At 39.9% G+C, this 72,089-nt stretch overlaps 1 protein-coding gene and 1 non-coding gene across 2 annotated transcripts; both read left to right on the forward strand.

Annotated features, from left to right (window-relative positions):
• Nucleotides 1–20,947: 20,947 nt before the first annotated feature.
• Nucleotides 20,948–21,029, forward strand: trnal-aag (transfer RNA leucine (anticodon AAG)). The gene has a single exon. It is a non-coding gene; the product is annotated as a tRNA-Leu (tRNA).
• A 6,649-nt stretch (nt 21,030–27,678) lies between these two features.
• Nucleotides 27,679–57,359, forward strand: LOC115823802 (von Willebrand factor A domain-containing protein 7-like). The gene is made up of 18 exons (XM_030787827.1): nt 27,679–27,861; nt 29,528–29,797; nt 29,923–30,016; nt 30,288–30,416; nt 31,881–32,067; nt 32,320–32,492; nt 32,770–32,888; nt 34,364–34,480; nt 35,092–35,292; nt 35,422–35,554; nt 37,407–37,559; nt 37,781–37,873; nt 38,011–38,279; nt 38,782–39,075; nt 39,533–39,933; nt 52,404–52,532; nt 54,817–54,910; nt 57,279–57,359. The coding sequence occupies exons 1-18, from the start codon at nt 27,679–27,681 to the stop codon at nt 57,357–57,359; spliced, it is 3,120 nt and encodes a 1,039-aa protein (XP_030643687.1).
• The last annotated feature ends 14,730 nt before the right edge of the window (nt 57,360–72,089 follow it).

The following is a 72,089-nucleotide window of genomic DNA, read 5'->3' on the forward strand; positions in this document are numbered from 1 at the left end:
TCATGAAAATAGTAAGTCTGTCACCTAGCTCAAAAGTTAAAACGAGTGTTTAAATGAAGGTCTGCATGCAGTGGTTTATTTGCACCAGCCAGAGCCGAGAGAGAGTGTCTTTTTCTACCACTCTGGGTCCGACTACGTTCATGTAACATGTAAACAACAGCCCGTATTGGTGTAGACACAAATTGTTACTCATGCATCTTTTAATCATATACATATTTTCATGCTACAAATATCTTTTAGCCTACCGCTACTTGGTCAGACGTTTTTTGTTACTCCCGCCTCTCTAAAGAACGTCACGTATCAAACGCTGAACTGATTGGTTCTTGCGTGGTTTTATTTGCATAGCCTCTGACGTCAGCGGTTCCAACTTTTGGGACCAGCAATTCTGCGGTGCCGTGCCGGTGCCAGCTTTTCGGTTCCGGCACCAGCATTTTGTTCCCCTCCACTCCTGTCAGTTTCTTTAGTTCATCTTGTTTTCCCCCCTCTAGTGGTCAGCATTGGTTTAGATCTCCACTTTCTCTCTGGTGTCTTGGTTTAGTCCTGTTAGTTCACTTACTGACTCCACCTGTTTTCTGTGAGCCAGGGCTCTGAAAGGCTCCTAGATTGCTCAGTGAAGATGTTGCTGAAATTAAGCTGAGGCATAGAACAGAACTCAGGATAATATGTTTAATCTTTGCATTGTGTTAGCTTCTTTGTAAATGCACCACATGTGTGTTCACAGCTACAAGGGGTTCTCTTTGTGTGTTTGTAGGCTTTGACTTTATTTTTACTCTGAGAAGTTCAGTGAGATTTGTTCAACAACCAGTATAACAAAACACTAACAACACCCTACCGTTATCAACAAACAGATTCACTCAAAGCGACAAAGCACCACTGCAAATACAAACTGTTCTGTTAATGGTGATGGCAATGATTTAAACGAAACTAAATCACATTTAAAAAAACAAAAACAAAACAATTCTAAAACAGTTTTTACACCGTTTCAATAAATGGGCACTGATTTTTCTCATCATTTAATGGTGATCTGTGCTGCCCAACCCCCCCCCCCCCCCCCCCCCCCCCCCCCCCCCAGGCGTTGATATTGTTTCAGTTTTAGTATGAGTGAATCCTGAAAGCCACTTTGTCATAATGTCAGTTTCAGTAGCCCTGAGGGATTCTCTATACAGTTATACTGACTGAATTATCTGTGTTAGTCAGACATGGAGGGCACTGACATTCATAGTGGATGATTTAAGGAGGCGGGCTCTGACGTGAGTAGTGGCTTTCTGTGGTTTTTTAGCTGTGTGGTGGGTAATATACTACTGACATCTGACTGATTAGGGACAAAGGTGCTTCTAACAGCGTGTTAAGTCTTTATGTTGTGAGAGGTTTTTTTAACCTGAATATTACATCTGCAGACCCACTGAGATCCCTCTACCATTTCAAAAAGGTTCAAATACACTAACATTAAATTACTTCAACACAAATGGGCGTGAATGATAGTTGTAAGAGGATCTCCCCACACTGGAAATATCAAACAAAGCCTTTATACAACTGTGACCATAGGTGGTTTTACTTATAATTAATCTCTGGCCTTTATATTGGTCATCACCATAGTAACACAGGAAGGAGCCTGACCACTTCCTGCTTTAACATCAGCCATTTCTCAGCCATAGATTCTGACAGACATGTTGAACTGTTCTCTGGGTGTTATGTGTGTCTGTATGTCCTCAATTAATAATGTCACGTGGAAACAGCAGCTCAGTGGTCACTGACGACGTCCATCCTGATCCTTCTCTCTCTCCTTACAGTCCTGTAAATCTCAACATTCAGCACAAGAAACTACATGTAAAGTGCACAGAGAAACCCTTGAATGTTTCCTATTCAGTTGTCTGGATGTAATATTATATGCATTTGTCAAAAGTACAGTTATTGAAGATGTGTTGACAGGAGTTCCTGCCACATTAGATTAAAATAGCTGTCATATTAAAGTACACAGCTGTCTCTCAGTGTTATCCTACTGGGTTGTACTGAGACCTCACAGCAAGTTAAACTCCTTTAAACTTGAATGTCAAAGGAACACATGGTTTAGCTGTATTTGGAAAGTTTTAAAGTGAAAAGGTATGATCAAATATTGCCACTTCAAGGCTTCACAACAAAATTAACATAGCCATTAGCAAAACTGGCATTAGACTGATTTGTCTGTCTAACAAAAAATCTCAAACTCTCATTGGCTGCTGTGTGGAAACAAAGCACACTTCCTGTTAGTCTCTACTTCAACAGGAGTAAACAGTGGTGACAACTGAACCATTCAGCAAAACATCTTTTGAGCTCTCTCCAGAGGAGAAATTAAATAACAACACAAAATTTATATAAAACAAATGCGCAACCATTTAACGACTAACTGCTGATGTGTTTTCAGTAGAACTGGAAAAATGTAAATAAAGCAAAAGATAAAAACTGTTCCAATAGATAAGGCATCAGTCAAGATAAATTTTTAAACAATTTTGTTTTCCATGATCAATGTCGTGTTACAAAATGTCCTTTTTTTCTCCTTTGTAGAACTCTGTGTCTTTGTAACTTCTGTCACCACTGCTAGAAGACAACAAGTGAAGAGTATTGTGGGAGAGTCTTTCACATTTACTGTTCGGGTGTCTAAATCTGGATACCTGCAGTATGGGGACAGTATCAGGACCAGGGACAGGACAGGCCACAGTTGCAGTCAGTGATGAGACTAGGACAGATGAAAAAGCTGCAGAGAAGGTTGTGTGGTGCCTTTCCCTGTATCATGGAGCAGATTATCAGTAGAAGCTGACACCTGAATATCTTGTTAATTTTTCACGTCACCACAACCAGCCAAACCCAGTCAGAAGATTTAGGAGGTCAGGACTGAGTCCTGAACAATACACTGTGAGAAGTGCAGGCTGACTCCACCCACAGTGGTGATGTAATTGTCATCTGAGTGATGACAGGAAGAGCAAGAGCACGGTTCTCAGACACTAAGAGCAACATCGTTTGCTTCACTTGGTGAAGTATAATACGCAAGTTAACTTTTGTTAAGCTGTTAAGCTACCTTTTGGACCACAGTCTATTGCGTTATTCAGTTGAAATGACTGATTACCTCAAATCAAAAGTCAACGTCAAAATGTTTATTATCATATGCACAGTTAAAAGAAGTTTCCCCGTACAATGAAATTCTTACTTTGTCTTGCAATCTGAACGCCGTTGATCAAATAAACACGAGGTATAAGAAAATACAGATAAAGGAAAACAATAAAAATATATAAAGATATCCAGAGCACTATGTACAATATGTTCAACTGCCCGTGCGAGAGCGCTGCGCTTATCAATAAAAAAATATCACTATGTTCATTCAATCTTAGCTATACACTTTAGCCTACCTGGTCATTGAGGACCTGTAGTGTATAAACTCGTTCCAACGGAAAGGCACATTAAACATCCATCCAGTGTCTACATTACACACAGCCAGAAGACCCGTTCGTGGACGAAGCTGAACCTGAGTGGCGCACATGCGCGACCTAGGGGCAAAAAACGTAGGAAGTAGCCTACTCAGACGACATGTTACTAACGAGCCATACAAAAGATTAGTTCAAAATGAACGAATCATTCACGAAAGACACTACTAAACAGTGAGGTTATTTCTGCTTTCATAAACACTAAAAAAAGGTGTCACATATTTCTGAAAGGACTTTAGTCAGTGACGTTAACTCGGCATTTTCGCTAGCTAACTATTGGTATGCGCAAGCGGTGGATTCACACAGGACCCGGTGTTTGTCGCAAATGGGTTCCACGCTAACTGGTTTCCGTATGTGTTCAGACGCTGTGTTAACAGTCCCAGTTGTGGTCTGCCTCTGTCACCAGACTTGTCACACATTCACAAGCATATTAATCGCGATTTTTGGAGTCTACTGCGGCGAATATGAGTGTCAGTGAGTTGTGAGCACTACGTCACAGCCGTCTACGAAAACGGGAAGCAGTTAGCTTGAAAACCAGTTGATTTAAAAAATCTCAAACATAGACTTAAGATCTGGCCATGGGTGCTCTGATGAGGAACCCTTATCCTTATCATCTTAATCTGTCGTAGTAGCAGCCATCAGTAAAACCGCCAAGTTCAACTGTTAAAAAATGCAGCAAGCACTTGACTGACAGCATTGGAGTAGTTTACTGTGATTGATTTTTCTCCTGATACGAACACAATATGGCCTATTTTATTTTAGAAAAGCAATTCATCTGCTGATTTCAAAGCCATGCCTCAAAGTAATGAGTAACGGGAACGTTCATGGAAATGTAGTGGAGTGAAAAGTACAATATTTGTCTTTCAAATGTAGTGGAGTGAAAGTCATAAGTTTCCCAAGAAAATAAAACAAATAAGTAAATACCACTGCTATGCTGATGACACACGGCTGTTCTCCCCCCCCCCCCCCCCCCCCCCCCCCGACTCTCAGGTTCAGCCTCGCATCGCAGCCTGCTTAGCTGACATTGCCTCCTGGATGTCCGCTAACCACCTCAAACTCAACCTGGAGAAAACGGAGCTTCTGTTTTTTCTCACGAAGAACTCCCCAACGATCGACACTGCAATCACCATGGAGGGATCTGTAGTGTTCCCCACCACAGCAGCCAAAAACCTTGGCGTGACCCTTCATATTCTCCCTGTACAACATCAGGAGAATCCACCCCTTCCTCACACAACAGGCGACCCAGCTCCTGGTCCAAGCGCTTGTCATCTCCCGCCTAGACTACTGCAACGTTCTACTGGCTGGCTTGCCGACCTGCGGCATCAGGCCGCTTCCAGCTCGTGCAGAACGTCGCTGCACGCCTGGTATTCAACCTCCCTAAGCATGCTCATGTCACTCCACTCCTTACTGCGCTCAACTGGCTTCCGGTAGCTGCCCGCATCAAGCTCAAGACACTGGTGCTGGCCTACCAGGCCACAAGAGGCTCCGCCCCATCATACCTTCAGTCCCTAATAACTCCATATACCCCTACTACAACCCTCCGCTCTACGACCTCTGGTCAACTGATGGTCCCCTTATTTCACGAACCCGGCAGCCGCTCCTCCCGACCACGCCTCTTCTCCGCCATTGCCCTGCGGTGGCGGAGCAACCTCCCTCATGCAGTTAGGACTGCGGAATCCCTCACCATCTTCCGCAAGAAACTGAAAACCCACCTTTTCAGAACCCACCTGTCCCCCACTGCCTAACCTCCCTTTCCTTACCAAAAAAAAAAAAAAAAACCCTTGTCTTGTATCTATGTTTGTCAAAGTATTCCAAGGGCGCAATACGAAGGGGAAAATTGACACTCAGTCTTATTGTGATCTCTGCTTATGAAGTATTAGGAATCCGACTGATGCACTGATTGTAAGTCGCTTTGGCTAAAAACGTCTGCCAAATACCAAATTGTAAATTGTAAAACAAAATAACACTCAAGTAAAGTACAGATACTCGAAAAATGAACTTAAGTACAGTACTCAAGTAAATGTACTTTGTTACTGCCCACCTCTAGAGATAAGTGAGGCCTAGAAAATGTCTTGACAGAACACTTGTATTGTTCATTCACATAGAGACTGAGCCATAATAAGCGATTAACAGGGATTTTGCTAGAGATGAGAGTTCAGTCTGTCAGACAGTGAAGTGGTTTATCATACCTCGAATATGTACACTGAAGATTTTAAGGACAGTGCTGACAACATCTGAGATACTGGTGGAGTGCCACCACGGAGTGGTCATATTGTGTCTAAATATACTGCATAGTCATAATCATAGGCAACTAGCCTGTTAAAATGCTGGTGGTGAAAGCCTTGCATGGGTCGGTTTACAGATGCGTCCAGAGGAAATTCTTGTGACCATGATCATATGCAAACAGCTCAGGCCTAACTGCCTGACCTCCATAAACTTGGCTGTACTGTACACCTTTCACCCTCAAATTCCCTTAAAACAATATCAAATCAACCCACTTTGAATATTTGAACCATACCTTGCCTCACTGTGTGTTGGGTCAAAAGCCAGCAGCTTTATTTTGAGGCTATAGGAGCTTTTTTGTTTAACACAATTTGTCTGAATTTATAGGGAAATGAACTTCTGTTTTGCTGCATCCCTATCTTTCACAGGATGTATATATAACATTTTGCTGAAATACTGTTTGCTTAATTCACAGTCCTGCTTTTGTGACATCCGCTCAGTAGTGTTCCGTGGCCATAAATACTGGTGGGGTGGACACTGGCTCCAGCTCCTGAATAGCTAGCCATGCCCACTTTTATGTTGTTATTTTAATAATTAAGTATATTAACTATATTAAATACTTAAATTAAGTATAATAATTGCTATATCAGAGAGTAGACAGTACATATCTGTAAACATACCAGCCAGCAGCCCACATAACGCCGCGGTAGCCAACACATTTCAAAGATAACCAATAGGCTATCCTAAAACTGAGTGTGCACGACAAAGAACCACCCATAATAAACTAAAGCAATGTCTAAGAACTAAGAGGAGCTTACTCCAATTTCTCATAATTGTGAGAAGGACATGACAGTTTCAAAACTGATAATAGGATCAGGAGATAGACGGTCACTTTCTATTTTCAGTTTAATCTTAACCTGGGCTGATGAACACAGAAAATAAAATGAAAATGACATGTTTGCCATGGTTTTTTGACATAACATGTTTGCGAAAATGTCCTGTTGTAGGTTTTCCCTATGTCCTATGTTTGCTGAGTAATGTTAGTGTCTGGTCTGTTATTTTGATCACTATCACTAGTCTGATTCATTGATTGCACAGAAACTAGGGAATATTTATTGCACCGCTCTGCCCCACCTGCCCATATGAACAGGCCACACCTGCAACTGCTTGTTTTTTTTAGTGCAGTGCTTGAATTGACAGAATTAACAGTAGACAGCCAAAAATCTCATCTATGCATAAGGTCAGACTTTTGACAGCAGGTGGAGCTGTTTAACAATGTGTAATTACAAAGATATAATCTGATATCTGGCTATGGAATAGACCAGATCCCCAGAGGCCATTATGGTAGAATAACATTAAATAAAATAAAAATAAAAATGAGAAATAACAGTCAGTAATATAAATTTGACCTCAGCAGAAATTGTCCTGATTGAAGTAATTTTGTGAAAAACAAGGTATCAGATATTTCCAAAAAGGTCCTGGAGGACCTGAACTCATAAAAGCGATTTCATAGACTACAGCTGCAAAGACTCTGTGAAAAGTCTTTGGTTTGCCACTAGTGTTACTTTAATCATGTGGCCATGAATGGATAACTGATTCTCTATTATTACTAGTAATGGCCTTTCTAATCAAATTATTACAGATATTTTTTTGCACTGAAAACTTTCCACAAATTATTTTTCAGTAATTTATATTGTACCAACCTCAATACACCTGCTGATAGTAAAAAGAGGAGGATAAAAATGCAATACTTTTTTTAAGTCGGCAGATTATGAGAAAGGGCATTTCTTTTGTCAAACAATGCACATTATAGTGAATCATCTCTCCAGGTCCATCTGACAAGTGTTATGTGACCAGACCTAACTGATGAATTTGGTCACCACTTTGAGGTCTCCATACACTGATTTTAATTAACAGGTTCACAGACCAACTGAGGACAGACTCGGGGGAGAAAAAGAAAAGACTGCAATTTTATTTTTCCATTTTTATTAAAACATGGGGCACCACATTGAAATACTGCAGGGCTCTACTACTGTACTACTATATATATACAAATAAATACAAATTAACATTCACAGACATCACTTTTATTGATTTAAATGCTCAGTTATTACGCTACACACAAACAAAAAAAATTAACATCTCTTTTCAATAGAAAGTTATGTCTGTTGCAAAGGGTGACCTCTGAAATACTAGCAATTTTTCCCAGCATCCCCGATTTTATTGATAGTGTCACTGGAGGAAGAAGAGACATGATGTCAACCCCAGAGGAGATGCCTTATTTTTCAGTGTGGATCAGCTTTTCCAGAATTTTGATTCCGGGTCGCATTCACACGACTCCATTCTGCGCTGGTGCTGGTAGTAACGCTGATGTTGACATATTTGGGTCAGGAATTGAGATCTCCAGTGTGAGAGGCTGGGATTCTTCCACTGAGTCAGCTTCAGTCCTTCTTAGCGGCATCTGAGGGAGAAGAAAGAGATACACCCTGTTAGTTCACCTCTGCACTCTCTGCTTACCTCCCTCTAGACTCTTTTTTTTTTTTAGTTTGTTGTGATCAAATTGTAGAGAGAAAGATACACATAGAAACAGTACAAACCAAAGGAAAAAATATGATAAAAAAACAGAAAAACTCAAACTATGCACAAACTACTAGAGACTTACACCATACCATACTACGTATAAAATTAGACAGAAAATTAAACTAAAGTAGTCTGAATGGAAAAGGCTGTAATGTTTGTGAATTTTTGAAGTGTGACAAGATGGCATCATATCAAATTAAAATGAGTCATTTTCTGAGGCTGAAAAAGCAAAAATGCAAGTAACTATTAGAAATAATTAGGAACCAGTTCTAGCTGAAAGAGAGAAGGAGATTTTTGGATATAGTACTGTAAGTATTGGGTTTAAGTATCTTTACTCAAATTCACAGGGAGAGAAAGAAACTTCTAATATTCAAAGCCCTGAATCCAGTACCATCCAAGTACTGTGCTATTTGATTATTTTTTCCACAGAATGAATAGTTTAGGTGAAAATTGTTTATGTATATACATTATATGGACATGTCTTACCATTTCCTGTGTACTCTCAGTTGAAATATTTGCTTCACAATCAACCGTCTCCTTGCTACATCTTGAGGAAATGTGAAAAAGAAGAGTTAAGCTCATTTATGTTTCAAGTAATTCACAACTGTAGCAATTACATCTGAAAACTGAAATGTGAAGTGTGGTTACCTATAATACCTACCTCCACCCCTTCCGCCAAAGAACCAAACATAGCAGTACTGCTAGGCCTATCACCACGACACAAACTATCACAGCGATCACCCAAGGAAACCATTTTGTTTCTGAAAAAGAGGATAATTTAGTAAATAAAAGAGTTAGAATACCTGCAAGTCTTGAAATTATGTTCTCTAAGCTTGTGCATTACTTTGCGTCAGAAAAAAACAAAAACAAAAACAGAAACAAACATTTAAAAAAACAATGGCAAGGGGTAAAGTCAAGAGGTCTATATAATTTTGAGTTCAAAATGATTCTCATAACTAGATTATCAATTCAAAATAAGACTAATAAACAACCTCTCAAAAATGAATATTTTACTCAAATTACTGTCAAACATCTTATAAATCTCTGTGAGCTAAGCTGGAATTTTGTCTGGATTATTTTTCTGAGAGAGAGAGAGAGAGAGAGAGTGAGAGAAAGCGGTAGTTAAGATCCACAAGAATTTTCTTACCTTGAGGGTTAGAGCTGGTGTTGAAAGCAGGAGTGCTGGTCTGACTCAGTATCTCTTTCCCTTGCACAGAGGAAGGACTGAAGAAAACATCTAATGGATTCAGTTTAATAAAATTAAGTGTTTAGTTTGTTTGTAAACCATCTTAAGAGCTGCTTATGAATCATCTATACTGAAAAGTGACTCATACATTTTATATGTGTCTATGAGAGGACCTGACTGAAAGTCAAATTTAAAAAAAAAGGTGATGGCATATATGATGGTTGCATTTTGGCCTCTAGTTAAGATTCATAATGATGTTCTTACTTAGAGATTGAAAGCAGAGCTCAGTAATGTTGAGTCGTGTTGTCTGGTTACTGACTGGGTTAGCCGCTACACAGCTGTAGATGTTGTTGTCCTGATCTTCTATCTCCAGACGGAGAGAGAGGATGGTGTTGAGATCAGGGCTGCTGGTCTGGTTCAGTTTCTCTTTCCCTTTGTACCAGGACAGAGTCACATCTCTCCCATTCTCCACTGAACACACCACTGAACGCTTTGGACCAGATGATCCATTTACTGCTGAGTGATTCTGTCTGACTCTAATGTGAGGAGCAGGAACAGTAGCTGGTAGAAATGGAGACAAATGAAGGCATGCAGAATGAATCTTAAGCAGATTTTTATATATATATAAATATATTTATATATATATATATAAATATACTCAGTGTCTTCCTATGACAGAGTCTGGTAACTCTGAATTACTCTTTACTCCCCATTAAGCCACTAACTACTTCTTCAAATAAAAATAAGTTCATTCTCTCTTTTCACATTACATCCCACTTCTAGATGGAGGCAGATAAGCTAAGAGGAACTTCTCTTCATTAATGTGCACATTCTTTCCCAAAATGCCTCACACTAAGGAAGGTCTGAAGAATACATCTAACAGATCCGATGTGGAAAAAAAAATCAAGTTTAAAAAGTTTATAAATCAATTCAAGAACTGCTTAAGGATCATGCATGCTGAAAAGTGACCCATTTAATGTGCATCTGTGAACAGGTCCGTGTTAAAGTATAATAATGAAAAAACTGCAGAACCAGCTCACCATACACAGTGACACTGAAATTCTTAGATGAGATCTCATTTTTGAGATCGATGATATGTTTCTGATAAACTCCAGAGTCTGTGATGCTGCTAAAAAGTACTGCTGAGGAAACTCACCATAGACAATAAACTCGAACTTCTTCTCTGAGACCTTTTCACTGCTGATAAGGACATTATAAACTCCAGAGTCTGTGGTGCTGATGTTCTTGATGGTGAGAGATCCAATCTGTTTGTCCAGCCACAGTCTGTCTCTGAATCTAACACTGTAGTTAGACTTTGCTTTCTGTTTATACAGGCTGGCGAGGGGTGTCCTTGGATCCACAGGCCCATATGACCACATTATATAAGAATCATTCTGTAGTTCGGTAAAACCAGTGTGTAGAGTAACAGTGTCTCCTTCTCTCACTCTCTTCACTTCATCAGCAGTAACTCCTGACAAACATATAAAGTAAAAACACATGCTTCCATGTCAGCCTGCTACATAACATCGTTTCAACAGAAGTCTTCAAAATGTAATTCTACACAGAAAGAAACAAAGTTTCAACAAATCCAGGGAATCGTGATACTCACTACAGCCCATTTTCTGTTCTCTACTCTGGAAAATATATTTCTTGCCCAAAATGTAAAATAATTTGTTTTCTCCATCTTTTTACAACATTGCAAACACAAACCAGCATTACTGAACACCTTGCAAAAGAAACAGACAGCAAAGCTCCTGCCTGAACTAAGAATATGAGTCTAACAGTGTTTAATGTATGAACCAGTGAAACACAAAGGAAATTACCCCTAGTCTCAGGATAATGCAACCTGTCTGGCCTTTTTTTTTTTAATTTAACACAGTGCAGCATTCCTACCCTTGGACTCCCTCACATGTTTAAGGCCTTGTAAATTAGTATAAGCTGTCACATTACACTTTACATCAAATATCATAAAGAGACAAGTTGCTGTATGTGCCTTAATGTGGTTCTCATTCAGATTCGTGCAGTTAAAATCTCCTGCGGCGGTAAAATCGTCATTACCCTAGGTTTCATTCGTGAATAAGCAAATTAAGGAGATGTCTGGCCCATGAATAAGACCTGGGGCCTCATGTACAAACGTTGCGTAAGCCATCTTTCACGCTCACGGTCGGATGTATCAAGAATGAAATGAACGTGAGAATGAGCGTTCCTCCACGCCAACTTCAAGTCTGGGGTACGCACATTTCTAATGTTTTTTGTCCGTTGGTGACACTTAGAGGCTATGCAGTGAAACTGCTGATATTGGGAACTGGTATACGAGTCTGTCGGACCACATGACTGGGATGCCGGTGACGCTGGGTTACTCGGGAGGGACAGACTAGAGTGAGTGCCACCAAAATCTCCTGCCGCCGCACCGTCAGATTGGAAATAAAGAAATCACATTAAAGCCAAAGAACATATGCCGCAGTCTATTCATTGTAAATAGGGACGCCTATTTGGCATAATTGCATCTTTACACGTGAACTTTGATCTGGTAGGCTCTGGGAAGGCTATTGCATAAAAGTAAATCTAGTAGTCTATAGGAAGGATGCCCAAATACATGGAGTTTTTTTTTTTTCCTTCACTGCGATCCTGTAGGCATTCGGTCTCCCTCACATGCCGGTAATACCTCCGTAAGAACAGTGTCGCCCACAACAGTGGCAACTCTCTGCTCAAACGTTGTGAGTTCCTCGACTCCTGCACCTCCGCCCATTCTGCCCACACTTAAGCGGTGAGCGGCAGTCCTCCGCTTCACGTCCACCTTAATGTCGGACCACTTCTTTTTAATTTTAAATTCTCCGACCCCATCGCATTAATGGCCTCCGCCACACTGTAGCACTCCATTTTATTATTGTTGCTAAAGTGTCCCGAAATAGTGTCCCGAAATAACATATTAAAGTGGCATTTAGTGTATTTAATTTGTATTAGATTTTGAATCAAACCTAACTTAAATATACTCAATTTCAAGTACGTTGTTTCAAAATAGTATATTTAGTACACACGGAAGTGCGATTAAAATGTGGGTACACATTTTTAGAAACACTTTTTTTTACACTTTTGTCCACAAGGCGGTTAGAGTGTGAAACCGTGTGAAGTCACAAGGAAACTTTCCACTCCGTAAAGTTAGCCGGTTTATCATTTAGACTTAGAGCACACGCAGGTTATGAAATCTCATTTGTCGGTCACTGCTGTTTTAGTTTGTAATCACACACATTTTCGATTTATTGCACCACACGAAAAGACTAAAAATGAGACCAAAATTTAGAATTTGTTAAGACATCTTAACCTTTGCCATTTACCGCTATTACTTTCTCAAAAAGTTGCTTGTTCTTAATTGTCGTTTTTAATCGCTTATTTTCCCATAGGAAATGAGTGGGGAAAGTTTTAGGTCTCTAGTGCTACAACGACGGATCACACAAAGCGACAGTCAATAGTTGGATTCAATGGTCTCTAGATTACATTACAAGTGTCGAAGTGAAATCTCCAGCTGTGTATTGACCCCTGGTTTGTGATTTTACTTTTAGCTTACTACATCTTCTTCTTTAACATACCTGTTTCAAGCTTCATATTCTAAGCAGTTTATAAAATGTTCCCGTTTATCGCCCCATTAAGGTGTGGGACTGAAAACTCTGCACCACCCATAACAGTGACAATCCAAAAGCATGTACAGGACTGACTAACATCATTTCTTGAACTCTGGTACCGCTAGCGCTTCCCGGCTGGTTTTAAAATCACTCTCCTGTAACAGCCGACACATTCATTTGCCACCCCAAGCAGCGGCGCTGAATTTGAACAATCAAGTGAGTATGATTCTTTTAACTGGTAGATCAGTGAGCGTATAAATAATTATTAAATAATGACAGAAGACGACAGCGCAACAGTACCTTTTCCGAAGAGGAGACATATCCAGATGAAAAAGTTAGCTCGTCTCATCTGCGCGGCGAAAACAGCAGCCGATATGAATGACATCAAGAAAAGAAAACTATGCAGATGGGAGGGATATCGACAAAACGTCTGTGTCAGAAAGCTAAAGACAAAATCTTGAGCATCAGCGTAGAGTGTGGTAGAATTCAAACGGCACGCATTCACGTTTAAGCGAGCACCGCAAAGGCGTCTTCCCACCACGTACTATTTCACGGTAACTCATAAGAGGGTTGCATCAACTGGTCTATGAATGGGGCGGGGCGCCACGGCCGCCCGGCGATTACAAGTGGCATCATTGCTTACCACCAGTCACACTGGTCACATTTGTCCCCCCCTTTTCTCACGACAGCACGACACGTCTTTTGACTCTGAGATAGGGCACTCCATCACGTTTCCCCTACTAAAGGGACACTCATTAAAACACGTTATCGAATTGTGTTGCTCTAGAGGGCATATCATAATAATTTATGGCATGAAGGGGACCCCCCCGCCGATTCCACCAGTGGTTTTTAAACACATGGTTCACACATCGCTTCCTGTGACTACATTAGTGACACTTAAAACGTAAGACTTAAACCACAGCACATCTCTCACTTTATTGACAATATATGTCTCATTTTTCCAAAGAGACTGAATGAAATTATTGAGAGAAAATATTGTTGATGCTTTCACTGACAACAGGATTTTATTTCTTGAACTTTCATATGGGATAAGAAGTCAGCTATGCCAGCTCTGCTAATTTTGTTTACAGGGTTCATAGTTTTGTCGATTAAATATTGTTAGCATAGCAAATATCATGCTAATGTCACATTATTCATTAAGTAGTGACCTACCCAGGGGAGAGAGATCGATTCCCTTTACAGGCATTAGATGTTCACTCACTGTAAATGATACACTGTAGGGGTCTGTGGTCTCTGAAAAGCCCTAAAGCAAGCACATTGTTTATTATGTAGTTTAAAAGAACTAACAAAAAAGCCTCCTGGAAGACTTCACAGATAGTTTTCAAGTTTTTGGAGTCCTGGGTCTCAGAATTCCTACCAGTCCTCTGGGAGATCCAGGATCTTGGAAAGGATGTATCCACTTCCAAGCAACATTGCTCTGATGAAGGCTGCTGCTGCCTTGTGTGGTCCAGATAGGCATCCTAGGTGTTTGTTCAGTTCTGGAGAATGACTTGATTTTCTGCTGCTCCTTGGCTGAGACATTATTATCATCTGAAATTGCAACGTCAATGATCATTGCTCTTCTGGTATCCTTGTCAACTTCTTGTTGGTTCTGATTTCCATGTGTCCCACAGAACCTGAACCCCGTCATCCTCTGTCACTGGTTCAGGTTTATGTAGCCATGGCTTCCAGTACACTGGGATCTGGTGGTGCTCATAGATGGTCCTACGCCCCAGCGCTGCGACGTTATTATGCCTCTTCAAGTACCTGGTGTAGGCCATCTTCTGGCTTTCAGTCAGTAGGTGGGTGTCTGTCTCATCCTGTTCCTTGCACACTCCACATATTGGGTCATTGGTGACCTTTGGTGTTCTCGCTTAGTGACACTTGGTGTTCAGTGCCTGATTCTGTGGGATTCTCCAAGTTAATTAGATTCGATGATGTATGAAATCGTTTACAGTACATGATTTGTTTACATCTTAAAAGAGTTAACTATTTGTGTGAGTGTTAAGGTGGCAGGCAGTTAAATGGAATGAGTCAAGTCCAGTGTAAAGTGTATGTGTGGAGTAATTTTGAACAGTTCAGATTCATCTGAGTGTTTTATATATGCTCATGAATTTGGTTTTTAAAGCTCTCCTTGAACAAAACAGCCCTAGCAGATAACCCAGTTACCAGACCACCTAACTCAACTTTAGAGGGTTCTGTACCACAATGGGGGCGGCGCTGTGGCGCAGTGGGTAGTGCTGTCACAGCAAGACGGTCTCGGGTTCAATTCCTGGCCAGGCAGCCAGGGTCCTTTCTGTGTGGAGTTTACATGTTCTCCCCGTGTCTGCGTGGGTTTCCTCCGGGAGCTTCTGTTTCCTCCCACAGTCCAAAGACATGCAGGTTAGGTGAATTGGAGACACTAAATTGCGCTTAGGTATGAATGTGTGTGTGAGTGTGTTTGTCTGTGTGTCTGCCCTGCGATGGACTGGTGACCTGTCCAGGGTGTTTCCCCGCCTTTCACCCTATGAGCGCTGGGATAGGCTCCAGCCCCTCCCGCAACCCTAGTGGGTGAGTGTACCACAATGTACAGCAGCTTGGGTAATTTAGTTTACTGCAGACTGCTTTGTTTGGTTTCTCTCTGAAAGATTTAATGTTGTAATTTACTTTGCATGTGAAAAAGAGCATAATCGTGATAAAACTGTTGAGTCCTTCTAACAAATTTATCTAAACTTCATTTTATATTCCTCTAAGAGTCATTTCTGATCCATAGTAATGATGATCAAGATGAAAACTAATGGTAAAGTAAACTACATTTTCTCATCAGTTGAGAAAATGTACACTTTTATCCAGAGCTGTTCATTGCATTATTTCTCTCTCTCTCTCTCCCCTCTCTCTCTCTGTTTTCTTTTTTTACTTATATATAGTTCACCAATCTTAGGAACAGACTTATGGTGAAGTCCATGTATCAACCCAGAACATACAAAAACAGTAAGACCTGTCTATTTATCAACTGTAAATATTATACAGTACCAGCCACAGTAATGAAGAAACAGTCAAATCACTCAGCAGTTGGAGGGGTGTCTCCTGATCATGACTGAAAGAAGCTGAATAAGTTCAGTTTTCTCTCTCAGTACTGATACAGACTTGAACCAGACACTTCCCTCTAGAGATGTGATTTCTGAAACAGAGGATGAGTATTTAAAGCAGATGGATGACAGCATCAGCTAAAAGAATACATGTAAAATGAAATGTAAGACATATAACCTCATATTTTTTTCCATGTTCTCTGTCTTTCCGTGTTTGTCATGTTTTAGGAACACGTTCACAGGGAGCTGAGGAGGCATCTGAGACAGTGTGGTCTGTTATCAAAATCTGAAATGGAGGTGACAGAAGGTGTTCTCTCACTGTAACATGTCCTGCATCACTCTCCCCTCAGTCAGTCATAACTCCTTCAAATTAATACACATTTCCCCCCCATCTCTCATTATTTATTTCCTTCTCACAAACATGAGGAGCCAACAGTGTGTGCTCACAGCACACAAGCATTCAGCTCTGTTAGATACACACATCTAGCCACCTACCAAGACATACTATGACAGTTGGGTCTTATTGCATCTAGGGCTGCTCGATTTGGGGAGAATGCCTAATTGCGATTTTTCTGACAGATATCGTGATTGCGATTTGATTTGCGATATTTTTTAAAGTCAAGCTTCAATTCAATATTCGCTGTGTAAGAGATTTAAAGCATGTGGTGGAGCATTACCACTTGAGATACCATTAAAATGTTAGCTGCTCTATATACTAATGCAAGGATGAGAACTTATGAATTGCTTCCAACCAGGGTTTCTGTTACTGTAATTAGTGTTTTTTTGCCTGGTAAAATGAATTAAAAAAACAATAAATTAAAAATATGCCAGTAAAAATGTCCGGTAATAATGCTCATACAAAACGTGGCTATAACACGGGCCTAAGTCGTCTGGAGGAGCAGAGAGTTATGCATACTGCAAGCTGCAAAGACACGTCTGATGTCAAGTGGGCAGCAGAGGACTTTGCCACAATGAAATAAAAGGAGAAAATAGAATATTACCTGGTACATTTGATGCCATGTAGGCCTAGAAGTTTTGTTGTTGCTGATGTTTTTACACAGATGTTACAGATTATAGATGTTTGGTTTAGCCTACATTTTAGCGGCAAAAGTTGTCTACATGTGTAGTTGGGCAATTTGATTTTTAAGTGGGCTGATTTGTACCAAAATTTGGTGGATTTTAACATAGATAGCACGATCAAACCTCCTCCTGCATCAGCTTGTAAAGGAGTGCAAGTCTCAAACAGAGGATGTGAGTGTGGTCAGAATGTGTTAGGTCTTGATGCCATGTGTCACTCTTCTGTGTTACTGCCAGATGATGTGACCCGTAAACCATTCACAGCCTGGCTCATCCACCACAAACACGCTCTAGTCATGATCATGCACCAGTACACCATTATTTTGCACATTACCAGTACGGATCAGGTAATAGCATAAGGGTCTCTCTGTCACAATTTAACGTCAGAATGTAATATTATAGTCACAAACTGGTCTCGGTCACCAGGGGGCGCCAGCAAGCACTAGTCGTCCTTGATCAAGTTCAGGGAGGCTAGTGTTGTTGCTGTTGTTGAATTGCAGCTGATCACTAATTTAACTTCTGAACCTCTGGGGGGTATTTCAGAAAGCAGGTTTAGTGAAAACTCAGAGTTAGTTAACTTAGAGAAAGTAGTAAACCTCCTAACAGAAGAGCCCTATGGCTTTGTTTTGCTAGGAGAATGAAGCCATAGGGCTCTTCTATTAGGAGGTTTACTACTTGTTCTGAGTTAACTAACTCTGAGTTTTCACTAAACCTGCTTTCTGAAATACCCCCCCGTTTCTTGTTCTCCTCAGTTTCCTGAGTAAATTTAAACTCTGCGTCTGCGTACTCCTTGTTATCTTTATTGTTGCTACCAGTACTTTCTTACCTCAAACCTCAAAATTTCTTTTTTTGCACTTCTAACAGAAGTTTATTTTTATAATCTTTGTTCATCTTCCTTTGTAATAAATTAAAAATGATCTGCCCCCCTCTGCCAGATTCAGCCATTCAGTGCTCAGCATCGCCGATTTACTAATCACCGGTCTGATCACTCTCATCCCTCACACCTGCCCTCACTTTGGTTTCCCCGGATATCCCTCTTTATTAAAACACCTCTCTGTTACCTCCATATGTTTACTGAGACTTACTAATCTGAATTGAGCATTCTGTTTACCTGTTCCCATGGGTATCCTGCCCGTTGTTACCTAGTGTTCTGTCTGTATGCCTTTTTCATATCCTGTCTGAGCCCTGTTTGAAGTTTGTCTTTGGTCCCCTGGTAACATAGTTTGTACCTATTAGTACAAATTAGTGGACTATTTCTTTTTTTTTTTTTAATTTCTTTGGTACACTTCCCAGCTGGCACGTGACTGACCTTCAACATTGAAATGTGGTTGCAATAATGTCAGTTTAATGCTAATGGTTGTAAAAATGTTAACACAATACTTATAAGTTATAATGTCTTCAACAACACTCTCACTCACTCACTCATTATCTAAGATGGTTATCCTGATTAGGGTCGTGGGGGGTGCTGGAGCCTATCCCAGCGCTCATAGGGCAAAAGGTACCCTGGCCAGGTTGGCAGTCCAGACACACATTCATACCTAAGAGCAATTTAGTGTCTCCAGTTCACCTAAACTGCATGTCTTTGGACTGTGGGAGGAAACCCAGTCAGAACACAGGGAGAACATGCAAACCCCACACAGAAAGGACCCTGGCCGGGTATCAAACCCAAGACCTTCTTGCTATTATGCAACAGTGCTACCCACTGCACCACTGTGTCTTCAGCAGCAAGCAAAAGAAAATTGTAACAGCTGCTTTCCCTCATATTTATTTAGGAAACTGCCATAATATCTTTATCCAGGGAGTCTCATTTGATCACATTCAAGCTTTACTACTGACTTATTTAGATTTGTTTATTTTTGTGTTTACAGTATAGGGATAGTAGTATTGCAAATTATGCACAGCAAGTTGCATTACATATAACAGTTACATTGAAAACATATGACATGTCCAGTAAATTTCTGATTCAGACAGTATTGTCATGTTGATCTAATTGCAAACTAGGTTATAATATTGTAGCGACGGAGAGTGGTCGTTGGCCCCGCTTCTTTATGCTGTTTGACAAGTTTCACTGTTTGTTTGTTGTTAGACAATGTGCTTAAAGTAGATGTGTGTTGGGGGATGTTTACTGGTGTTGTTTGGGATATCTGTTTCTATGTTTTAAGTTTTTATGTTACAGACAGTAATTTAGGACGTCACCATTTTGGTGAAGTGTAGCCAGAGGTGTCAGAATGATTGTTCTACCTCATAAGTGTCACAGATGATTATTGACTAAAACCACTTGTATTTTGTATTGTGTAACATTACTGTATATATGAGGGTGGTCATGCAACATCACACTGCGTTATGATTGAATGTGCATTTTTTTTACAATGTAGAATAAAAAAGAAACTACATCTCTAGTTCAATCAGTGCTTGAAAGAAAGATGTTGGAACAACTTCGCTATATTAACACTGATTCTGTTTTCGGGATCAGTTCTTACTTAATTCAATGTTGACGCAACACCTTCATCCACATTAAGAAATAAGACATTGAAACAACATCGTGATATCAACGTTGATTCAGTTCTCGAAATCAGTACTTAGTTCAACGTTAATTCAGCATTGACGCAAGACCTGATATTCACCCATGTTGAAAAGTAAGACATTGAAACAACGTCGCGATATCAACATTGATTCAATTTTCAAAATCAAAACACAGTTCAGTGGTGATTCAGCCTTGATCCATGACGTTGAGTCAACTGTGAGTAAACATTTAAATGCCGGTTGAGAGAGAGAGAAACTCGTATTTGTAATCACAGTGCAAAAAGTGAGAGAGAAAGTGCTAAAACAAAGAGTGTAGCTACTGTTCTGATTGATTTTGCAAAGTCATGCAAAAAAGCACACTTTCAACTAGAGAAGCATGGTAACTAGGCTGTGTAAAGCAAGTTTCCATGACTACACATACACTGTGAACATTGAACTTGTCCTTGGCATTTAACCCATCCAACACACACACACACACACACACACACACCAGACAGAGGAGCGTTGGGTAGCATTCCTTGCACACGGGGAGCATTGGTACCTTGCTCAAGCGCACAGCTGTGGATGGTGGGCCTGGGAATCGAACCAGCAACCCTCCAGTCACAAACCCAGTTCTCTAGCTTTTAGACCACGGCTGCTCCCTGGCTTAAAGCGTGGTTAAACCATACACTGGCTCTGAGGACAAAAAAAAACAAAAACTTACAGGAGCATGTTTAGTGTCAGTGATCTAAAATGTTTGAACATTGTGGAGAAGGATGTGTGAGATGCAACCCATTTCGTAAGTGACTAGGTAGGGATGTCAAAAAACCAAAACATGAGCCAAAGCGTAAGTACTTGTACCATGTTATGATATTGGACCTTTATATCTTCATAGAGTTGACTGTCAAACCACCTCACCAAAGACAGCATAAGTCAAACTCTCATCTGCAATCTCTCCTCTGATCATTGTTAATTTACAAACTCCAGAGTCTGTGATGCTGGTGTCCCTGATGGTGAGAGATCCAGTCTGTCTGTCCAGCTGTAATCTGTTTCTTAATTAGCTCTCAGCTCCACACATGTCCTGAAACACTGAATGGGAACAGTGTACATATCAGTTAGGAGTATAACGGAACATCCACTACACTTGCTCATGTTAACATAATGTCCATTAACATTTTAAAGTATACGCGGTAGCTGTACAAAAAGAGGTATGTACATTACGGTATGCAAACCCATGGTAGCGTGGCCGAGCGGTCTGAAGCGCTGGATTAAGGCTCCAGTCTCTTTGGGGGCGTGGGTTCGAATCCCACTGCTGCCAGTAATTTTTGGGCAGCCGTGGTCTAAAGGTTAGAGAACCGGGCTTGTGACTGGAGGGTTGCCGGTGTGATTCCCAGGCCCAACGTTGAGCAAGGCTCAATGCTCCCCGGGTGCAAAGAAATGCTGCCCACTGCTCCTGCATCTGTTGTGTGTGTTCACCACTGGTGTGTTGGATGGGTTAAATGTAGAGACAAATTCACTACTCACTGTTCACAGTATGTGTGTGCAATCATGAAGATTTACAAAATGATCGATTTCTTTAATCGCTCACAAAATATTAGTCCATTACACAGGCTTTTTTTTGGGCCTTACTCAGGTTTTAATGGCAACATTGTGCAATATTGTCACATAGTGACGTGGACCTCTACTAACAAGGCATACAAAACATAGGCCTACAGCTTGTGAAATGTTCACCAACACTGCAGTAGTGACGAATATGTCAGTAACCAGCGCTGTCTCAAAATAAATTCCATCACAGACAATAAGTAAAAAACTAATTGTTCTCTGCACTCTGATTAGCAATACCAACACAAAGGGGAACATGGAAAACAGCACCAGCCTAAGCTCCAATCAGTCAACAGTTTCAAATATCTACTGGTGATTCACTCAGGGGTAGTGTGTGTCAGGAGAGGGGTTACCAGTAAATTATTTCATTTCTCACCTTCAAGGACAGCACAGTGATTTCCCATTTTGGTGCCTTGTCTGCAGCAAGTAACACAAACTCAACACATTAAATGATACAGAGCTATTGACAGCACTATTATTGTTGCGGATTGAACAGGTCAGTTTGAACTTACACGACCAAACTCACACCTTCACTAACAAGTCATAGCTACTCATGGAAGAAGTGATGGCTCGGTGCATGTGATTATAGTCAGAACGAGTCCGGTCTCTGTGTTTTCCCTGTTCTGTGTGTCTGTGAGAGGTTGTACCTCATGAATCACTTGCAGACAAACTCATCCACCACATACATGCTCTAGTCACGATCATCAACACCATTGGTGCTTCATTTTCACAAATGCAAACCGCATATGCAGCATTTAAGCCCCAGTGTTATGACTTCCTAAACAGAACACCCACAGGATTTGATTCTTCATTTTAACAGTCTACACCTTTGTGTTTGTTTCACTGACACACTCACACACATAAACACAGACAGAGCATACAGAATTTCAAAAGATAGCTCAGAAATATGATAAGGATGATAAGGCTAAGTGAGCTGTTTCGTGTTTCGTTACATGATTGAAAACGCAAGTAAATTGTCCTCTCTCCTGTTCCAGAATCAGGGAGTCTGTTGCATTTTAGTTTAGGTTCTGCCGGTCGGCCTCTGCCCTCTATAAGCCAGACCACTTCCTGTTAAAAACCATGGTTAACACATCAGTGTGTGAACTCTGGCGTACGACATTCACTGAGTATGAGTTAAATTCACTGTCTGTGGAGAAGGACATGCACCACAGTCACAGTTAAATTATCGCCAATGATCTGTGTCTGTATTTCAAAGCTTTAGCTCACACGCATCTGTGTCCATGTTTAGTTGGGGCCAAGTCTGTCATAGCCGTACTAAGAGCTGTCCATTGGGGCCAAGTCTGTTATAGCTGTACTGAGAGCTGTCCATTGGGGCCAAGTCTGTTATACATGTACTCAGAGCTGAAGTGAAGGGAGTGAGTGCCCCAGAGCTGATCCAGTCGAGCGTGTCCCTGAATCTAAAATACTGAATTACCTCTGCAAGGTCCTCAATGGGATCAAACATGAAAATTTTACAACATTACAACCTGGTTATCATGCACCATTTAGACAAGAAATAGGTTTTTGTTTAAAAGAGGAAAAGGTGACATTATCACGCGGTGGGTTCTATTTCAGTAATTGTTAATGTGCTTCCTGTAGAATACATAAACAGGGAGTAGAGAGAGACTTTTTGGTTATTTTAAATTTTAGAAATTTGCATTTTTGTTTTGCTTTTGTTTTTTTTTTAAACATATTCTTTATGTAGAAATTAGCAATGCGTAATATACTGCTTCTGTATTATGCAAATGTCTGTAGCAGCATATGCCTGTAACTCATAGCACATTCTAGGGGAACTGATCAATTGGCTTGACTGTGGCTAAAAAGAGATTTTGTGATTCTGTTCTGAAAAGACTAGAACTTTAACTCTGGTGAGCAGGTGAGCTGCTTGTTCCCAGCTCCCAAGCATTATAGTAACACACTACTCATCATCTGACTCATCTGCCTATGCACCACTGCCCTCTAGTGGGGTAAAGTCTGACAGCCCAAAATACAAACAAATGACGACCACAGACATCTTTATAATGACAAATGAGAAACATACACATCCCATAAAAGCACCTGCAGTCACAAACAGACATTGAGATCGATATCTGAACTTGTAAATCTCTGGTTACAAGATCATTTCTCTTATAGTAGGTCAGAACCAGCTCCCCACGACAGAATGGGGGTCTGTCTGTCAATACTTTATATAAAAAAACATTGATAACAATAATAAATGCTTTTATGATATCAACCATGCTAATTTCTATCAGTCACCTTTTTTTTCTGGCTACAGTTAAGATGTTTGAAGTTGAAAAGCAACGGGAACACACATCTCATCTCAATAACATAACAGTTTAAATTTCTCTTCAAACTCTACACTGAAGAGCTGCTGATAAGTGTATCGAAAGGCATAATAGGCGTGGATGTGTGACATCACTTGGAACCTATAATGATGTCATAGAGTTCTTCATCTGTGAGTTTCTGAGTTTGAAGTGTTCAACCAGCAGGACAATCAGGGCAGAAAAAAAACAAATGGACCACAAGCACACTGAAGCCATACTTACTGCAAAAACATAAAATATGTTCTACTGAAGATTAACCATATTGGGCTTACGTATAGAGTGAGGGCAGAGCTCAATAACACTGAGTTGTGTTGTCTGGTTACTGACTGGGTTATCAGCTACACAGCTGTAGGCGTTGTTGTCCTGATCTTCTATCTCCAGAGGGAGAGAGAGGTTGTTGTTGAGATCAGGGCTGCTGGTCTGGTTCAGTATCTCTTTCCCTTTGTACCAGGACAGAGTCACATCTCTCCCATTCTCCACTGAACACACCACTGAACACTTTGGACCAGATGATCCACTTACTGCTGAGTGATTGTGTCTGACATTAATGTGAGGGGCGGGAGCAGTAGCTTGTAAAAACGGAGAGAAATGGCAAACAATGGCAAGAAATATATAAATGGTGAAACCATATCATTATTTGATACATGCTCATGTGTTGTCGTGGCCGAGTGGTTAAGGCGATGGACTAGAAATCCATTGGGGTCTCCCAATGTTTTAGGGGCAGCTGTGGCCTAATGGTCAGAGAAGTGGGTCCCTGGGACCAGCAGGACAAAATGTGGGTGGGGGGAGTGGGTGAACAGCGTTTCCTCAACATTCCAGGCTGAAGTGACCTTGGGCAAGGCACTTAACCCCACAGCTGCCCCCCGGACGTTGCGATTGTGTGGCTGTGCACTGCTCCGGGTGTGTGTTCACTGCCTCCTTGTGCGTGTTCTTTTGCTCACTGCTCATAGAGTGTGTTGTGTGTTCACTGCTTCGGATGGGGCGAAACGCAGAGGTGGAATTTCCCTTTTGTGAGATTAATAAAGGAAATAAACTTAAACTCTTTGAAGCGCAACTCCAGTTTTGGCAGTGCGGTCAATTATTATTCCAATTATAAGGAATAAATTGACACTAACTAGCATGGACAGATATGATTTTTGAAACATTTTTGTTCTGATGGGGAAGATCAGAGCCTTGATGGAGCATATCATGTACTTTTTGCTTTAGGAAGCATAAACATTCATTCAGTCTTTACACGAGGAATAAAAACATTGGTTCAGGGTGAAGACATGAGCCATCATTTAAAAGCATTTTCTGGTTAGCATTAAGCTCAGCTATCAGAAGACTGGAAGGAAAGAAAGACAAAGAAGAGAAATCAAGAGGGCTGGCTATGGGAGTGAATGAGAGAGAGGGCGGGGGAAAGTTATAGATATTCACTTCACACCATAACATGAATAACAGATAACAAACATCTCTGAGAATATGCTGATAAATGGTTTAGGCACTTATCACATTTACCACATGACAGTTCCTTCCGTAGTGCATACTGACTGAGTGAGTCTTTGTAGTGGACTTTGGAGGTCTTGCAGCAGACCAAAAAGAAAGGGGTCGAGTAACTCTGGAAAAGGCCTTGAATCATAAAGAGAAAACTGAGACTTCTGTCATTTGTGATATCTTGTATTTATGACTGCTTCTCTCCCTCTCTTTTTATTTAAATGATTTTTTTACATACTCAAATATCTAAAAAGGTTAAGTTCTCTTCTGTGTTGATTGTGAAAATATCAGACTCAGTCAAGGTCAGGAATGTGTATTAACTGAGTAGATATCAATATTATTTTTAATTATTATTATTATTATTATTAATAATAATAATAATAATAATAATAATAATAATAATAATAATAAAAACTTGTTTGCAACAGACTGTTTATATTTTGGCGGGCAAAGCCTGAAATCTTTCTTCTAGGACAACAGGAAACAAGGGATGAACTGATAAGGTTTGTCCAAGATGTTTTTGGTCAGCTTTATTTTGAAAATTAGAAATTCATCTTTACTTGAAGGAGACATATGAACGGTTTTAATTCTTGATAATATCTGAACTTGGCTTCTTATCTGAGCTTGGCACCAAGTATCCTGGAACTCATTACATTCTCTGCCAGTTCTCACATGCTCTGGAACCAGATGAAAACTATAAAGGCATAACTTGGTGAGAATTCAAAAATGAGGAAGGTGTGGATGTTTTCCCAGCACACACAAACAGGCCCATTCAACACCAACGTGCATCCACCAGTCGTCACTAATTGTGTCTTTGCTCAATCATAACAACCTGTACATAGACAAATAAAACTTTATGGACACCCGTTTACATTTTACATTTGTTCATCTAGCACATGCTTTTATCCAAAGTGACTCCCTATACGGGGCGAGTACAAAACCACCAGCGGGAGGGGGCATCCCTTGGAATTTGGAGAGTGTTAATCACAGCTCAGTTTATATAAATATACAAAACATTGGTCTACTCATATCTGCAGCATTTTATGCTTCTGAACGAGACGGTTGCTCCAATAATAACAGTGCCTCATGTTAGCCGGTAGGCCACTTCGGCTATTCAAACCATCTCCTCAGTGTACTGATGGGCCACAGTAGAAAAGATTCGAAGCATACGCCACAGAATCGCACCAAAAGCCAAAACTTACACCATAAAAACCATCACATGCATCACATGTCTTCCAGCCTTCTGGCAATGCCGAGTGTTTGGAATGTACTTTAAGCAGATATAGCAAAATTGTGATGGGAAAGGAACACTTTGATAAAGACACACAAAGCCTTGGAGTTTTTGTGTGTGTGTGTGTGTGTGATTTTTGATTACACCTAGAAATGATATAAGTGGTACAAGTAATGGGTTTCAGTTGCTCAGGTATGAATCATTGCAGGTGTGGTTTGATATTCCCATGTACAAGTCCTCTGAGAATTGCGATGTCTTCTCTGATCTTGACTACGGTAGACAGATTGGAATCACAGGAAGGAATTTAATTAGGTCAACGTCTATCTATACATATCTGTATGTTTCGTTTGAAAATTTGGGTATTTTATATAACTCCAAAATGTCTGGATATTGTATGTACAGCGGCTTTCATGGTATGCTTTCTGTGGTGCCTTTTTTGTTTGTTTGTTTATTTGTTTGTTTGCTTTTGGCAAAAAAATTGGCAGAACAGCCCCTAATTTAAATAAAAAAAATAAGAAGGCCAATCCCTGAAGACTGAGGGAAAGCTTGTATAAGCTTGTACTCACCTGAGCTCTGATGTTTTTCTAATGGACTCATGGGTCCCTTCACTACTGAAATGAAATAACAATAAAAGTTCTCTCTCCAGCCAAGCTATTTCATTCTCACTGCAAAAAAATAATCAAAAGAGATCAATTGTTTCTGTCCATCATCCATATTATTTGACCTGACCATCACCTTGCTTAAACAGTACAAGCAATAGGTACTGACTGACATTTGGCAAGAGTAGGAATCCTTTTTTTTTTTTTTTTTTAATAACAAGTGGGATTGGCTTTTTACTGGAAACCTCAAAAACCTCAGTGGAAAGTAAGACGTCTACATCAGACTGAACAGAGTGTGCAGCCAAGAGCAGGTGGAATCTCATTTCATAGTTTAATAGAGGTATGACTTCAAGTTTCTCTAGGTCTGACTGAGACATCACTTTACCATTGTTTTTTAGTCATGTACATGGTTTTACTTCTATTAAGGTATTCCGCATTTCGTCACATTTTTTGGTTTACTGTGATTTGTACTGGTTTATATACATTTAATATATTTGTAGGTTCATACAGAATGGCATGTTTTTTTATATGTTAGACAAGGGTAAGCAAACCAGTTTTTCATAATGCACTGTTGTATATGAGTTAAAAATGTTTTTAATTATTACTGACAGTATTTCAGTTCTCAGTGATAAGTTAAATATATCTGCTAAGCATGATAATGGTTGCAGATTAGTGATGTTTGATGCTCTTTTCAAAAACCTCCTAATGGTTCATTCTTTTTCCACAGGGCTATATAAAATGGCTTCAAGTTTGGTCTTCAGGACAGCCATCTTCTTCCTCATCCAAACTGGAACACTGGCCTTCCGTGTGGACTCTCGAATATCCAGTTCTCATAAAAATATCACACACACAGCCATCCTGCAAATAGTGACAGATGTCTGCAGGAAACAGGCTCAGCTCATGGGAAAGGATTTTGTTCTTGTGAGATATCCACTCACCTGATGCATCTCTATAGTAATTCAGTAACATCAAAATGCACAATTATTTCTAATTTATTATTATTAATTTGTCTGAAAATAACATCAGTTGCAATACATACAATTTATGGTATGCATATCTATCTATCTATCTATCTATCTATCTATCTATCTATCTATCTATCTATCTATCTATCTATCTATCTATCTAAATGTAATTCTTAATATATAAATAACTATATAAATAACTCTGAATATATAAAAGTTAGTTTATACTCAGGCATATCACAAGACAGTCGTTTTTCTTTTTTTCATATTTTTTTTCTTCATAGGCTACTGAGTGAGCAAAAGAAGTTTAACATTAGCATCAGTAAAATTTTACAATCAAAGTACAATCAGACATAATCAAGCAAAAACGTTAAATAGTTTGAATTTGAATGAGACAGTACGCCACGCCAAACTACGGATGAAGAGGTCTCAGAAGTGCCTCAGGTTGTGAACAGGAGCAGGAAAACGATCGGCTGGTTGACAGCCTCGGCGAAATAGACTGCAGACTTTTTCCTCCGCAATTTGGTGTGCGCTGGGACTTGCCATTGAGCCATAAGAACACAGTTGTTTAAGAGCTGGTTAAGAGATTATTTATCATTTCTCTAGCGCATCGGGCCATTTTTTCACCAGTTACGTGTGGAATTTGGCTCCCGTAGCGTGTTCAAGTTCACCACGGTGTATAAAATTATCAGATGCGCACAGTTTAGTTACGAGATGTACAGTTCTCAGGGGTTTATTCGCTCCAATAATCAGCTCGCTGTACATATCCCGCTTATTAGGCTACACAATTACTTACTAAAGAAATCAATAATTTGATCCAAAATATTGTTTTCAAATTGATATATGTTTTTTTAATTAAAAATTATTTTATTTCCTCCGCTACAAACGTAGTTCCATAGCAACGGTCCGCTATTCAGAAATAACAAACCGTAGAATACTGTAATTGACCAATCAGAATCGACTATTCAACAAATCCGCGTAAGAAACTTTTAAAGAATGTCGCACTGTTGGCTGGGCCGAATGTTTCTGTGAATTTCGGGAGAAGCCTGTCTTCCGTGTGTGTGTTCGGTCCGCGTGGTGCGGGGGTCATTTATTCGAGTGTCTTCACTAACTGGGGAAAGACGACCTATAATTGTGTTCCGTAAGGTGTGGCTGTAGCCGACAACAGCCGAAAATAAAGACCAACGTTCAATTATAAATTACCTCAGTGTGTCCTTTAATAGCAGCGCACGCTGCAGTCCTAAAACCAAGAAAATAAGGACCCTTTACTGAAGTCCAAACTGTTGCCTCGTTCAACTTTAAATTATTTAACGTTTTGGTTTGATAATCTTGGATTGTCCTGTAAAATGTTTACTGATACTAAGGATAAACTTCTTTTGCTCACTCAGTGGCCTATGAAGAAAAAGAAAATTCAGAAAAGAAAAATGACTGTCTTGTGATATGCCTGAGTATAAACTAACTTCTATATATTCACATATATATGTGTGTTTGTGTGTGCATGTATGCATGTATACACACACACACACACACACACACATATATATATATATATATATGTGTGTGTGTGTGTGTGTGTGTGTGTGTGTGTGTGTGTGTATATATATATACACTTTTTTTTTTAGCCTGATCATCTGACGACTGATTCACTGGCCAAAGCTTGCTCTTCTTCAGAGTCAGTAAAAGCTTTCCGCAGTGCTATTGATGAAATCACACACGGAAACACCAATGTGGACCCTCAGCATGCTTCCATGGAGTACCACTTTGATGATGAGAGCTTTTTACAAGGGCAGAACCTCATCACAGCAGGTGTGACCTCTGTCAAGGCCAGCTTACGGCAGGGGAACTTCCAAGTGGCAAGACAACACTTAGGAGAGGTTCTGCACACTTTACAGGTAAAAGATACATCTACAGAGATTAGAGAAACATAGTAGATTGCGATATTCTGGAAGTCAGAATTTTATTCCGCTTCTCATATAATTATGCAGTTATTGACTTCTGCACAACAATGGCTTCACAGGACTTCTACAGTCACAGTAACTGGATAGAACTGGGAAACATAGAGCCATACTCCAACCTCATCAGACCTGGCAGCCTGATTGATAACATTGCTGGTATTACACATTTAATTCTCTGAGTGTCTGGTGTGTGTGTGTGTGTGTGTGTGTGTGTGTGAGAGAGAGACAGAGAGAGAGAGAGAGAGCGAGAATGTGAGAGCAACTTCTTGAAATATTCATGAAACATTCTCTCATTTTGTAGCTTGCTTGCAAGACAGGGCCAACATAAATAGTGGACCCTACAAAATTCATACAAGGAATAGTTCTTTGCATGTCAAAGTATTAATATGATAAAGCATTTGCATTTGATCCCTTCCTTTTTACGTAGATAAGAATACTCCAACATGCAAGAGTTGCATTGGGAATGACTGTCAAAACAACATCCTGGACAGTATCATCAGTCAGAAGAAGCTGACATCAGGATACTACAGCTCATCTGGCTCCTCCAAACCAAATGGTACTGTACTTTTGTTCTCAATCAAGCCTTTTGACTGGTAGACCACTTCCAGATTGTTAATATCGAAAGAAGAGAGGATGATGTGAAGTGAATGAAATGAAGCACAGTTGATGGCAATATGCAGATCTGAGCAGAATATGAAAATATCAATTGAAATTTGAATGACAAGGCGGCCATGGTCAAAATTACAGGGGAGAATGAATTTAGATCTAAGACAGAGAGTTGGTGGTGGGGTGGCTTTCGGAGCTCGGAAGTGCTTTATGGCATGTCTCCCTGCACCTGGAAGTTTAAGTTTCTGTGAACAGTGAATTTGTCCTCTGTATTTAACCCATCCAACACACCAGTAGTGAACACACACCAGATGCAGAAGCTAGGGAAAGGGAAGAAAAAATCATGGACACATAATGATGGTATATGACTTCAGTAAAAAAAAAAAAACCAGATGCAGAGGGCAGCATTTCCTGCTCAAGGGCACGCAGCCCTGGATGTTGGGCCTGGGCCTGGGAATCGAACCGGCAACCCTCCAGTCACAAGCCCGGTTCTCTAACCTTTAGACCACAGCTGCCCCAGTACGTAAGGTTGCCATTGTTACGACCCAGGTGGGACTTGAACCCACAATCCCCAGCTCCAGAGGCTGATGCCTTATCCATTATGCTTCTGTGTTCAGCGCTGAGCAGAATGCTGCAAAGTAGAGAATATACAAGACTCCAGCCTACACACACACAGAACACGTTCCACATTGTGCAGTGGCCAAGCAGTCTGCAGTCCTAAAATGTCTGACATTTGACATTTCATAGATCTTCCTTCATTGCCAACAGAGCTGAAAAGAGTTGATAAAAGGAGCTGAAAAGTATACAGGGCAAGAATAAAGGCAGAACATCCCCCTCAGCACAGCTTCATTTAGTTTCACTGAGAACTGTAGTCCATGGACAAAGGGAAGAAAAAATCATGGACACATAATGATGGTATATGACTTCAGTAAAAAAAAAAAAACAACAAAAAAAAACGGCCGGGTATAAATCTTGAGACCTTTAGTCCAATTAATTGTAACTGAAATTCAGTGCACTAAAACCCTCAGAAGCACACCAGCACGTTGCACCGCATAGCACTGTCTGCAGCCATTTTGGGAGCCATAACACTAAGCCATTGCATAAATGTGTGATTGAGTCTTCATCAATACTGAGATTTATCCTGTAAATTAAGAGAACAAGGCCACAAGGTAAGGGAACACTGGGAGAGAATTGGGACAGGGCCTGGTTATTCAAATACCTTAAGTACTTACATTTGTCACACATTCAACAAGATGGTAATTGTATACCAGCAGTTTTTAACTTTGTCTTTGGGTTTGCTATTTAATCAGTGTCTGGCAACTATTCAGTTTTGAAACTGTCAAAATAATTCATTGTTAGAAGAATGGAATGATCTTAGAATCTGTGTGTGGCAAATTTTTCATTCCGCCATTAGGAAAGTGCAGCCATGGTGGAGCTTCTGATAGAACAAGCCGTGTGGAGCCTGCTGGGGGTATCAGTAAGGATTATGTTGACTCCAGTCATGGTTTCTTACACCATCAGGCAGCTGCTGTAGCAACAACTGCAACCATTGAACTACTCGAGGACATTATGGGAGCGGCTGGAGACATCAACTTCTTAAGGTGCCAGAAAATACCAGTATTGACAGAGATTCACAAAACAACCTCTCTTAGAGCGAGGGAAACATTTTGTTTAGACCATTTGGAAATAATCTGTGTGAACATACAGTATCATCAGTGACAGTGCACCAACATCAACACTGGCAGCATAAAAAAAAAAAAAAATTTAAATTGCGACAACTACACATATCTGATGATTGACTTACATTTTTTTCTAATGATTGTTTTTCATCTCGCTCCTTCTGTTACTCTCAGACTAATGGGAATCTCTCAGTCCACCTCCATTCTCTGTTTTGTCATCGACACTACGGGAAGCATGGAAGACGAAATTGAACAAATAAGGAATGTAACTTCATCGATCATAGATCAGAGGATAGGCACCGCTAATGAGCCCTCTCTTTATATCCTGGTTCCATTCAATGACCCAGGTGAGACAAAAAATAAAAAAATCTCTGAAAATACAACCAATTAGTCAGGTCTTACAAATACGACTTACACCTCAGGAAAAACAAACAAACAAACAAAAAAAACACCAGGGACGGGATCCTTTATACTATATGCTTATCAGTGGAAGCTTCTCCAAAAAACAAAAAAAGTGAGAATCAAAACTGAATGCCAGAAACCACATTTGCAAGCCAAAGTCATAAATAAGAAAAGCGCAATACACATCCTCATACCCATGTTAAATTTTTCAACATGTGCAAGAGTTTGGACCAATGCAGAGAACCACAGACCCCGACGAGATCAAACAAAAAATTAAGTCTGTCACTGAGGAGGTGGAAGGGGGTGGTGATCCCCCTGAAATGTGTCTCTCAGCACTTCAGGTAAAAAGTGATCAAATACCTAGTTCATCATGCCTAATATCAAGGAACTGGTAAGTGACAGTGTGTACATACATACATACATACATACATACATACATACTTACACACACATACAAACACACACACACACACACACACACACACACATATATATATATATATATATATATAGATATAGATATATATTATTACGCATATGTATCTCTCTCTCTATATATATATTTATATGCGTGTGTGTGCGCGTGTGTGTGTATGTATATATACATGTCAGGGTTTCCGTTAGCCAGTAATTACCAGTTTTTGCCTGGTAAAATCTATATAAAATCGATAAATTAAGAACTTGCCGGTCAAAATGTCCAGTAATGCTGCTCATAAAAAAAAAAAGCTGTGAAGACACATTGGACACGTTTGATTTCAAGTCAGCAGCAGACTTGAAAAGAATAACCTTTGAAAAAAGAGGAGAAATGTAACCTGATAGCCTATAGGTTACATTTGATGTCGTGTAGGCCTTGCTTTTTTTTTTAACAGTCTACAGATGTTACAGGTAACAAGTGTTTCTTTAATAGCCTACATTTCAGGCTGACAATGTTGAGGTTTTGCTCAATTGTTACTGTTTGTTTTGCTTAATCATTACTGTTCATTAAAATGTCAAACTGATTTGAGGTCATTGTCATTAGACCCTTTCACACATGCACTGCGACCCTAAAATAATCGCGATTCCAACCGGAGGGGCACTGGAAAAAATCTAGGGGCAACCCTTACATACATACAGTCGTCCCTCGGTATCCGTAAGGACTGGTTCCAGGAACCCCCGCGGATACTAACATCCACAAATGCTCAAGTCCCTTATATAAAAAGGCGTAGTATTTACATACAACCTACGCACATCCTCCCGTACACTTTAAATCATCTCTAGATTACTTATGATACAATGCAAATGCTATGTAAATAGTTTTTATACTTTATTGTTTAAGGAATAACGACAAGAAAAAAAATGCCTGAACATGTTCAGTACCGACGCAACCATCGTAGGGCCTAACTACATAGTACACGTCAGCAACAACATCTTACATCTTTCTATCAACACCTTACAGATTAGTTTCATTTAATGACCTGAAAGTGAAATACATAGAATTAAATAAAATAAAACACGTATAAGGAAATGGTGGGAGGCTACAGCATTCACGTGGATTCAGCGTAGTGCTTGGCGAGTGGAAGATTCAAGTTTTGCTTGCTGAAACTTTCTGTAATGTTTTTTTTTTCTGAATGTTTTTGATCCACAGTAGGTTGAGTCCGCAGATACAGAGGGCCGACTATATCTATTTGTCCATCTATCTATCTATCTATCTATCTATCTATCTATCTATCTATCTATCTATCTATCTATCTGTATGTATGTATGTATGTATATATATGTCAAATAACGCAACATACCTTGTGCTTCACCTTCCTCTTTGTATCTCTCTATTAACCAGTTGGCACTGACAGGTGCTCCTCCAGAGACTGATATCTTTGTTCTCACTGACGCTGAAGCAAAGGATACTGAATTGAAAGGCACAGTGTTGGCACTGATTGAAAGCACAAAGTCTAAAGTAAGTATCTGGCTCCATCCTGCACTTTACCTGCACTTGGAACATAGCTACAAGGTATCATAGGTACAATAAATCCTGATATATTTACTGATGAATGACTCAAAATGCAGCATAGAAGAGTAAAGTATTTATCCACTAGGAAAAGAGAATAAACCTCACATGTGCAGTAAGGTCTTCCAGTGGATGCATTCCTAAAACGACTGACAAAACACGTTATGAACTCCACACTGTTTTGCTGTCCTTGTGTGTGAGAATCAATATCCCACAGACGTCACTAATATTGTATTCTGAAATACAATACTGAAAAAAAATATGAAATAAAATTTGAGGTTTGGCAATAACTTGATGCTTTAAACGCTGTTTCTAGCTGCGATTCCAAGACCTGGGCTGGATTTAAATCAGAATTTACCTAAACTGAATTTACCCCAGCCTTGACTGCTACAAAAACTTTGCTTGTATTGAACTTGAGCATCTCTAGAAAACGTGCTGATGAAACCTTCAAGTTCTTCACAGCCTTCATGTTATGAAAGACATGCATTCAAGATCTGTATGAAATATTGTGACACAGTGGAATCGGAATTTGACTGCATACTCTTCCCCTCTCCATGCAGGTGAACTTTTTGCTCACAAATGCCCTCATAAGTCGTCGAAGGAGGAGGAGCAGTGGTGGAGAAAAAGGCCATCATGCCAATCCTTTGAACCAACTTTATAGAGAGCTAGCAGAAGCCTCTGGTGGACTGGCTATTGAGGTCACCAAGAAAACTCTTCCTCAGGCTACCAGCATCATTGTGGATGCCTCCAACTCAGCAAGGGTGATTACTCCATGATTGTCTGAGTTAGAATTAATTCAGGTGTAAGGCCATTCTTCTGAGAAGACGAGGAAAAAGTTACCCAAAGTTTTCAAACATCCAATTCATGTGAATGATACTGTTCTTTTTCAGGTAACTCTTCTTCATGCTGTGAGGAATCCAGGCAGACCAGATGATTTCTCGTTCCTCACAGACTCATCTGTACGAAACCTCAAAATCTACATGACAGGCTACTCCCTTACATTTACTATCACAAGCCCCTCAGGTGATTAAATCGCATACATCAGCCTGGTTTCATGGCCTCACACTTGTAGATCCTTTGTGAAATTATATGTATTCAGGGACACTGCTAGTGTTCCCAGGACCTGGGACAACATTTCTCCTGTCCAAACAACTTTTACCCATTTTTCATTTCAATTAAAAACAGAATACCAAAAATGTATTACGGTTTGTATTTGACAGCATTTAATTATCTGTCAGTCAATGTCAGTGGCAATCCAAAGCTTTCTGATAGCATTTAGAACAATGTGTGCATCCATTTCACCTGGAATTCCTGGAGTAGCTATAAGTCTGATGATATGTCCAATGACCCGGGAGGTTCCAGGCAGCTTTGGCTCCACCAATATGTCTACGTCTTCAGGCAGGTCTACTTGGGAGTGTAGGACTCTCCATGGGCTCGTAAGGCAAATAGTTCCTAATGAAACTAGACTAGAAGTGATCTACCAAGACCTGTGAGTTTGACAGTGCCATTGACTCAGAAACTCGTGGTAGATTACATGATGCGATGATCCATCTGGCTGTTCCTTCAGCAGAAGATTAGGGGTCACAGGATCCAGGTGAGAGATGCTAGAGGTAGATCAGGCATTTGAGTCCAACACTTCTTCTCCCTCCATAAGGACAATCCTAGTACCCCCTATGTCACAGGAAACAGAAAAAAAAATCATTCTTCAGAGTCATATACTGTCCCTGCATGCATGTACAATGGACCAGCTTTTATTTAACAAAGCAGGATACAAGGCAGCATTCCAACTAACTCCGTCTTACTGGTGGCAATCAGTTACATGAAGATAGGGCTGTGCCAAAACTTCACAGAAGAAACGAAGCAAAAGCAGAGATACTGACACTGACAGAAAACCAATTATGATTAACAAAAGGAGGTGAACCTCCTGCCAGAATAATTAACTGATTGAACCAAGGCACTGACCGAATGAAGGCAGAACTAAAAATGACCACCCGAGGAAAGGAACGAGAGCCCGGGTTTTACAGTTTCACCCACCCCTCTTACGCGCAATTCCAGCTGCAGGCCAGGACACTGGGGAAACAAGAGAGCCAGGAAGAATTCAGGGAGACAAGGAGCCTCAGGGAGCATGGTACTGTTCTCCTGCCTAATCTCAGCTTCCCCACCCTCCCATCTTATGGGGTTTCAGAGGTGGAGTGAGACAAGGAGATAAACTTGTCATAGCTTAGAGACCCAGGGAAGGCAAGGTGTTGAAACCCAGCTTCTCCACCCTCTCTCTCCAATAGGCTGGCTGCTCATATCAAAGCACAGTCCTTTAAGAGAGATGGTAACTGCCATCTGGGTTGCTTTGGAACGGGTACCTCTTTGAATGAAGTACTGGGGGCTCTGAAAGAGGAACTCTCAGCACTTTGACAGAGATCCATTGTACGTCTCTGGTTCCACAACTGGAAAAAAAGAACTCCATGAGATGGGGTTTGCTTACCGTATTCATGACTTTGCAAAAGAAACCTTGGTTAACAATGCCAGGTGATCCACATGACTGAATACTTAATTGATTGAACCAAGGACCCATGGCACTGACTTCATTAAAAAAAACAACAACTCAAAATCACCACTGGGGGGAGGAAGTGAGCGAGTGGGAACCTGGGTATTTAATTTCCACAGATCATTATACGTAATGATCAGACTTATGTGAACATCACCCAATGAAACCTTCAGTACCTTTGATGGCACCTTGGGTTCTCCTGGGCCTGGGCGTGAACAATATACAGGGTGCAACATCACTGCATACTGGTGTTTCTTAAATGCATGAAAATATGCAGAGAATATTGAGAAATGACATTTTACCAGTCATTAACCTATAGCCATTACTCAACAGGAAAATCACAGTCAAATGGAGTTTCAAATGGAGACCTGGGGGTGATCAACAAAGTTGGGAATTTCTACACAGTGACACTGAATGGCCATAATCAAACGGGACTGTGGAAAATTTGCATGAATTCCACACAGCCTTACACTGTCAAAGTAACAGGTAAAATGAATAGGCCTAACTTTGAAGAAATGGACCTTTGCTTTATAACATGTCTCTAAATATTTCAGAGCATGAGGGGCTTTGAGAGGTCATTTTTATGTTCTCTTCACATCCTTCTTGGTTTGTTTTTTTGTTTTTGTTTTTTATCACATCTGCACCTATTATGATTTTACATGCTGACTTTTAGTGCACATACTTTGCTTTACCTATTTTCCTCCCAGGTCAGAGTGAGATTGACTTTCTCTTTTACTTTGTGGAGTTGTTCAAAGAACCCCACCCAGGATATGCTGTTTTGGACAGTCGACCTCCAATCAGTAAGCTAGCAGACATTCACTAAGTACACTCTTGCTGAAATGACTATTTTATTAATTCCTGTTTGCCTGTCCGTGTTTGTGTGTGTATCAGAGTGTTCTTTTTGTCTAACTGTAACTCTGTGTTCTCTTATTGGTAGACAGTAATGTTAACCTGCTGGTGTCTGTAACTGGAGGAGACTCCGTCAGAGTGACAGAGGTAGCCCTGGTTGATGCCTCAGATTCTGGGGCTGTTAATGGCACTTTGGAAGATCTGGGAAGTGGAGACTACTTGGTGACTATGAGTAAAGTTCCTGCTGGACAGTTTGTTGTTTCTGTCAAAGGGGAGAGAAACTTCACCAAATCTTTACCTGACCGTTTTCAGAGACAGTCCACGACCCAAATCAGAGCTTCCAGTGTCTTCATCGCTGTAAGAACAAGTGAAAGATTATATTACTTTGACTAAAATACTGTTTATATTTTTAAAAGCTCTTTGTGACAGTTTGAACTGTGAGATTTATGTGCACGCTAATTTAATTCTGCTGATCTACAGGTGAGAAACAGCTGGCTAAACTATATTAAGATTAGCGACTTTATGTAGATTCTGCTCAGGATTCAGCTCTCCAAGACGCAAATGCCTCCATTCCAGTCAACTTACAAAATTTATATTTTGAACATTTGCAATAATAAATTTTGAAACTACTCTGAATCAGTGTGGTATATCCAAAGTATTAAGGGGACCTACATACCACACTGTCCATTACCCTTCTGTAAAGTATAGTAAGCAGTGGTTCTCTCCATTTAATACCAGGGGAGACAAATAGAGCATCAGTAGCATTCAACAACAGGAAAAGTCCTTTTAAAAGCCAGGGTTTTTGGTTTGCAGTTTTCCAGGCAACACTTGTTTAGGTTCTGTCTCCTTTTACGTCTAGACTCAGGTGAATGGCACGTGGGAGCCTGGAACAGCTGTGAGTGTGGCCTTCACTGTGTCCACCGGCGGCTCAGTAGGTAGCCTCACAATCCGTGCCAGGAACAACCGTGGATTTGATACCACTTTCCCACAGTCACTTATTACTGACAGTGAGGGCCGCGCCAAAGGAATAATAACCCTCACTGCTCCCTCGGACACACCCACTGGCACTGATGTCACACTGACCATTGAAGCTGATGCTCCTGGGGACTCGGACACCAACTATGCTGTGCTACGCCTTGCTGTCGTCGCTCCAGTAGCTTAATTTTCACTTCCATTCCAAACACCTTTTTTGTTATGAAAAATAACATGGGAAAATATCTCAGTAATTTAGCAGTAGTAGCAGAGAGTGGGTCAAAAACTACGTCAGTGCACAGAACAGGACAGCCAGTTATACTGACATTGCAATGCTCATGTCCAGTTAATCTGCAAGATTTACATTATTGAAATTACAGATGTATTTCAAGAGACCAGAACAGTTCTGATGTTTCACAAGCTGTCTAATGTGTTGCCTACAAAAACTCCAGCTAGTCAGCATCAGTATAAACTGATGATAGTAGCAGTCCGAGAGATTAAAAATTTTGCAACTCTTATATTGTTTTGAGGGGAACAATTGAAAGAATTGCAAATGCGGTGAATTAATTTCTTACATATTTATTTCAGGACATAAACTTTGTGTTGTTTTTCTTTTTTATCCCCCTAATGCCTTGAAGGTGACAGATGTGACGCCTCCAGTGTGTGAGATCACGAGCATAAATGCTCACTGCTCTGTTAACTGCAGCCTGTCGACATGGGAGCTTTCTGCCAACCTGACAGACGGAAACGGGACAGGAATCCAGAGTTTAACGATGCGGCAAGGCAATGGAAACCTCACAAACACCACTGTGCATGAGGGGGGTGTGGACGTGATCCTTGCATCGTACATTGCCTCTTGTTGTTCACAAGATGTCAAACTGGTTGCTGTGGATAAGGTGGGCAATGTTGGCACCTGTGTTGGATCCATCAGAGGTGCTGTTACAGCAAGCACTAGCATGTCATCTCCCATGCCTACCAATGCCATCACAGAATATACCACACGGAGCACTGCCACGGCACAGCCAAAGGCAAATTCACTGTGCCTCTGTTTCTATGTGATGCTCTTTCTTACACAAACCATAAATCCATAAAGATCGATAGAGTGTCTGGAGATGAGAGTCCAATTTACAATTTTCAATTTGTCATTTTGCAGATGCTTTTAAACTAAAACGATTTACAATATGTGCATCAATTAGGTCTAATTACCTCGTAAGCAAAAGATCGCAGTAGGAATGCAAATTAATTATTTTCAGAACCAATGCATATATCAATGCCTTCCCCACGTTACTACTACCATATCTTAACATTCTGTGAGGCTGACCTTGGAATCAGACGCTAGCTAGCATGAGCTAACCAATTCTTGCTTACTTATCTACTCATCACATACTTCACTTCAAACCTCTATTTTTACATATGTACCTACAAACACCTGCATGTATGCATACTGTTTGCACCTGAGAAGAGAAACAGTCTAAAATAAATGGATGTTTAGACATTGAGCCCTGGCTAACGCTTTGCTAATGTTCACATGCATAGCAGTCAGTGAATCCTTTGGTGTTTGTAGCCATTAGCTCTTTGCATGTACCACATGAAATTCCATCTGTGCCCGAACAAGAGCACCAGATAACATCTTTGTTTTTGCTTTTACATGTGGGATTCCTGCAGAGAGAATAAATTAGTCTGCTAAAGAATATAACTTATTGTGAAATATATTTTGGTGCCCCAATTTCTCTATCAGCCTCCCATCATCCTCTTGTGGGAAGAATATGGCTTTGCATTACGACTGTAACTTTTGGAAGGAAAATGTGCCTCATGACTGTTTTCATGATGAAGTATTGATATTAAAGGGACCTGTGCTTGATTAATTACTATATGCTGCAAAATGTATCTGTGTTAGAACAACGAGCATTTATTATATAGAAGACAAGGACTCTGTGTGTCTATAACAACAAGTATCCTGTGCTCCATGAGGAATATAATCTTGTAATTCCCCACACATGTCCTTGGAAGTTTGTCTCACTGTATGAAAAGCTCTGCACTCCTTAACCTCAGTGAGAAGTGCACTTTGAGGTGTCTGAGGTGTGCTTCTCCCATGATCATGTAATAAAGGAAAATGATTCGTCACATCTGAAGTTTTTTGTCTCTGAGAATTAGCAACTCTCACTACCAGGGGCTCCAAATTCCCCTTACAGTATACTGAGGATTAATGATCAGGGGATCTGTTGTGTTTTGTGAAATTATGGTGACAATGGGGAATTGGATATGCTCTCCACACAATGGAGTGTTTCTTGATTACAAAACTTCAGCATGGTATAGTTATTTGTGATCTAGACTATAATAACACACACACACACACACACAAAATTCAAATGTTTGAAAACCTACAGCAATAATTTCCATTTTCCACAACTTAGACTTCGGAATGTCAGGAGATCTCTGAACAAAATGCCCAAACTGTACACAAAGCAACATTTGACATTTTGAAATCTGGCTGTTTGTCTTTTGTATGTGGATTACAGTTTGGAGAGATAACCTAGCAAACACACCCAACCTCTTAGACTCAAAGAGACAGTGGTTTGGTAATGTTTGGAATTTCAGTGACCAAATTCAGACTGACAGGTTCTAAGAACATAAAGACCTTCTGGAATTCAGCAAGAAAAAGAAAAGAAAAGAATATCTATATTATTACAAAGTCTGGCTAGACATGACCAGGCCTGTAAACAAAGCTCCAAGCAAACTGTCAGAAATAACACAAGTGTTACCTTTTATGTAAAATATTGACTGTTCTCCTCAAGTGACTCCAATATATTAGCAATGCAATATATCAGTTATAAACTATATTGTTATTATCCAGGATTTTGCGGGCCTTTTTTGGAATTGTTGCAGCCTAAAGTGCCTGATTTCGCAACAGCTTTTCTAAAAAATATTGCGATGCATGTTGTGCCCTTAACGGTTTTTTTTAGCAATGAAATTGTGGGAACAAGTGAAAATTGCAAAGATCGTCGCGATTTTTTTTTCCTTTTTTTCTTTTGAATTATAATTGAATCTGTCACCAGAGTTTGTCCCGCTGGAGTAGGTCGCAACAGCGCTACTTCCTGCTTGTAGTCGCCGCTTATGTTTGGCCGTCTTTTATGTCGGCATTTCTACCGTGTGTGACTGAGAATGTACTCCTGCAGCGTGTGCAGAATGCAGCTTTTTTGTTGCCCGCTACTTCTTGAAGAAACGGGTAGCCTTTAACGGGGGTCTTTAGAAAGGACCGACTTTCTGAATAAAGATTACAGTTAGAGCAGAATGGTGCCTTTTTTCTGCTGGGGGGCTGAAGGATGGAGGGGGTCGCCCTGGGCATCGTACGAGCTAGAACCGCCACTGACTGTAAGGTAAGGATGGGCAATACCACTGGTTTTCTTCTTTTTGATCTGACATCACTTTCAAAAGTCTTCTTGTGTACAAGAAAGGGAATTTTTTTGTTATTTCTACAGTGAAAATTGGTGAGTGAGAACATCAGAAAGTGGTATTTGATAGCCCTTGCCTGATAGCCCTTGCATTTGTAGTAAATAAACTGATGACAGCAATTTTTAAACACATGTTCAGTTGTTCAACAACATTAAAGAAAAGACTAATTATATTATCACCCTTTTCACATCACATCAACACTCACTCTCACTCACTCCTTATTTAAGCCACTTATCCTAATTAGGGTCACAGAAGATGCTAGAGCCTATCCCTGCATTCACTGGGCAAAAGGCAGGGAAACACCTTGGACAGTTCACCAGTCTATCACAGGGCAGACACACAAAAACCTTCACACCTAGGGGCAATTTAGTATATCCAATTCTTTGGACTGTGGGAGGAAACCCACACAGAAATGGGGAGAAGATGCTATCTCCACGCAGAAAGGACCGTGGCCGCCCAGCTGGGAATTGAACCCAGGACCTTCTTGTTGTGAGGCGATAGCACTACCCACTGCACCACCATGCACCCACCACTTTAGGACACAATACTAGTGTCCAAGAGCATAAGACAACAGGCGAATAAGGCAAGACCAACCTGTACAAGAGACGGACTCACAGTGCCCCCAAGTGGTCAATAGAGTTCAGTGTTAGTACAATTAGATTGGCAGAGCAACGAACTAGAAAGTATTCTTTATTAGCAATTGAACATATTGTCTATATAGCAATGAGTTGATTACATGCAACATAATTATATAAAAGTTTCCATAGCAGAATTCCTCCAAACAATAATATATGGCATGGTGTAATTACAGTTCTCAGTTACAGTACAAAGCCTTCTTGCTGTGAGGCAGCAGCACTACCCACTGTTCCACCATGCTCCCGTTGTGTCAACAGAAAATTACCCTTGAGTGCAATGAACAATAAAATAAAATGTCTCAAAGAAAAAAAAAAAGCAAAAAACAAACAAACAAACTGCTGCTCTGATCTCTGGGTAACTGGCCCTTCCAGCACCAGACAGGACTCTCCTGAGATTAACATCTGTGATGTAAATCAAGTCATGTGTTTTTCATATGTTTTCTATCCAGGTTTTTAGTATTGCCACAGTACAGCGTAGACTTTTGACAACTATCACATTTTGTTTCATTACAGTTTTAGTGGGGTGAAGTAACTCCAGATGATGTTTCTCTCTGACATCGCGGCAGAGCGGCACTGCTACCCTTGTTCGCTCCATCTCGTTGTGTATCCGTCTCAGTGTTTCCAGCTCGGTTCCGTTGGGTCCAGTCCGATCACAGTTTAAATGCGTCACCACTTCTTTATAGACATTTGACAGCTGATAACCGCTTCTTTTCACATTTGTCAACAACATCACAGATGTGGAAAGAAGCAGCTCAAATTTAATTGACCAGCCCAAAACAATTATTTTTCAACCAAATGAAAAATAAATAAATAGATAAATAAATAAATAAATAAATAAATAAATAAATAGCCTGACTGGGCATATAATGTGATGTAATGTAATTTGGCAACAGTGGGCATTCTGGGATTGCGTCTGGTCCTCAGTATGCCTGTGTGTATATGGAGAGTGGATGGACAGGCTGAATGGAGAAGCAGTTTCTATCTATTTTAAATTATGAGTTGGAATATTTTTTTCCCCAAACATTAGCATTATTGGTTAAAGAAAAGACTTGATATCGCTATTTCTATGTGAAGACTGATTTTCTAAAGGAACTGTGAGGATGGGAAGTATCGATAATTCATTAATGATCCACCCATCACGACTGTTAGGGTTCTACTCTCCCTTTGTTGTCTAAGAAAGTGAAACCTTATGTATCTTCGTCCTCTGATTCATTCGTTCACTGATCATAACATGCCATGGCTGTTCAATAAGAGTGTGAAAAGAGTTTTTCATTCAAAAACTGATCACTGTAAGATACTTCTTTGATTGTTTGTGGGATGTGTCAATACTGTAATAAGTATGGATAATTTAAGATATTGTGATGTAATGTTGACCTTTTCTGCAAACCACAGCTGTTTTTCATTTACTTTCTTACAGCTTTTCATTTACTTTCTTAGGCTACCACTGATTATTACAGTCTGTGTTCCCTAGTTTGAGTCTAATAACATAACGTAACACAGTTCAGTCTCTAGATGGCAGACAACTTTTTTTATGTTATTCCATCTAATTCACTCACAGTTCAAAATGCCAGTATCAGCTCTGGTTAAGGAATGTATTGAAATGTGCAAAAGAAACTAGTGAAATTTGTTGAAGAAATTGCCAAACAAATAACACACAATGAAACTGAGGTCGTGATGGAACAATGTGTATTTGTCAAATTACCAGACCCTGGACAGTGTAACAAAACTGGGTAGTATAATACCACAGAAAAACCTGATTCCGACAAAATGGGTGATTTAAATAAATAAATACAGTGGTTTAAAACAAAATCACTGCCTTCACTTTAATGAAATGTTATTCCTTTAGACCACTTCGCTACAAACTAGGTCAGTCACTCACTACTTCTATTCCTAAACAGTTGAATAACTTCATATGAAAACTGACCAAATAACTTCACTGATATCTTCTTTTTCGCCATTGACGTGTCCAAGAGGATTTAACATGGACCAAAGAGTTAATGTCGTCCAGAGTGTAATCTAAGGCAGGAGATCACCCCTCTCTTTGTGTGGTGTGAGCGGCAGATCCATACTGACTTGGAGATGTTCACCTCCCTGACAAAAACCTATCGATCAAAGGCCATACCTGCATACCATTCAGATGTGGTCATTTTATTTTTTCAATAATCACACCAAAGGGAATTTTCCTTCACTTCCACCAACTTCCACTTGTTTTTGTAATGCATTATGAAAAAAAGGCATTATGAAAAAAAAAAAAAAGATTACACACCCTTCAGCTTTCAGAATGAACATTTAACATTTCAGTTCAGTGATAATTCTGCGGTTAGGTAAGATGTGGATGGAGTGATCCTTCAGTGACATCCACAGATCTCACAGCAGCATAAGAGATGACATAAGCTAAGGCTGACTCATGTCAACACTGTCCCGTGGTCTTTCATGTCCATCTTCCCTTGGTCTTCAATGTCCATTGACATATATGTCTGGGTATGGTTGGATCTTATCATAGACTGGTGTTAGCTGTAGGTTCTGTTCACCAGAAACCAATTCACCTACATTTCCTGGTCCCTGAGAGAGAAAGATGTAGAGGAAGGAGAAGGAGGAGAGAGAGAGAAAAAGAGAGAGAAACAGTGCTTCTGTGATTCTGACGTCAGATATGGTGAAGCACATCAGACTGTTCCTCGAGGGTTTTATTTGTTTTACTGGTATTGAAGAATCAGGGTTTTATGTAAATACTACATATCACTCTGAAAACACCTCTGTTTGCCTCAAATACAAATTATTGGTTATTCTTATTCTGTTAAATGGGCTGAACAGATTTTCAGACAAGAGTTTTACTGTCTTCCTCTGAGACACTGGCATGTCCATCACAAGCCTGTCTATCATTACAACACACAAATTAAACCTCACAGCGTCTCTAAGAGTTTGTCTCTGTCAGTCAGTCAGTCTATCAGGTGACACAAACCTGTGGGTGGGGAGACTGACTGTGATTAATCTGAGTGTAAACCACATCTGCCTCTAGTTCTTCAGTTGCTGATGGATCTGCAAAGAAAAACGCATGAATTTTAGTGATGTTAAGGAGTGACGGCTGAGGCCAAGGAACTGACTGATGGACAGAGACAAGCACTCAAGAGACTTTGAAATGGACAAATAAATCCAGCGATGGAATCAGTATAATGGAACAACTGAATGTGATCTGCCTTATCAAAGAGTTCTTAACTATATAAAATATGCTTCTAGTCATAATCACATACCATAGAAAACCATACTCAGAATACTGTATTAAAACTATATGAGATGGAGTGTTAGCCTTTGTCTACATGATGTTTATTTATGTACTTCCAAACATAACACATGTATGGTCTTTACTGGAGACACTGCTGCAACTAACCATGAAGTCACACAATTTCATCATCAGAAAGTGCTGAACACCACAAAAGCTAACTGGTTGCAGACAGTCTGATACAATTATGAGACTTAAAGATACGAGAGCTGCCTTACTGATTTTAACATTATATTATCAGTGAAGAATATAAATGATAAGATAAAATAGTTCATGTTTAAAGTAATGACTATAAAAGTCCCATGCTCTGTCTGTTTAATAGTGTGGACTACAAATATTTCAAATTCATTAACTAGGACAAATTGTTTGTAAATCAGTAATTTAGTGTAAATACCTGTAGTGACTATGTAATCTGGCTGAGAGCAATAAGTTCTGCACCTTAATGACAAATACCTGCCTTGTGTGTGTTGCTGTTTGCTTCTCTTTAGACACACAGTGACTCCCACCACGAGTAGTAAAAAAAACACTGTGAGAGCAATGATGAGTCCGGTATGTGACTTTCCATTTCTGTTTTCTGGAATCACAGGAACAACTGTCGATAGACACATGATTTTATCTTATTACATAGCAGCCTCTGCTGTTTTCATTTTCATATTTGTGCTTAATTACATCTTCATTCTTGACTAAGATTTATTGATGCATCATGGCCTTGTATACACATTTCCCAATGAAAACTGCCTGACTGTGTAAATGCACATGTCTAGGGAGAGTACATTTCAATACACTGTCTAAAGCAGTTTCTATCATCACAGTATTCCATCTGTACCTCTACATCCTTCACATTTATACTGTTTTCTAGATCTGATACAGTTTAGCCATATTCTAAGTTAATCAACCCCTTTAATAACAATGTTTGATGTGTTCATTGTGAAGAGGTAAACCTGTGAAATAAAGGATCTTACAAAATAGGAGTTAAAAATACAGGTTTAGAGTGCAATATTTGTGCATAATTAGCCTGTTTGTTTGGGTTTTTTTTATATAGATTTAACATGATGTCACAAATTTACTGGAAGTCATAGTGGTATACTGTAAATAAACCACACAATAAGCAGTCATGTGTGTCCTCTACCTGGGTTAGGAGGGCAGAGTTCAGTAATGTTGGGTCGTCTTGTCTGGTGACTGACTGGGTTAGCAGATACACAGCTGTAGATGTTGTTGTCCTGATCTTCTATCTCCAGAGGGAGAGAGAGGATGGTGTTGAGATCAGGGCTGCTGGTCTGGTTCAGTATCTCTTCCCCTTTGTACCAGGACAGAGTCACATCTCTCCCATTCTCAACTGAACACACCACTGAACACAGCTTACTGGATGAGTTTTGAACTGCTGTCACTGTAGGTACCAAGACTTTATCTGACAAAAAAAAAAAAATAAATAAACCAAAAAAATAAAAATCAAAAACAAAACAGTAATATGTAAATAACAATGCAGGGATAATAAAGTCCAATGTTTATACAACAACAAATCACATAGTATACTTTAAAAATAGTTGTTAAATCCCAGACTCACAATGAAAAATCCAATGTTTACACTTACTGTACACTGTCAGGTGAAACACATGTGGAACATTCTCTCCCTCTGTATTCTCAACAGTATAAACTCCAGAATCTTCCATCTTCAGGTTTGACAGTGTGAAGAGTCCATTCTGACTGTCCCAGCGTAGACGACTCTTAAACTTCTGCTCAATGTCTGTCCTACTCTGTTTATTAAAAACCTTAGCCACTATGCCAAGTCCTTCATAAATAAGGTATCCATATTCAGACACATGAGCAGGAAATGTGATGGGCTCTCCCGCAATCCTCTTCACTTCTTGTCCTCCAGCAACAGTGATGGAGGTTACAAAGCTGTGACGTGCTATTTCAAAGGAAACAAGATTCTTACATTAGTACACAAGTTCAACATGCTTCAAACTTTCTATCGACTTATTTGCTCTGAGATTATCTAGATGAAATTTTCCATGAGATTATTTTGTTTGTTCTGTCATAAAGAATGTGTTTTACTGAGGGCATTTCAGAGACCATAGACCCTTTATAGTGTATCATGTACAGTGAGTCAACATCAGATGCCAGTAAAGTGAATGGCTAACTCCTTATCCAGGATGCAATTTCAGCAATTACAATACGGTTACAGTTACAGCTTCCCTTTGGTGAAAGAATCAATATTTTCCTGAAAGCTGTCAATCACTTAATACAGTCCCAAAGGAGGAGTGAGATACAAACTGTCATTATAGTCAAATCTTACACTTTGAGAGTCAGTAATACAACCAAAGGGAGCAAAATGAACTTTGTGAAGACTGAAAATATGAACTTCCTCTCTGATTTCTTTCCAATATGCCCTGTTTATTCAAACCTTGGCAATAAGCCATTTTAAGCCATGAATTAGGTACCAATGTCACAGCCTGCGCCTCATTTTTGGACTTTTAGTTTGAAATGTCTTGTGCTCCTCTTCCGTGTGTGTTTCCACCCATCACCTGATCCTGTTTGTTGCATTTATTAACCTCGTTCTCCCCTTGTTAAGTTTATCCAATCATGTTTGCCCTGTTTAGTTTTCCTTCTGTATTTAAGCCCTTGTGTTTGCTTTGTCTATCATTGTTTGTGTTTTGAACACACTGTTAGGCTGCACCGTTTTGTTACCGGTTTTTGTTCCTGTGTGCACCTGTATTTTTTATCTTCATTTTGTAAGTAGAGCCCTCCTTTTTTTTGTCATCATCATTGTGTCTTGCACTTGGGTCCTGCACCACTCCAGTTGTGACAACCGAACACTCACTTCAAATCTTTTTGCCAAATTATGTTTCATTACTAGCGACAGTAATTTAAATAACTGACAAACAATATGATACTAAACAAGCTTTCAGCAATTGAAAGTCATCTGCCATTTCATGTTTTGTTTCAGAAATGTTTCACTTGCTAAAAGAAAGATTGAAGGGAAAAAAAAAAAGAGTAATGAGGCCCTAAATAGTAGATGTCTCTCTTTGTGTGAATTCCACCAGCAGGATGAGAGAGAGAGAAATGCACACCTAGAAACAGATGCCCTCCTGCACAGGGACAGCATGAGGAAAACAGGCATGCAATATTGTGAGTGATCCAGCTAATCACCTGTTCATGGTGCTCCTCTCTGGTAGACTGACTGTTAAATCAAAGATCACCTGCTGCCTGAACCCTTTTTTCCCCCAGTCTACACAAATATATTTATTTATTTATATGCTTATTTATATATTTTCTGAATATTTCACATATTCTCCACTAGGCAATTGAGAGTCTCCTGTCTCTCTTTAGTCAGTGTTGATGTGTGTATTGCACCTGTGTGTTGCTGTGCACTTGAGCCTTAATGCTCCCTGCCATTCTCTTGTGCCGTTATACAATGCTCTTGTATGCTGTGTGCTGTAACACTATGGCCAAGCTAAATTCCTCTACATAGCTGCATCTGGTAAATACAGCGTTTCTAATTCGGATTATGATTCAGATTGGAATATGTTTGTCTCATAATATGACTGGCAACATATTTTGCTCCATTTAGAGCAATTTTCAGCCTCTAAATATTCAACATTTCATCTGATATCTGGTTAAGGAGCACACTGGACAGCCTAAATCATTGCTGTTGTATTACTATGACGGATGAAACAAAAAAGGGGAAAAACATGACGGGCATGAAATGCTCTTGTTGGTGTTAAGTGCCGGAGGCAATTGTGCTCTGTGCAAAGTAATTTTGTGACAAGTCTTAGAAATAGGCTTCATGAACAAAAGGAAAAAAAAAGTATTGCTCATACACCCATGGATTCTTTAATATAATCTGGAATCTCTGACATCATTGAAACTGCTATGTGCACAATGTTGCCATGTATTTGTGGTTTCAATATAACATATAATGGCTGCAATAACTGTAATGGGCTGTGTGTATAAACTGTTATCTTTGTTGTTATCTTAATTGAAATTATTGTGAACTATTCACCACTGGAAAAAGGCATAGGGATGTGCAAGCTAGTGAGATATTTTTGTTGCATTCTGTGCACACATGTTTAAGTGTAAACCTGGGTTCTTAACTGCTGGATACTGACTTTTCATATTTTCATAAGTGGTTTTTTTTTCCCTCACTTTTTTTTTATAGTAATTGAGAACTGTAATTACAATGTGCCATATGTTATTGTTTGGAACAGTTCTACTATATCTGTTTATAGGCATTTTTCATACAATAATGTTGCCTGTGATAAACACATTGTTGTATAGACAATATGTTCAATTGCTAATAAAGAATACTTTCTAGTTGCTGGATCTGCCAGTCTAATTGTACTAACACTGAATTCTATAACCACTTGGGGGCACTGTAAGTCGGTCTCTTATACAGGTTGGTCTTGTCTTATTTTCTTAGACACTAGTATTGATTCAAACTGGGCATGGATTGCCTTTCTGCTTTTTAGATTAACATGGAGTTTACTGTCTTTTCACTGTGTTGCAGTAACTGTATAATTGTGGCTCCTCTACTGAGGCACAGGGACAAAAAAGAAATACAAGACAATAAGGGTTTGATAAATTTCTAGTAGACTCCCCCCATACACCCCCCTCCTCTCTCAGGTTCCAGGCCCAGCCACATGTCTATAGTGTGGCTTACAACAGCCAAAAATCCTCCCTCATGCACAACAAATACTGTGCTGGACGAATGATCATGGCACTACCCACAAAATTTGGGAACAGGCTGATAAGAATAAAGTACTGCTGGGATTAGATTGACCCAGAGGGTAGCACTCTGTGGTGAAAACAATTCTGACACCATAATTTGAATCCACATTCCTCCACCAACATGTAGGTGATATCCATGACCCTAAATGTGTATGTGGCTTGCTAGGTGGGGCCAACCAGTTAAGTAACATTTTTTTGGAAATTCTAATACTTAAAAAGAAGCATTATATATATAAAAAAAAATCTAATACATTTTAAGTAGAAAAAATGTGAAGACACATGTATCACAATTTAAAATACAAGTCATACATGGAAACTTTTTGGGAAAATACAAAACTTTTTGGAAAATATAAATCATGCATGCTGTTAACATATGACAGTCTACAAAAGAGTTAATTATATTTGTTTCCCTCTATTCCATAAGATGGTGCTGTGCATGTAAGGCAAAAAGCGTGCTGATTCATGTCCATTTCATCCCCTACTACCTTTTTCAATACTATTTCACACAGGGTTGTGATGTTTTTAGGAACATTTTCTACTGCTCTAAAGTCTCCAGTAATGCAACACAACATGAGAAGAGAATATGAATAAGAAGAGAACCTGAAAACCTGAAATATTCCTAACTCACCAAACTCTTACTAGTTCCCTACACATCAGTGAACCTGTTCTAATCAGTGTGTGACAGTACATTTTGGGACTGGCAAAGCCTGCGTGAGCCAGTGGAGTTGTTTAAAAAGCTCTTTGGTCCAGCCATCAGAAATATCCACTTCATCTGCATTCTATTACAGGGACAGACCACACCAACAGAAAAATAAATGCCTCTAAAACTACACCTGCAAACAAACACACAGTTGAAACCAGGAAAGTACTACTATTGTATGATTTAAAAAAAACAAACAGTGAAAACAACAGAAAAGAATCAGTCTTTAACACTATCAATACCATTTGAAAGAGGGAAAAGTCATCCAGGATGTATTATATCATGATTAAACAACTCATATAACTAACACTTTTTTATCACTCTAGCCTCAAGCGATGAGAGCTCAGTACGCTGATTTCTTAATCAGTTCTCTGTTCATAGCAACAGATCATAGCAACCTAAGCATGCCCCAGCGTGGCGTGACTGAACCGGTTTCAGGTGGAATTAGCCTCAACATGTGCTACCCCATACTGATTTGGTCGTCCTACCTCAGTTGCCTACATCTATATCTGAAATATAAGTGATATATAGTACTGCAATGTGTTTCCCATTTCATTTGAAATGTGCTAGATGTCAAAGGGACACCCACTTTATGTTGATAATAGGTTTTAGACTTGCAGCAGAAAGTCCAGGGAGCACATGCAGTTTCACTGTCTCAATTTTTGCTGAAAACGTGTTGTCATGTGTCTGTCTTCGTCTCTCTTTCTCTCTCCCAGATCCCTCAAGGCTACAGTGCTCAGAACTCTTCAACTCATTGCCAGAACCCCTGCTTATGCTGTAGTACCAGCCATGGCGCCAAGTTCACCGCTAGCTCCGGAGGACATGGGTGCTGCAGTGTTTCTGTGGTAAACTGATGTTGATATTTTGTCTTAACATTAATATAGATAAAAATATAAATAAATCTGGTTATTGATTTATTTATTTATCAACTATCCTCCAACAACCCCTCCCCCATCACCAACTCCGTAGAAAATGCCCCGTATTTTGAAACCTAAATGCTGGCAGGTATTTCTCTGTACCAGTCGAAAATTGAGACCTTCATCAGTTCTCTTTGAAGTAATAAAGCAAAATGAGTGAAAAGGCATCCTGTTTACCATCCAAATTTTTCATGCACGTGCTAGGTTACTCGCACCCGCTAGGCTACTAGCTAGCAATAATAAGTAGGCATCCTTGAAATGCTGCCGGCAAGTTACTACCGTAATAAAAAAATGACTTTGAATATTTTGGTTGTTAATTGTTCATTGACTAATTCCTTGAAGGTATACTCTCTTGAACAAAATAATAGCATCCAGTAAACCTTACCAGTCACAATAAGAAGAAGGAGACCCTTGGATCCAAAGAGAATGTTAGTGTCCTTCATTTTTAACATCCTAGTTGGTTAAAATTAAATTAAAGAACTAAAAGCAGCATTTAACCTCACAAACCACTCTCATCGACAGAGGCAACTAAGGTAGTGCCCAAACTCTAAATGGGAGATGTCTACATAGGGAAAACTTGGGTGGGTGTTACCTATTGCGAAATGATAGTCAGCCGAGAGCTTTAGTCGTTTCTCTGTTAACTGCTCAGGAAATGTAATTATGTTTTAATGCAAAGCTTTTTTGCCAACTGCAAGTTGTAGTTATAGTTCATATGGTCCAGAGGAGAAATGTGTATGGTTTTAATTCTTTACAGTTGGCTCCAATATCTGTAAGATTCTTTAGAGTCAGTCAGGATAGTGTCTCACATCTACCAGGAAAACAAGAGATAAAATGATCAAGTTTGATAATGAACCTGAAGTAAACATGTGTTTGGTCTTCACTCTCTGATTTTAAAATTTTGCTTCATATCCTGTGTTACACCCAAACTGATCACATTCTGCTCCCTGTTCAGATGTGCTCTCTTATTAGGTGTTGTATTACACAGGTCAACTCACTGGAAAACAAAGACTTAAACAAACATGAATGTTTCTGGTGTCTTTTTGTAGGATTCCTACACACCACATAAACAGACTCCTCCACTATGACACGTCCCCTTTTCACCAAATTTGGTCATTGCTGGTTGCCCTAGATATTCTAATCCCTGTCACTTGAACAACCCCCATTTGAATTGTATGGAACTCCTCAGGCTCCAATAGGTTTAAGTTCCTCTTTCTATAACTCACTATGTCCCTGCACCATAGTTCATTGCATGATCATGGAAATTTCCATGATTGGTGAACTTTGTCAAAAGCATTGGTTATATGATATGTCTTAACAAGAAACAGAAAACTTTGTTTATTAAAAGGCTTTGAGTTTTGATTTTACTGCTGAAACACTCTGTTATAGCAAATTTACCACTATTAACCACTAATCACTATGGGAAAAATATCTCCAAAATACATCTGTTATAAATCCAGGAGTTACAGAGTTACAGACGGGGAAAGAGACATAAAGGGGGTAAAGACAAAAAGCACACTGCCCTCGTCTTTAACAGCGCCACACAAAAACTGGAACATGTTGTGAACGGGGTTTTTATTTCACATCCAGTGCAAACAGGTGACTCCAAAAATCTGTTACCTGCAGCTACATGCCAATCCAAGCGTCGCCCTCCAGCCGTGTCGGCTTCCCTTCCCGTGGAGTTGCTTCTTCAAACTGATTTTCTCACCACTGTCTGTGATAATGCTAATAATGTTAATAAAAGTGTTAGTTATTTTGGGCTGGTATAATGCATGAGGTGGAGGAAGTGTCCGAGAGGCGCGTACTGAGTAATGTCTACCCTCACTTTTTTTTTTTTTTTTTTTTTTTGAGATGGAAGTGTGAACGTCCTCACGCATGACTGCACTTAGCTTTTCTCAATAACCCTGAGGTTGGAGAGTTGTGGTTTTGTCTCCTGATGATTGTTAACTCAGTGATGGTGTGAATTTGAACAAGCTCCCTCCCACATACACAACCCCCCTTGTGCTTCAAGTGGTGATATTTTGGAGGTACTTCCCCTTTCGGTGATAAAGTTTTACTATTAAAGGTTTATTACATGTAATAAACTATTAGGAAAGCCAGGATTGTATTTCATTAAGCTGGATCATGCCAGTCGAGAATATATAATTTACTGGTTCCTAAAGGCACACCACACAGACATTATATATACACTCCTGGTGTATATTCTGTACACCAGGAGTGAGCGACACATCGACTCACTGATCCACACCACTAGGATCTACAGCAATGACATCGGCATGTCATTTGGGCTTGAGAAGTGTGGCCGTATGGTAAGAAAGAGAGGGAGGGTAGTCAGAACTGAGGGGATTGTACTGCCAGAGGGTAGCACAGCAGATGTCGAGCAAAGCTACCAGTACCTTGGAATAACACATGCAAATGGGCAAATCATGAAGAGGTCGCTAGGAAAGCAGCAACTGCCAAATACCTGCAGAGAGTAAGGCAAGTCAGCTGAATGGGAAAAACAAGGTCTAGGCACCTGGTAGTCATTAGATACCCTGCTGGAGTAATCAGCTGGCCAAAGGAAGAGACGGAAGCCACTGACATCGAGACCAGAAAGCTCCCTCACAATGCTTGAAGGATTTCACCCCAGATCCAGCATCCTGAGACTGCGGAGTGAAGGAGACTGAGGACTAGTGAGCGTCAGAGCCACTGTCCAGGGTGAAGAAACAGAGATCCAAGATTACATCAGGAAGACGTCTTGAAAAAAGAAAAGTTATATATATATATATATATATATATGTTTATTACATTGATCATTACTTAAGGAAAGTAAAGTTTCTAGCGATCTAAACCCTAAGTACATGAATGTGACAAGCCTTGCTAGTTTGTACAAGTGCAGTTGCCACAGGCAATTGTACTGGGTCAGAAGTAGTTTTGCGACAGGTCTTAAAAAAAGCATTCATGAACAGAGAGGAAAACAGACCACATGGTTATATGCGTTTTTCTGAAGAGTCAAACATGTTTGACATTTTCGCCATTGTTATTGCACATGCACCGGTGGTTTTAGTGTTCAATTTGAGCCGTGAAGGGCTGTTTAGTACATATAAATCACTGTGGGCTATTCACTTTTGAGAAAGGTCCAGATTACATGCAAGCCAGTGAAATCTTTCTGTGGCATACCATGCACATATATTTGAGTATAAATGTTGGTACTAAACTGTTGGATATTGATTTGTCAAATGTTCAGAAAGCTGTCCTACTCCATTCTTTCAGTTTAACTGACGTCTAAACTCATTCTGTGAAACATGTTATTGTTTGAAGAATTTTACAGTTTAGATTGCTAGGAAACTTTCCTTTAGTAATGATCAATGTAATAAACATATTCCTGTAAATACTGCTGATGTTTTTAATCTATACCAGTAAAACTCTTTCTACTGACATTAAAATCTATGGCCACTTGGGGACGCTGTAGGACCGGAGACCAGACAGGTTTTTATTTTTATTTTTCTTTAAAGCTGATTCGCTGGCAGGTCTTATCGTGTTTACTTGTTTACAAGGCAAGAAGTATTTATTCAGCTTCGATGTGGAATGTGTTACTGATACTTTAGATATATATTGGACATATATTAAAAAATGTTTTGCCTCATTTTGTTTCAGTAACTTTATAATTCTTTACATACCGTGTCTTCAGTCGTAACTGTTAGATTTTTATCTTGTTTTTTTCTTTTTAATTGAAGAATTCAAGCAAATACATCTTTTGGATGGAGAATTTTCATCTGTACTTACTTTAAAGCGAGCTCACCAACAGGCGCTTTTGGCCATGGGAACTGAGAAGTCCAGCAACCAAGAACACGCTGGAAAGGGGTTCATCTAAGAGAGGTTTGAACGAGAGAATTCAAACTCCACTGGGCCCAGTCATTCAGCAGCACGGCCTCTCCTACACTGATGACACCTGGCTCTACCTGTCCTTCCCCCCAGAGCATACCACTCTCTCAGCACGCATCTCTTCATGTCTCACAGACATCACAGCCTGGATGAAGAAACCTCACCTCCAACTCAACCTGTCAAAAACCGAACTGTCGGTCATCCCAGCCAATCTTTCCATTCATCATAACATTTTCTCTTCATCTTGGTTCTTTCTCTCTCTCACCATCCAAGTCCAGCAGAACTCTACAAGTGATAATAGATGACAAGCTGACACTAACTGGCCACATTGCAGAAACCTCCTGATCCAGTAGATTCACACTGTACACCATCAGTAAAATCACACCACACCTGTCAGAGTATGCAGCCCAACCCCTAGGCCAGGCACTTGTCATCTCAATACGGGACTACTGCAACTACTGCAGGTTGTCAAAGCTGTCAAACACCTCAAGATGATTCAAAATGCTGTTTTGCACGTCTGGTCTTCAACCAGCCGAAGCAGACACTTGTCATACCTCTCTTCCCTCTCGACCGCATCCTCTGTATCTGTTTGCAGCAGGTTTAAGTCCCTGATGCTGGCTTTCTGATCAACCAGTGTAACTGTGCCTCTATACATTGATCACTCATTAGAACCGATGTTCCATTCCACCTGCTATGGTCTGTGAGGGAACGGCGTTTGGCGATTCCACCACCTTGGAGCACAGAGTCACCTACTGGACTGTTTGCACAGGCATGGCTCGTTGATGATGAAATGGGTCTCCCAACTCCTCCCAGTCTGCTGTGTCCCGCACAACTTTCGAGAAGCGCCTAAAGACTTACCTTTTCCGTGGAACACTTACCTTCAGCTCTAACTAACGCACCCTGTTATACTCCATACTATACTGAAGTGCTCCAAAGCACCACTACTAATCATTCTATGATGTATACCTCACAGCACTTCTTTACTGGTATGATAAATATTCAAAACATATGCCGATGCTTAGACTGCCCTGTGTGTACTGTGGGACCAGGCAGAATGGTTTCTCTACTGTTAGAATTAAGCACAAAGACACACTTGTGGATCCCTGTATCTTCACACACAAATCTTTACACACATATATTCCCATGTCTTTATACACATACCGTCACAACACAAATGCCAAACAGCAATGATTATTTTATGATATAGATTTTCTTCCCTCTATGATTAGTAGTGCCCAGCACTTTACTGTGTGATTTTTTTTTTCGGTGGTACTCGATACTTTATACCTGTAATCTCCTCTCTTGTTTTCCTTCAGCATTCTTGCATGTGTATGTCTGGTCTAATACTGAACATAACAGTGGCACTAATGCAACAGACAGCTCCTTATTGGCTATATGCTGGGTGTGTTTCTGCCTGTGTCTGAAGTCACTATGGACCAAAATATAAATGTTTCGATTTATTTTCATTCCATTATTACTATTTTTTTTGGGGGGGGGGGGGGCACTTGGAGACCTGTACTTCCATCTGGATCTTTTGCTAACTTGTTTTCTATCTTTTGCTGTGTTTTGTGATGGCTTGCCAAAATCATTCTGGGAGAGTGCAATATTTTGGAGCCAAATGGGCAAGTGTGATGCCGTCGGCTTTATTGTACCGATATGTCTGTGGATCGGGTCATTTTTCTTACCAACAATTTCTTTGTCTTTTTTTTTCTTGTTGTATGATGATTGAACAGATGGGGGTTCTGCTGGAGTCTGGCTGGTCGGTCCTGCATGGGAGGGGTCTTTTTGGGTACATGATTGTTGTAGATTTTCATAGTGTGGCACCATCGCATTGTTGCTCCTTTAGTCTTAATTGTTTGTGTAGACATCTCAGTTTACTTGTATTTGCTTCTGTATTTTCCTATCCTAATAAAGAAGGTGACCCCTTGGTTACACGTTTTTGAGCGTATCTTACAAAACACACACACACACACACATACACACACACACACACACACACACACACACACACACACACACACACACACACACATGCACAAAGAACAACTAATAGGAAATAGGTAACTTTGTCACATTGGAACCCATATCTTTGTAGTTTTTTCATTTGGTGAAAAGCTTGTGATTGGGAAAAATCCTCGATTACGTTTGCACTTACATTCCATCCTGAATAACATTTCTGGAATAGCCCATAAGCTACTAACATACTTTGGTGGTGGTTCTTGCAAAACAGGGGGAAAGAGTGAGAAAAAGACAATCAGTGATAAATCATTTGGAAGCGTAACGCACGCTTCTGTTTCTAACCGCTAACAGAAAAGTGTGTGAACTGTTCACCCTCAGTGTTTGCAGTGGGGCCCTGTCTCTCAGTTAAACAGGAAGTGGTGAAGAAAACAGAAAAGCGCAGGGGAGGGAAGTCTCTCAGGATTTAGTGGCAGAGTGAAATCAAAGTGCGAAGAAAGCTTAAGAATCCTTAAAAAAAGTAAAAGTTAAAGCGCAATTTGGGTAATTTAAACTTATTTATTTTAGTTTGAGATGTTCAATGCGATGATGACATCATGTAATGTGGACTAGAATGGTTCAGTATTTGTTGTGCTGAAACACCAGAAAAGAAGTAGAGGTTTGTAGAAGGGCCAGTGAAGAACTAACTGGGAAACAATCTCCTTACTCGAGTATTTAAAATCTTGATGAACGATGTCAATTGAAAACAGGATTACCAGTAAGGATCAAGCAAAACTGAATCTTGAGATGGCTTCACATCATATTATACAGGTTTGATCACGCGAGTTCAGACTGGTGTGATAAGATTCAAAGACTGTTTGTGTTGCAGACAGCTCTGTATGAAGTTAGATGATTGACATTATAGTAGTGCATTGCGAATATTGTTTACTTTAGAAAGATTAAAGTGGGAACTCACCATGCTGTCACTGTAAGTCTGAAATAAAATATAGAATAGATCATAGCAGCTCTCCCCATCCTTTCAGTCTCCCATAGTTCCTCCTGGTTCTCCCATAGTTCCTCCTGGTTCTCCCATAGTTCTTTCTGGCTTACCAAATTCTCCAGGGTGTCCTGTCCTGCAGCTTGAGCCACGCTTTAGAGCTGGGGCACCGTAACGCCACCGATCGGAAAGTAACGTAAAATCCAATAAAACCTCGCCACGTATGGAAAAGACCAGTTCTGAACTGGCCTCATAAGAATGAATGGAGTGGACACTTGACCAGAGGAGCCAGAGAAAGCCATTGTTGATTACAATGAGTAATCATCAGTCAGCTATAAGAATTCCCTCATTGCTGATATGTACATAGAGTATGGAATGTGGAGGGCAGCACTCATGACAGGCATAATTAAGAGCTGCAATACAACAAAGAGCTGCAATACAGCAATACAAACACTGAGGCTTCCTCAACAGAACAGGAGTACGCAAAAAATACATCACACACCTTAAATAAACTTTGGTCACGTGTACATTTCTAGGTATCTTTTAGTTAGCTTTACATAAGGCCTTCGATTCGTTACGCAAAAAGATGTGGCCTTTTCCTCAGTCGCCGCCGGGGAGGGAAACATCTCAGCCGGGCCAGCAAGGTTGCTCTGGCAGACAGCCTTTGGGAGGAAGTGAAATTACACAACGAATCGTTGTCACTCAACCACCTGTTGTGGCTTAGGGCACTGTGGTTGTAACCATCGTTGAGCGTGATGGCTGCTGAATTCTGAGATTTGAAATGTGTCAGGAGTCGCGTTGGTTCTGAACGGAGCCTCCCGAGTGATGGGGCCGATGTCCTAAGCCTGCCGCGGACAACTTAGCCGAGCGGTCGCCACATCGCAGAGAGGTTCTGACACGGTGCCGCTCGGCCGAGATCCACCGCGGTTCTGATCTTCTCCTTGAGGCGTGGCCATCACAAGGGTTATAAAGTCATGAACACATGAATGAATTAAAAATGACTGGGAGTATTGTTTGAAGTGACGTTCTTCATAAACGCTTCCCTGATGAAGAGCCAGCGTTTAACAAAGGCTTTTAATACGATTGCAGGAATGCCTCAGGTTCCCTCCATTTTTTTGCCAGAGATGCTCAGAGGCCCAGTCTGAGGACCACTCTGCACTTTTCCAAGAATTGTACCAATCATTTTGCCCCAGGAACACATTCCTTTTCTCCTTTCTTTAAAACAAGTAAATATGTCTTGAAATATTTCAGTAACAGATAAAGTGAATCTGTGACAGTTACAGTGGTGGTAACCTCGAGTTGAGTCACCTTAACATTAAGTCTACCTTCTAAGGTTTATAGACATATACTGTCCAGCAGGGGGCTCTAGTAGTACCCTGTAATTCCACAGTTAACGGCCAAACTCAGTTTATCTTTCTCAACTATATCTCCGGAAATTAGAACCAAACGTTCTGAAGTCAGAAAACAATTTATTTAAATGGTAAATGCTAAACAATATTATGAGCTAATATGAGAAAGGGGGTTTCTTATTGTTATGAATATTTATCTGCTGAGTATTCACAGTAAGACCTTTATGTTGTGAGGGGGTGGTTGTGACCTACTGTCAGGGAAATGATCTTGTGACCAGAGGGTGTCAGGTTCAGATTTTGACTTCAGCATTTCTTTTCCATTGTGACCTTTAACAGGACAGTACAACACTGAATCCCAACATTTCAACAGAGTGACACCTCAGACATGTGTTACAATATGTCACTCATATTCATTTAACCTTAGATTATCCATGAAGCATTTATGAGTAAATGTGCCTTTATGAACCAGTACATAATATTTTATTGGCTGCCATGATTAATGAAATACGATCCTGGCTTTCCAAGTAGTTCATTACATGTCAACACTTTATCACCGAAAGGGGAAGTACCTCCAAAATATCATCCACTTGAATCACAAGGGGGGTTGTGTATGTGGGAGGGAGCTTGTTCAAATTCACTTTAGCAATGAGTTTGTAATCATCAGGAGACAAAACCACAATCCTCCAAAGGCATGGTCACATGAAAAAAAAGGCTATGTGCAGTCATGCGCGAAGACGTTCACGGTTTCGTATATTAAAATAAGTGAAGTAAGAGCAGGAATTACTCAACGCTCGCCTCTCGGGCGCTTCTTTCACCTCGCATCATTATAGTAATCCCAAAATAACTGACACCTATATTAGCGTTAACGCAGACAGTGATGAGAAAATCAGTTTGAACAGGCAACCCCACCGGAACGTAGCGCGTGCGGAAGCCGACACGGCTGGAGGGCGACGCTTGGATTGGCGCACGGTTGAACGCGCATCCGATAATGCTAAGAGTCACTTGAACTGGAATAACAAGGAGGGCTGGAGTATGACTGCTGTAAATTTGCACAGCGGTTATAACCTTAAGCGATTGTGTAAACTGTCGTATTGACACAATACAGATGCCCGAGGGCTCCGGTTGTTCTCCAGTTCACGGAAACACTCGGCTCAGTCTCCTCAGCCGAATGCCTGGCCTTAACCACTGTGAATCGTTTTATAAATACTGATTTCAGAAAAAGAATTCGTTTGAAAAAATGGGTAATCTTTTCCAGCCTGTCTTTCTTTCCGAGGACGAAAAGGCTCAGACTCTCACCTCCAAAACAGCGGGATACGAGGGATGAAATGATCTTTAATTCCAACCTTAATTTAAAAATTAGGAATTCAATATTTAAAACAATATCTACACACAAGGAACAATGTGCATGGCTCTAATTCTCGATAAAAATCTAGATTTGGCCCTTTATCCTTGGTCCTGTATCTGTGCATGGCTCCACGTGTCCTGGATCCAAACTCTTATCAGCGCATTCTCTCTGCCAGTTCTGACATGTTCAGTTATCAGAGAAGTATTATACAGGGTAAAATCAGTGAAGAACCAGTATGAGGAAGGTGTGGGTATTTCCAGCACACTCAGACGTGCCCATCCTCCACCAGCAGGCATCCTCAACCCGTCACTAACAATATTTTTGCTCAATCATGAAAAGTTTTGTATACAAAACAACAACAACAAAAAAAAAACCCTTTAGGCATAGACTGACATTAAGCCTGTCAAAACGACAAAACATTGCAGACAAAGGTTAATTCAAAGACTTCATTCAAATATTTTAAAGAATTAATACATACATGTGTGTCTATCTGTATATACAAGTGTCACATATATACAGTATCAAAATACTTGTTTGTGGTCACACTTGTACGGTTAAACCATAGTTATTTTCAAATTCGCCACTGTGAGTGCATGCTTGATTAATCCAACTGCATTACTCTGCAATTTCTGCGACCAAAAGAAGAAGTGAAGCTTTCAGTACAGAAACAAGGTCTGGTTCAGCCGTTTGTTTATAAAATACCAGCGGAATTTTTCCAATATCTGTAAGTTTCATTGGAGCCAATGATGATACTTTAATGAAAATTACCTGAGTATCTAAATGTCTCAGTCTGAAACCACCAAGGAAACGATATGAAATGATCTCAACTTCGTTAATATGATTTGTGTACTTGAAGTTGAGGTGATTTTGGTGATTATGATTTCTGAACTTGGTTTCATACTCTTTGTTACACCCAATCACATGGTCTCTTATAAGCTGTTGTATTGTAATGGTTAACTCGCCAGAGAACAAAGAGTGAAACAAAGGGGTGGGTGTTGCTAACGTCTTTTCGTGAGGTTCGTGCAGAGCGCACAAACAACAGGCCATTGGACTTCAAAAAAAAAATCTACTTATTAAATGTTAACCATAACTTTGATGTAACCTAAAAAGGACATTGGATTTGTATACACTACAGCAAAGCGATTGATTCTTAATTGGAGTAAGTGACTATTGATCCAAAGATTTTTCAAAAAAAAAAAGAAAGAAAGAAAGAAAGAGAGAAAGAAAAGAAATGCAATAAAAACATGTTTAAGCTATCAATATGTTTAATGTTAAAAGGAAATTAGGAAACATGTCCCAGTCTAAAAATAAAAGTTTCTAGAAAACAAAAACTCTTCCCATAGTAAACATAGGACAATGTTCAATGGTAGCAACCCCTGTTTAGTTGTGCAGTGAGCAGGGTGTCGGCATGTTGAGACAAGCCGGAGGAGGACTACCAGCCTGACTTATTTCATCACTCTTGCACAGATGTTTGGGATGTTTGAAACACTACTGAATGTTACTGGATTCAATGTAACCCCTTGTGCAGTGATGACACCTGAATACTGATGATAAATAAACAACAGTCCCTCATGTCAAATTCATTCAGACACGGCCTAGAGACTAAGATTTGACTCATCTATGCCGCAGTCACAACAATCCACTGAATGAGACACTACTTCAGTAACAGAAAGGAGAAGTAAGATCTCAGAAAATAGAAACAGAGAATCGAAATCCTGCAACAGAAATACTGATGAATTTTCCCCCACAATCCTTAGGTTTAACTGAGAGATGGAGTGTTTGGGAAGAGTCTTTCACGTATGAGATGTCCCTAACGTAAACATATGCCCCCCCGAGTCATATCCGAGAACAGAGTAAATTACCCACGCTCTGAAGTTTTCCGTAATACAGCAGACATGTCAGAACACTAAGCACCTGAATCATATGGTGGTTCTTGAGGGGTTAATTTCCTCTTTTGTTCCTAGAACTCACTACATCCCTTGCACCTAAGGTCATTGCATGTGAAGGTAAATTTCAGGAGTGCTAGACTGTACCAAAAACAGTCATTGCATGTGAAGGTAAATTTCAGAAGTGCTAGACTGTATCAAAAACAGTCATTGCATGGCATGTCTTAACAAGAAAGAGAAACCTGTGTGTCTTAAAAGGCTTTGAGCCACGTTATTACCTGCAGAAACATGTACCTGGTTTTCCCCTGAGCATTACAGAGAAATGGCAAATCACAAAAGGAGAAATGCACCCAAAAATGTAATCTTTTGCAAATCCAGGAGTTATCATGGAGAAAGAAAGACAGGGAAATGAAAGACAAAAAAAAGGCATCAACCGATGTCTTTAACAGCATCAAAGCCCTACTTTCATATTCAATTTATTATTATCATTATCCTTACTATTATTATTATTATTATTAAGTGCTGGACAGCAAATAGTTTTTGGTCTCAGCAGAACAAACTGACAGTTTCAAAATAGCAACCAACTGAACGAATGACAGGCACAGCCAGACTCTAAAAACGGGGAAGTTCTTCTGCTACCAGGTCAGTTAAACTGGATCAGTCAGTTATTACAAGAGGGAAAACTGACTGTTGCAGGATGCAGCAGAAACAAAATGCATGGTTAGGTGGATGTGAATTTACAGACAAGTCACAAAGGTGCTTGTGGCCCATGAATGTGAAAGAATAAAATAAATAATGAAAGATGGGGGAGGAGGTGTTACATTGAGATTCATGACTGCTTGAGGGAACAGTGATGCATGACATGTTACAGGAGGAAACAACCTTCCGACCCCTCCATCTCAGGTTTTAATAACTGAATATACTGTCTCCTCAGCAACCTGTGAAACCTAACACATGACAAACACGGAAAAACAGAGAAAATGGGGAAAAAATGAGATTATATTTTTTATATGCTGCTTTACATGTATTCTTTTAGGAGACACTGTTCTGTGGATTGCTTCACACACTAATCTTCTGTCTCAGAAATCGCATCTCTAGAGGGAAGTGTCTTGTTAAAGTTCATAAAGTTCTTTTCCATTATTGTGAGAGTTACTGTATTGTATTTACTGCTAATAAATAGAGAGGTCTTACTGTTTTTGGTATGTTCTGAGTCGAAACGTGGACTTCACCATAAGTAAGCTCCTCAGTTTGGTGAACTGTATATAAGTAAAAAAAAAAAAAAAAAGTAAATGGAGTGTTACATTCAAATTGGTGAAAACTCTGATTCACTCTGACAATTTCAGTCTCATATTAATACTGAAATTGAAGTTATTATTACTCAATACCTGCCTTGTTGTCTGCGCCTCTTTATATACCATACCATAAACACCAAAATCACTAGAGCACATATCAGTATTATCACAGGGATCAGCCAGATATTTTCTGAAGAATCTGCCATAAAAGCGAGAAATAATGCAATGAACAGCTCTGGATAAAGGAAGTGCACAAAGTCTCAAACTGATGTTCTCTGCTTTACATGAATATTAGTTTTCATCTTGTTCATCGTTACTATGGGCCAAAAATAATTTGTGGGGGGGGGGGGGGAGAATCAAGCTCTATATAAACTGTAGGTTTTAGCTGAAAACTGGAAGATTTGTAAAAATGTAGTTTATTAGTACTAGGCCCGTCTTTCGCATGGGTGATGAATTACGCTATTTAATCTTTCAGAGAGAAACGAAACAAACCACTGTGTATTAATGTGAGATTAAGATCTTACCTGGACTTCTCTCAAACATAGGACAGAGCTGTATAATGTTGAATTGTGTTGTCTGGTTGCTGACTGGGTTATCAGCTACACAGCTGTAGATGTTGTTGTCCTGATCTTCTATCTCCAGAGGGAGAGAGAGGATGGTGTTGAGATCAGGGCTGCTGGTCTGTTTCAGTATCTCTTTCCCTTTGTACCAGAACAGAGTAACATTTATCCCATTCTTCACTGAACACACCACTGAACACTTTGGACCAGATGATCCACTTACTGCTAAACGACCCTGCGGCTCGACTCCAATGTGAGGAGCAGGAACAGTAGCTGGTGGAAACAGGGAATAATAAAAAATGAGAATAATTTCATGCTGTGTGTCGTAAAGATCCACTCAACTACATGAATAATGAGGCATGAGCAGAGTGTATCACTGTAACATTATTTAATGTTTCCTTTTGAAGAACAATGGCAGTGTTGTCAGTTCTGTCACTTATTGTCTGTGGACTCATCAGTAGTTCTAGACATAAGACATAATATTCAACTCCAAACCCTTTAGTCATTGTGCATGATTAAAGTCTGGGAGGGGTGCAGAATTATGGAGTAGTCATGGGCTCATTAAAGAGACAAATACATTATTTTTATTATGACAGTACAAACCCCTTAATTAGGTAGAGGCAGACATGACTTTGAGAAGAAATGAGTGGCAGTTCAGACATAAGAATAATAAGAGTAATAAGACAATTTCTTTCAAGTTTGAACACCTGGCTGATAAACTACACCGATATAGGGAGGAACCAACAGGGGAAAGAAAGGGAGGAAAACAGGAAGACAGGAAGACTAAGGTCCGGTTTAAGTGCAAACAATCCATTTAACAAGCAGTTAAACAAGTCAGTTCACATTTGCAGCTCAAACAAACTGATGGACAAATACACTCAAATTATATACCCATAATGACAACATAAACTCCCAGCTTGTGTGTCTTCAGTGTACACAAGTGTATCAATGTCCTGCATGATACCAGGTAGAGTCTTTTCTATCTAAAATTCTCTTTGCATGTAACACATATTTATGCTATGTTAAACATCACAGGGATAATATGTAAACTATGCTGGTCTTTGTACAAGATTAAACAAGAGAAGACTGCATGAACTGGATGGGACCTCTTGCCTTTGGGATACACTGGATATTTTCCTGATATTATCCCCAGATAAAAACAGCACAAACCCTCTATTTAGATATGAGCAAACTGTTCAGTAGAATGCTAGCTTGGCAGCTCTATCATTTTGGAATAGATTCAGCAGTGGTTTAGACTTTATTCTGTATTCTCATCATATGACTAAGAGAAGCAGATACACTTCTTAGTGAAGGTCTGAGAAACAGCTAATAAATGAATCTACATTTCTATCAGAATATGTCTTATTGCCACAATCTGATCTCACATCAGTCTGAGCCACTAATCCTGAAAAGAGGACTCTGAGAGATACAGTATGTAACCACTGCCTTTAAATGTGTCTGGTTTCATTTTTGTCTTTTTAGCAATAATGTATACTAGTATCCCACTTAAAAGACAGTTGACCAATGGATAACACAGACTGATACCTGATTTATCACCATGTTTCAGTCTATGTCTGTTTATAAATATTCCAGTGCTGTATATCAGTCAACTGAGTGCAACTGCATCTAGTGTACTCAGAATCAACTGTCAGGCCTGTGAGAGGAGGTGTTTTAAAAGATAATTGCTAAAATTGCTAAAGATAATTGATAAAAACTGCTGGGTGCCAACTCACCAAAGACAATGTAACGGAATGTCCTTGCTTTGACCTTTTCAATGATGATTTGTACTTTATAAACTCCAGAGTCTGTGATGTTGATGTTCCTGATGGTGAGAGATCCAGTCTGTCTGTCCAGCTGCAGTCTGTCTCTGAATTTATCACTGTAATCTGTTATAATCTCTCCTCTAAGGACCTGACTCTGAACTATTTTTGTATCTGGATCCACAGGTCCATATAACCACAATATCTGAACATCACTCTGTAGTCCAGTAAAACCAGTGTGTAGAGTAACAGTCTCTCCCTCTCTCACTGTCTTCACCTCATCCACAGTAACTCCCAGCACATCTGTAAATTATAAACACATTATAAACTTCTCAGAATGTAGAGTCACCACACATGCAGAAACAACAGTTGTTTCTGGACCCATCCACAGAAATAAAGTAATAAAACAATCACTGACTGCGAGAGAGAGAGAGAGAAAGAGAGAGAGAGAGACAGAGAACATCATAAAGAAGAATAAATACAATCTTGTTATTTGACGATATTCACAAAATATCCCGACCCAGGCGAACTACGGAATTCTGATATTTTTTCGACCACTGCTTGGTGATAATAAGTAGCTACCTAATTTGTATGCTACCCCACCTGCATGTAAATCAGACGTGTCTAGTGTGCTAAAGTCCTGAGTAATATTAACAAAACAAAGTATGGAGAAGTTTAAACTATGATTACAGATATTTTAGATTCAGGTTATGTAACATCTTCCGACTTCATTTAAATAAACTCTCAGAGCATCTTTTTAAAGACGCGACCCCTTGCACAAAGTAGCTGAAACCATACAAACGCAATCCCACCGTTTGCGAGTAGAATACATGTCCATATGAGAGTCTGAGCCTGATAACCGATGACAAGATTATGTCGACTCATTTTTAAAGTCCATCATGTTCTTTGAAATATCATTTTTTAAATCCAACAATCGAAGAAAGGTGGAGTTGACTGCAGTGCGCACAAGCGCTACAAAGAAAAGACAACGATGTGTCGCTCGGTCTTTCTCGAAATGGGAGGGACCTGAAGATTAATCCTCATTTCAGAATAAAGCCAAATGAAATGATGATCTGCATATTAATATTTAGTGCTTCTTCTTCTTCTTCTTCTTCTTCTTCTTCTTCTTTACGCGCACTGACACAGTTTTAGGACTAAATTATTATGTCCGCGTGTGGTTGCAGCTACGCAGATTTACACGAGCTGCTTTTATCTGAGCGTGAGTGCAACGCATAGTGCCCTCTAATAATGTGAGATGTGCGCATTACAGTGTAGATGATGATACATATCTGTAGCGACATGCTGTGGTGTTTAATTTGCACAGCACATCTGCAACACTGTCTAAACTTGTGATAACATCTTTCATTAGCAAACCCGCAAGAAACCAAGAAACTCCTAACAAAAAAACAAAAAAAAATTAACAATGCTCAAGCGAATGCATTTTCAACACTCATTTTATTTGCCTGCAAACTCTGTATTGAATGTGTGCAACATGTTTTTAGTGTGTTTGTCTGTCTGCCCGTTTGTTTGTTTTGTATTGTTTTGTTTGTTTGTTGTGTGATATATTTACACACTGAGCTGTATAGCATAAGTAGTTATGTGGGATAAGTAATGGCAGCGAATAAGTTTTCACACTTGAAGACTGACGTGATATAGAAATACCTGTTAACGAAAATCGGTAATAAACTATTCTGTTTCTCTCACACAAGGACAGCATGGTGAGCATGTTAGGTGGTTACCTGGGATAAACGATGACAGCTAATGAGCTTTAACATCTGAAATCTAAAGTAACAGAAAAATAATTTTGATCTCTCTCCAGTAGCAAGGCAGACCAGTAACCTACTTATACAAAGTCAGAGCTTTAAATTCATACAAACCTGTCTACAACATAATCAATATAAAAGACATAAAACTCCAGTTTGACAGTTTGAACTTGGGCCTTCACCAACTTCACAAACTTTCTGCTTCAGCTGAAGCAGTTATTAATAAACACTGAAGACTCTAGGTCTCAGACAGAGGATGTGAATGTGGTCAGAATGTTTTAGGTCTTGGTGCCCTGTGTCACTCTTCTGTGTTACTGTCAGATGATGTGGCCCATAAACCACTCGCAGCCTGGCTCATCCACCACATACACGCTCTAGTCATGATCATAAACATCGTTGCTGCTTTATTTGCAGACTCTATTGCACATAGAGAAACCACATACACCGTTCTGATGCCCCAGTGTACTGACCTAAATAGAACTCCCACAGGTATCAGCCTCTGTCACTACAGATGCATATCCTGACATTGCTCTCAATGATCTCTGCATGTGCAAAGTCTTCTTTTTAACTGATCTACTTTTTTTTTACTTCAACATCCTCTACTCCTCTTGTCTAACTAGTCGATCAGCTGAGGTGAGACACCAAAAACGTCTTCTCACAAAGATGTTACGAGGAACAGATGGGGTGAAACTGTTGAATCATGCACAGTGTTTTCATGATGACGTTTGTCTTTATTTCACACTTTCTCCAGATTTTTTACACTTTGCTTTTTGGTTTTCAGTCTGCCAGCAAAAACTCCCCTCCTCCTCATGTGTACCCAACCACTACCTGTTAACATGAAGGACAGAGACAGAAACCACTTTTAGCACAACAGTGTGACTGGACTATGACACACTGCATCCACTGAGTATAAAGTTCACTTTTGATTGCTGCCATATGGTTATCATTAAATTATTCATAGAAAGTGGTCTTCTCTTTGTGAATCATTATCAGTTCTGTATTTCCTTCTTTCTTTCTCTCTATCTCTCTATCTCTCTCTCTCTTGCTCACTCAGGCTTTTCCACGGGAGTCAAGAAACACATGACATTTCCACAAACGGCATAATCATTTTAAAGAGGCTTTCTGTAGCTTCTGTGGAACCACAGGTCATGCTCTCTAAAAACACAGATAAAACCTGAAGCATGCAGATGGGCCTCCACACACTGACACTAAGGGTGTACTGGTAAACATAATGAAAGTAATATGACAAGTTATCTAATGATTCTGTCAACTTTATTCATTTATCCATTATTTCTAAGTATTCACTAAATACTCAAATTGAACTTACCAGCTGAGCTACTGAATACACAAAGTAATATGTAATATTCAGACGAACTCATTCAAACCTACCCCCACCACCACCATAAAAGCATTTTGTGGGAATGGTAGCGTCCGTTATTATAATAATTTAACATATTCCAAATCAAACTAAGACAGCAGTAGACACCGACCTACACTTTGTGTGTAAACTGACTGTATAGTCGCTGCTGCCATCTAGTGGACGGCTGTGGGGCTATGTCGAGGGGCACGTTATTTGTCGCTCGTTATTTGGCACTTCCTCAATATAACTATGACAGCATCTGCGGTCTTCTTTAAAACTCTACGTAGTGGTACTAAGTGTGAAGAGATAGACCCTCCGATGAAAAAATGTCTTCTCCTTGTGCTTTTTATTTCTTTATTTATTCATTTATTTATTCCGAAATCAAGTTCTTGGGGTGTTCCACAAAGCGGGTTCAGTGAAAACTGAGAGTTAGTCAGAGCAAGTAGTAAACCTCCTAATAGAAGAGCACACTGGCTATGTTTTGCTAGGAGAATGAGGTCATGGGGCTCTACCATTAGGAGGTTTAATACTTACTCTGAGTTAACGAACTCAAGAGCTTTCACTAAACCCGCTTTCTGGAGTACCCCTCTGGTCACAGAAAAGAACCGGCAAGAAACTCTATACAATGTTTTCACAGTACCTCGAAACTGAATCTTCACGGTGTTGGTTCCTCAGCTCTAACCGATTCTCTCCAGTTTCGCACTAGATTAGTCACAAAATAGATTAAAACGCAAATTATTCAATCATTTTTAAAGAAGAGACTTCCCTCCTGCAGTGACCCCCGTGCGGACACCGCCTGTTACAAGTGCCCCCCAACAGATCGTCCTCCCGGTCTGTAGATACACTCACACGCGCAAAGTCTATCAGCACTCAGTGAATCCACGTCAGCTATGCCCTAACTCATGACTATTCCTTTTGCATTCTGATATACATTATTAATTATTTTTCCTTCGTAAGGCGACTACACATTGCACCGCTAAATGACTGAGAACGATGACGTCAAGATGGACCAGCCCCTTTGTCCCGGCGGAGGATTATTCCACAAACCAACTGGCTTCGAATCAGTGTGTCGACTTTCAGGATGCCTGGATTTTATTGACCGAGTCAAAAAATTCGAAGCCTCCTCAGCCCTGCATACGTCAAATATATTTAAAATACTTTTTAAGTATAATCTAGAGTAAATTTATGCATTGGTTCATTAGAGTATTTCTGCATTGTTGATCCTTTCCTCAAATATTCAGATATGACAAAAAGACAAAACATTGTGTTGTTTATTTATTTAAAAAAATACCATTTACGTCCGCAGTACATAAGGGTGAAGGACCTGCTAAGAGAGTGCATGATTTCGAAGGAGAGAAACAACTTTGTAGACAGTGA

Source organism: Chanos chanos, chromosome 11, assembly GCF_902362185.1.
Source record: "Chanos chanos chromosome 11, fChaCha1.1, whole genome shotgun sequence".
Classification (NCBI taxonomy): domain Eukaryota; kingdom Metazoa; phylum Chordata; class Actinopteri; order Gonorynchiformes; family Chanidae; genus Chanos; species Chanos chanos.

What these genes read in the sequence shown, in the direction of transcription:
- LOC115823802 (XM_030787827.1), top strand. Translation starts at nt 27,679, where the DNA reads ATGGCTTCAAGTTTGGTCTTCAGGACAGCCATCTTCTTCCTCATCCAA. An exon ending in TGGGAAAGGATTTTGTTCTT is followed by an intron (nt 27,862 to 29,527) that starts GTGAGATATCCA and finishes TTTTTTTTTTAG; the next exon opens with CCTGATCATCTGACGACTGA. An exon ending in AGGTTCTGCACACTTTACAG is followed by an intron (nt 29,798 to 29,922) that starts GTAAAAGATACA and finishes ATGGCTTCACAG; the next exon opens with GACTTCTACAGTCACAGTAA.